Raw genomic sequence first — 71,534 nt, 5'->3', positions numbered from 1 at the left:
TTGTATCTCATCATATTCTCTCTCTCGATGCAGTCGTGTAGAGTACCAGATGCGGTTTGTGGATAGCCAAAATCACGGATGGCAAGTTCATGAATAACGAGGGTCTACTGTATTGTGCACCCAAAAATATCTGGCGCATGGTATGTCAGTCCACGCGAGTTCAAGGGCGCTGTGATACAATAAAAGCGGACTGCGACGGAATCACCAATCTTACTGATATTATATCCTTAGGTTTTTTGGGTAAAGTCACGTAGGTAAAGAACCGTCACAGCTATCGTGCTGTGACGGTTCCACCTGAAGACAGAAGCTTGTGTTGCCTCCGAAACGTCGTGATTTTTATTTTATTCTTATTTTACTTTTATTAATTTTAATTCTTTACCTACGTGACTTTACCGAAAAAACCTAAAAATATGAATCCTTGCTGATATTAGCCAATCAAATAAAGGGGGTGTGTCACGTGACTCGAACCATGGATCGATTGGCATTGAATCGACACAGCTATTAACCCGCAAATTGTAATTGAGTGGAATCGATACTTAATCTCGAAAAACGATCCACAATACCATATATGGGCCAATACACGCCCCTTACGGCCAAGGCCACGCCCACTTCCGTATATGGGCAAATCTCTGATCGGTGATTTTGTCGGGTGTACGATTTTTATCGTATTAGAGCGCTCATCTTGACTCTGAGATGCGCGTAAAACGTGTAGGTGAACGTGACAACGGGGCGAGCGAGGGATGCGTGTGTTGGTTGTGAGCTTGGCCTCTCCCCCCCCCTCACCGCCCTGTGTTTGCCGCGCCTCCTCTCCCAGACCCCAACGAGGATCAGTTCGCGAAGAGAATCACCGCCAAGAAGGAGCGCGTGGCCAAAAACGAGCTGAACCGCCTCCGCAACATCGCCCGCGGGGTAAAGAGGAGTGGTAAGTCGCCTGCTCGCGCGCCGCTGACGCCCGCGTGTGGCCGCTTGCCGTCGCAGACGCGTCCGCCTCCCGCGTCGACGCACACGCGTGTCGGGGACGGAGTTGAAACTAAACTATGAAAACTATAATACTAAACTATTTTTATTTTATCAGGAAAGGCCCACGGAGCTATGTATAGCTCTTTTTCAGCAGCGACCTGGCCACAAATGATAGCTCAATGAAAGTGGCTTATCATGTGGATATTTACTCAAAACGCATGTTTCTAAATGTGGAAGGAAAAAGCAGAGGACCCGGAGAAAAATCTATGCGGCCACGGGGAGAACATGGACACTCCAAATATACAAGCGTCATGGTCAGGGACGAACCTACGACCTCCTCTATTCCAGGGGAGGTAGTTAACGCTTCGCCACCATGGCACAGTTGATGCTAACAAAGACTCCGTTTCGATATTGGAGGTCGCAAAAGGTCACGAATATTGGAAGGAACTATGAAGAGGAGGAGGCATTTTCCCCTAGCGCCTGGGATGTTAACGGCTCATAAGGAGAGAAAAAAATGTTGATATGCCGTTGGTATTTACATGTATATGGTGCTGCATGGGTATCGCTGTTCGCATCTGAAAATAAAGTAAACACGGATAATTAATTGATACATTTGAGTGAAAAACAATAATTGCCACGTTAAACGCTTGTACGCATGGTAATGTAATTGCCGGGTGGTAGAGGGTGTTAACGACACAAATTTGGTCAGATCCATAACGTGGCCGAACTCAAAAACCATTACGAATCGGATAAGGACATCTATATCTCATTGCCCCAAAATTGAACTGTTTCAATTATGCTCTTCCAGACCAGTGTTTTCCAGTTTGTATAAGCAGGCAAAACTTTGACTGGTTTTGACTATTGGCCTCATCAGCAGGGTGCGGCCAAATTTGTTTTGTGTTGCTGGGTGTCCTGGGGGTAAAGATGCACCACGTGGTGGTACACCAGCAGTCGTTGATCTTGCAGAAAGGATGATCCAGTTCTGAGACATTTCCACCACTGGGTAGGCCGACCAAAAGTCAAGAGTACACTGCCCAGTGCTCCGTGAAGCATTGAGAGTTTACTTTGTAAAATACTTAAAGCACGTGCGACAAATAGTGAAAAGCTCAAGTTCCTGAACATAAAAAAAATGCAGAGCGTAAATGTTGCCCAAAGTATTAGTGACGTTCTCTTATTTCACTTGTTGTGGTTTCTTCCCCTGCCCTTTTACTCTGTCCTCTAGTCCCCTAGTGTCTCCCCTTTACGTGTTGATTGCTGATGATGTAAAATGTAAATAATCGTCTGGTGCTTCGTTGTGTCGCAGCACCTGCTGCGGGCGCCACGCCGCCTGAGAAGCCGAGCCGCGACGATGTGAGTTGCTCCTCTTTAACCCGCACCTCCGATTAGCCACGGTTGGCAACGTTACGGTGCGGAAGAAGTTCAGCATGCATGCATATCTACAACCCAATCTGCACTTCAGTGTTCGTCGCGGGAGGAGAAACTCGCGTCATCTCACACAAGCTCTGCGATGCACGGCCACCCTTTTTAATAAATCCGTTGTCGGTCGGCAGCTCGTTGGCATTGCACCGGCCGGGGGGGAAACGCATTCCTGCCACTAACAACCAGAACACAGTGACAGTGCGGTGTGGGTTTACACGGCGTGCGAACGTGTGACCGCATTTGCAGGAAATGTCGCAGTGAGAATGGTCAAATTTTCTAGCGCTTGGGTCGATTGTTAGACAGCACAAATGTGAGAGGATGGCAACTACTGGGGGAGGCCTTCATCCAGCAGTGGATTGATCATTGCTGATAATGATGAAGATAAAACCTTTGTCTCTTTTAAACGACGACATTGTATACAGTGCTCGACCCATGCGTCTCCCATCCTGCGGTTCCCTCGCTGTTGTGTTCAGCTGCGTTACAAACAAACGTGTACCGGCCCCTGTGCCGTCGCAGGTTGTGTTTAGACGAGCCAAGGCCAATAGAGCGAGCGCTGTGATCCATGTTGGTGGATTTCAACGGGCTACGCGATCCACCACAACGCTCTGACCAACAATTACCCTGATTTAACCCCGTAGTATACAATAGCCGTAAAGTACTAACGCCATCTATTGGTAGAAGTTAATGTATGCTTTCTTATGTGATTTTACTTGCCGTGAGCCGTTTTGAAAGTTGCTTACGCGCGCGCTTGTCATGATTTGTCTTGAGATCCACGAATAATGTTTTGCCATCCACTTGTGGGCCCACGATCATCGACGTGATCGGCCACCGCTAGTCTAGACACTGGCCACATATGAGAGGCGGCAGTGATTGAGGAGGGGGTGGGGCAGTCAGGAGTGCGGGGGACAAACCGCCACCATATTCGCCGAATGAGTAAAACGCAGGCCCCAATTTTCCAGGTGACGTGACGTGTGCCGCTCTTGTGTCTGTGCTTGTCGCTGCAGCTTGGGAAAGCCATCTACGTGGCCAAGAGGGCAACGGCCTCCGTCGGCAAGTTTCAGAACAAACTGGTAAGCCGAGTTGCGGTCGTGATTGAACATTGTGAAATGTTCGCGCTAAAACATTTGGATTTTTGTCATGGTTTAACGTGGTGACACGGACCGTTGTCTATTTCATATTGATAATAACTCGCAATCCACCTTAACGGTGCGCGATGTATCTCGTACGTGTATTTGTAATGCACCGACAAGGCCGAGCGGTGTCTGTTGTGGGCTCTTGCCCTTTCACAACAGGATCCAGAATCTGGCTGTTTAAATAAGTGATGATGGAAATCAATTTGTCCAGGAGTGGGGGGTGGGGGCGGCCGGGGGATGGGGGGGGGGCTTAGGCTGATGAGTCTAAGGCAAGGGTCGCCAACCTGCAGCTCTGGAACTGCATGCGGCTCTTTCAGGACTGCAGTGTGGCTCTTTGAATTCGAAAAAAATTGGTTCTTCTTGCTATTTTGGTTGCTGACCCCTGACCTTGGAAGTCCAGTTCATCATGGAAGTCCAGTTTACCATGGGCAGGGTCGGCATCCTGCGGCACCGGAGCCGCATGCGGCTCTTTCAGGACTGCTTAGTGACGGTTTTTTATTAAGTACCACCGTCTCGTATTCACTTGCAATGCGGCTCTTGAAATATTTTTTTGACCTAATTCGAAAAAAATGGTTCTTTGTGTTTTGGTTGCAGACCCCTGGTCTAAGGGACATGCGCGTTTTGCTTTTGTGGCCATCCCTAAACACTTTTCACCGCGCATATGATAATTAAATATACCGGTGTATTTTATGCAGCCGTCCATGCAAATTGCATCTCCTGGAACGCTGTAGAATTTATGACGCGCGCAAGATTTTAACGGAGGCACGGGAAACGACAGATAAAGCAGGGGGAAGGCAGCCAGAACCGGCGGCAACAATTTCCAAAGCTCTGTGGTCCTATAATCAGGATGTTTGTGCCATCTTCATGAATGAGTGTGTTCATACGTGTGGAAGGAAACCCACAGCGGTTCATGTCTGTGCTGTGCTGAAATAAGGGCGATGATGACCAAGGCGTTGTTTGACTGATGTTTTGTTTCGTTACTTTTCAGCCAAAAGAAAAAGAGGCCCGGAATGTAGGGAAGAAGAGAAAGGTGGGTGCTTGCCCTCTGGTTCCAGTGTCCTCAGGCATTCTCTGTTTATTTACTACTACTGCTACTCGTGGCATGTGCTGGCACATTATTAACCCGATCATTGTTGGACACGTGGAGATGTGCTCGCATACATTGGACATCCGTGAAAGAGAGCCGCGTAGCTTATCGGATTTCTCCAGGATAAATAGTGGTTCTGATTTGAAGGTGGCTCTGAGCACTGCGTGTATCGGAAGATCCCTGGATTCCATCTTCCGCGAAGCTTATGGGCAACAACCCTAAACCATATCCGCTGCACAAACCTTGCAGCAGATGCGGATACTTGAAGGACAATTGGCTATGATAATTGGTTTTTTACCCTTCTATCTGGCAACAAAACTGACACCTTTTTACAAAAAGTCATGTTTGCATAGATCGCAATACCTGCAGTCATAATACAAACAAAAGACATAACTCTGATAATATGCACTGTCCTTGAAGTTGATTGGTCCACACCCGAGACAGCTTTCCTTAGAGCCTAGTCTCACATGGGTTGGACCAGATGACGCCAAAAGGCGCACTCGTGCGTATTGCGGTCTATGGAAACATGACTTTTTGTAAAAAGGTGTCAGTTTTGTTGCCAGATAGATGGGTAAAAAACCAATTATCATATTTTTACTGGCAAATGAGGTTCCGATAGTGACAATTGGCTAATTAAAACCTCTCCCGTGTGTGACTGTGGTCACCCAGAAACAAACCATGGAACATTTAATGACTCTATTACTGATTCGCAAATATGAAGGGGTGGCATCATCACAGACCAGCGATGCACTCTGCTACTTCCGACGCAATTACCTGGCTCAACCACCTCAATGTAAAATGTTATCGTGGCTCTACATCAACATCAGCAGCCATGCAAATAAGTGCATGTATGTTCAATCCCATATGGCGCGTAGGAAACCGTTGATCCTGTGAAGGCTGCGCTTTGCGCACAAGTGTCTGCGCCATGTGGCTTTGTGTGTTCAGCTCCGCAAAAATGGAAATACCTCCAGTGTTAACGGCTCACCATTGGTTGGTCATCCCATGTCAGGTTTCATGATATCTTAAAAATATATATACCTTAAATCTCGCGTTTAAGCAGGCTGATTAAACTGTTGAGCAATTTGACAAAGTCGATAGGAAAAAGTTGTATTAGGATGCTTTGTACAAGAAGAATAACTTTGTAGATTTGGCATTTGCGGCATTGTAATAGTGCAAGGCTGTCGCGGAGGCAGGCACTGTGTTTCACACTGGACTGGTTTCACAGTAGGGGCCTATGTTGCTATTACAAAGAACGGTCACTGCAACACACGCTTTCAGATGCGCTTCTGCGGCCTTCTGGAATGCTCTTCCAATTTTCGAAAGCCACTGGGAGCTACGCACTTTTAAATCCTCTCGATTGAAAACTAATTTCTTTAGAACCGAGAGGGAAAATGTATCGAACAATAAACGATGGATTACAAATAATCTTCAAGGTTATGGAAGCGACACAGAGATGGCTTGGTCACACGTTTAGAAGAGAGGAATAAAATGCAAATGGAAGAGTTATGCAGATTAGAGACCCGTAGAGTGACGGAGAGGTCCGTAGACTTGCACAGAATATTTTGCCCTTCTCAACTGGTTCGGTCTCACTCAGCACAACTTCAGATGCGCTCCTGTGGCCGTCTGGAATGCTCTTCCAATATTAGGAAGTCACTGGAGCTATGCACAATTAAATTTAGATTGAAAACTCATTTCTTTAGAACTTGTTTTTGTGTTTAGTTTGGCCTTCCCCCGCACCTCCGATTAGTACGGTTGACTACGTATGGTGCGAAAGAAGTTCAACAAACATTCGTGTGAATACAGTTCAGTAACTCGCAGGTACGTTTGTTTTCTTTGGAAAAATTCATCACGATGTACGTATAACGTGTGTGCGTGCGTGTGGTGCAGTTCTCGCCATTGGTTGGAGACCTGTCCAAGGAAAAGGAGCAGCAACTGAGTCTGCTGAAAGCCATGAACAGCAAGAAGCCCAAGATGGACATCACCAGGGTAGGTCTTGACCATCGCCTAGAGGAAGCTGGGTGGATTATTATGACAACGCTTATTTACCCAGGAAAGCCTCTCACAGAGTCTCAAGACTCTTCTTCAGGAGGGTACTGCCCACGTTTTCACAATAGGGGGATGATGGTTGCTGTGTATATTCCAATTGGGTCATTTGTGGCTTTATTTTTGTTAATTTGGACCTTGACACCGGCACATGATGGGGGCCCTCTCTTGCGAACAACTTCACGGGGATCATTGGCGTTCACTCTGAAATAGACGGAGCACGTATTTTTATGTTTAGCACACCGGCAGCGTTAACCAAGCCGGCAGTGGGATTCGAACCTCCGCAGCGAGCGGAGAACGAGCTAGCGCTTGGGCCATTTCGCCATCATGACCCTATGGGACTTAATTTTATCTGATTTTGTCACTTGAGGCTGAGTAGTCTAGGGCTGATGGAAAACTCTGCAAGCAGGCAACACGGTTAATGCTGCATTTGTGTCAGAACATGGAGCCAGCTCTGTTGCAATCTTGGATTTGACACTTGGATCAACTCATTCCAAGATTCAATCGGGTTTCCAAGCATTTTGATTTGGACGATCTTGTCCTGGTCATCGATGAAATGGCAAAAGTCTGAAATGCGTATGACGCTCGTGGTTTTTGGTTTCACTCTGCGTTTGCTGTCGTCTGGCAAAATGTGTTTGTATAGCAAATGATTGATGTGTATGGTGAGCACTTTGCACCAGCCGAGGAGGGGAGGGCTGCTTTGTGATGTGTAGTGCCGCTAGGGCTTCTTTGATGTCGCGATCGGTCTCGCTCGCCGCGCTGCTGTGATCCTCCGCTAACTGTTGAAACGGTAACGGTGATCTGCTAAAATGAAGCCACTGCAGCTGTGAACTTTAAAATATAGATTGAAAATGAATTTCTTTTGAACTTCTCTTTGTGTTTAGTTTGGTCCTTCCCCCTTCCACCCCCCCCCTGTACTTCCCATTAGCACGACGGTTGGCTATGTACGGTGCGAAAGAAGTTCAACATAAGCACACGTTGAGGCGATGCTCATCTGATTACAGCCTTGAGCCACTGGGGGAAATTCCACTTTCCTATGTCGGGGGTGGGTTTTCCTTGGGACAACCCACTGATGACTTCCCCACAAAAAAAATGGTAGATATTTTAATGACCCCAGAAGGGATGATAGATCGAGTCAACCCCTCGATGAGGAATTAAACACTCCACCTTTCCGATAGCTAGCCACTGTCTCTTCCGCTGAGTATACCTGGCCAGGTGTAGATGACCATCGTAAGCGGCCGTGTCGCCCCTGAGATGTGGAAATTTCACGATGGGAATGGCTATTCGTGGCACATTAAATTTTTCAAACATTTAATCTCCTTAAGAACTGCTTACAAAAACAATAACGTTCACAGTAATAGTTTAAAGTCCTGAAAAGCAATGGGATATTACCCGTTACATTTCCAGATAAAATGATGGCATGCCAGTTTTATGACGTCAACGTTTTCCGAGAGCATGTGCTTTGTAAGCATTGTAGATTGTGAAGTTGTAACGAATATAAAGACTGGTGGCAGGCCTTTGAGGAATGAACAGCAGTTGAATATAAACTTTAAGCAGTATTTGTACTCCAAAGCGCAAAACCCAGACGATAAAAATGTTAAACACAATTAAAATGGTACCGCAATAATCGTCGCATCGTGAACTTAGAAAATTCTGTCGACTAAAAACTCGCCCCCACTAAAGAGGACATCGCAATACAGTGTAAGGACCCCACGAGAACCAGGAGAGTTGCTCTTTCAAATGAGGTCTTTTTAGAAGTGCTATGAAGAAGAGCCATTGCCCAAAATTTCACCTATTATGTGTATTATTAAGGCCACAGTGATATTGACGTATTTGTGTCTGTGCACCATTGCCAACGCAGTGGCAGCAGCAGTGTCAACAAACGCTTTGTTTAGAAGTTGGATTAATCGTCTTCCCCATGCGTGTGGACGCGTTCGCTCAGGCCGTGAACAAGCAAATTCGGGAGGAGCAAAAGGAGGCGGCTCTGGAGAGAATGAAGAAGAGGGGCGGGAGGAGAGGAGGTGGTGGTGGCGGCGGAGGAAGGGGTGCTGGGAAGAGGTCCGGAGGATCGGGCAGAGGAGGAGGAGGCAGAGGCGGCGGCGGCGGCGGCGGTGGCAGCTCTAAGAAGGGACAGGCTGGGAAAGGGCGGAATTCTTTCTCCGGCAAGATGGGGAGCAAGTTTGGCAGAGGTGGCAAGAGTAGTCGGGGTGGAAAGGGGAGAAAGTGAATAGGGACGAGTGTACATTTGTGAATACCTTTTCAATAAAAGAAGCCGTTCCGTTTTTTTTTTGTTGCGGAATTGTTTTGTCATTAGCAATCTGTATGCATATTCATTTAAGCGAACTACCGAGTGTGTGTGTTCATGAAACATTTCAATGCATTTAATATCTCGCCGATTCCAACTTGTGTATTGTATTTCGCTGATTCGTTGTACGGTAAAGCAATGTTCTTCATTGCAAGGCCCCATGGGGGCCCCTGGTGGCCTTTAGTGCGGCCCCCCACAATACATGGAGTGAAAACACCCCCATCATCGTGCTGTTGTCAAACCCCCCTCCAATGGTTCCAAACGTGTGGTGGCCCCCCTCTGAAAATTAGTGAAGAACACTGCGATAAAGAGTAATTTCTGAAAATAATTTTCTTTCAAGAAGTTGCTTTAATAGTTTTGAATCCAGTGGGCCAACTGTCATTAAGGCATCTGCTAAGGCGCTGCGTTGTGGATCTTGTGGAGGCGATTCGACTCGAGTGGAGCGAGCGTGAAGGTGTTGTGGCTGACGGTCGGTTACTTGACCAGCCGAGTTGAGCAAAAGAGCGAGCGGAGCGATCAAACAGAATTTGTTCTCGGTTCTTAACTAGTGCAGGGCAGAAACAGTTTCTGCATCTGGCAGATTACTTTTTTTTTAATCTTGCATTGAAATGAGTTTCTAATTATATTAATTCGATGTCTGTGCGCACATGTGCGCTTAGGGGAGCCTGTGTTCATCGGTTTTTTTCATGCGCGCACCCCAGTTTCAATAGACGTTAACATTTTCCAATGAGAGGCTCCTGAATTTGTACGTAGAAGGAAACTTGTTTAAATTGCACGGCAACTAAGCACCTTGGAACACAGCTCGTCTCTATTTCCTGCTGGAGTCGAGCCAAGGGGACACCCAACCCCAAGTGGCGGCTGTCTCGAGCGTGTCCGCAGAACCGGGCTGCAAGCGGGTGTTAGTATGAAAACTAAGAATATGTTTGACCCTTTCTGGCAACAAAATACGTGTTTAAGATGTTCAAGCCCCAAATATTAACCTTTTGCAAGAAATCAAGTGCGCATTAACCACACGCACTTGTGATGCTCTGAAAAGTGCATTGTCTGTGTCCTGTTCGCCTTTTGGCGTTCTCTGGTCTTGCACTACTGAGACTGGACCATAAAGGAGATAGTCTCAAAGACGATGCATGTGTCGTGGGTTCCACGGAGGCACACACTTGAACTTGGAGGCAACACGTTTATTACACGGTCCCAACAGGGCTACTACTTAAACGTTAACACATTCCTGCGAAGGGAGCTGGTCGGAACGTTGGGTTGCTCGGTCAATGGCCAGGGTCAACGGCGGCGTGGTGTATTCCGCAAATATGCCCGACAGGGCGGGCACAAGCCGGCGTGAGTAGGTTAAACGTTGAGTTTTATAACAGCACCACGGGGTGACCAGCCCCTCCCCACCCAGCCCCACCCAGCCCCTCCCTACCCAGCCCCTCCCCTCTCCACCCAGCCCCACCCCTCCCATTTTTTGATGCACGACGGACGGACACAATAATCCCCTGTGGGCTGGTGTAACCAGGAGGTTCCTACCAGTACAACGGGTTAACTCGACCCCAGCAGGGTAACTACACAACCGGGTCAGTAACTCACTGCCTGACCCACGATGCCGCACGTGACGACCGGAGATCAAAGAGACGTCGCCTGGCGGGCTGATTCCAGAAGACCTCGGCTTTCTGCCGCGGAGCGCGGCCTCACTCCGCCCTCGGCCACGTCCCCTTCTGGATCTCACCAGAAGGTTCTCGGCCACTCATCACGTGTCCCTCGAGCCACCCTTTGGGCCCCCTCGCTACCCTGTCCCGGTCACGTGCCCTCTCGGGTTCACCCAGAGTGTCACGTCATTACTTGCCCTCTCTCTGACCGTCACCAGAACCATGCCCCCTGGTGCACGCTTCCATGCCATACCCACTCTGGTGCCAGAGAGAGACTCAAGACGCACAGTTCCAATCTTGTGACAAGCTGGCGCTAAGCGCCATAGTGACTCCATTACGTCACTACACGTATTGATTGCACTATGTAACACAAATTTGTTCCCGGGTAGTAAGTGTTATTTCGTTAATGCTTTTGCATCAAAAATACAGCAAATGGCTATTATTCCCCACAAACTTACTAATTTCTAAGTCTTTTGTAGTAATTTTTGTATTACTTTAGTAGGGTGGGGAGGGGCTGGGTGGGGAGGGTGGGGAGGGGCTGGGTGGGGAGGGTGGGGCTGGGTGGGGAGGGTGGGGCTGGGTGGGGGGTGGGGCTAGGTGGGGAGGGGCTGGGTGGGGAGGGTGGGGCTGGGTGGGGGGTGGGGCTGGGTGGGGAGGGGAGGGGCTGGTCACCCCGTGGTGCCCTTATAAAACTCAACGTTTAACCTACTCACGCTGGCTTGTGCCCGCCCTCACAGTCGGGCATATTGTTTGCGGAATACACCACGCCGCCGTTGACCCTGGCCATTGACCGAGCAACCCAACGTTCCTACCTGCTCCCTCCGCAGGAATGTGTAATCTTGTAAAGTTGCACGTTCGGTGCAAGGGTCCCCCCGATGCACGCGCTCACTCACGCCACCAGCAGAGGGCGGGAGTGGCACGCGTGCTGCCGTCTGTGCGTGGTCGAGGTGGTGATGCTGTTTTGTTTTGTGAATCTTCAGGGCAGGATTAAGATGCTGTAGACTCCCTGGGCTACAGGTACTGTGAGGCCCCCAGTAATATTTTCAGAAGGAAAACAAAAGTTAAAGAAAACTAAACTATTATTTTTATACGGCTAACAAATAAAATGCAGCATTCACAAATGAAATAACTTTTCACTTACTCTTTGGTTCTCTCGGTAAAGTCACGTAGATAATTATCTATAAATTTTCTATCTACGTGGCTTCACCGAAAGAACCAAAGAGTATGGATTCCTGCAGTCACGAAAGCTTCAAATCAAAACGTTTCACTTAATCTCTGGAGGTCCTCCATCTGCCAGAGGCTCCTGGGCTGCAGACCCTGAAGCCCCCGTGCCTTAATCCGGCCCTGTAAATCTTCAACAATCCGAGGGTTGATTCGTCGGCGAAGGTGAAATCTTTTTGCGCTGATCTTTGGTTTACATCCGCCAAGGTTTGGACAATCCTACCATCAGTTTGTCCGCGTTTTTTTTTACCTAGGGTAAGTTCTTAAGAGCAAACACAATTCATAATCAACGTTTTTGGGTTAGATCGCTTTATTTATAAATGTGTCGTAACCCTCCACCACCCGACACGGCCAATCAGCAAAAACGTGTCACGTTGACAAAAGACAAATAGTTCACTGCTTTAGCCCACCGGTGTGTTGAAGCGTGAGACCACAACATAAAACAAATTTTGAGTACGACGTTTCGCTGGTAATTGCCAGAATGGCGAATTGCCGATGATGCTGGATGCAATTACCAGCGAAACGTCGTACTAAAAAAATTGTAAATGTTGTGGTTTCACGCTTCAACACACCGGTGGGCTAAAGCAGTGAACTATTTGTCTTTTGTCAACGTGACAATTTTTTGCTGTTTGGCCGTGTCGGGTGGTGGAGGGTTACGACACATTTAAAAATAACGCGATCTAACCCAAAAACGTTGATTATGAATAATATTGGTCGCGAAAGCCTGCCACGTGTTAAACTGAGCAAACACAACTTTACGCTAAAGTTGTGCTCATTTTGGGGGTGGGAGGGTAATGTTAGGAGAGTTACCGTGTGCCCCCTGTTACAGGCAGACCGAGCTTCATGCGTGAACAGTCACATGGCCGAGTGGGAAGCGTGTTGGTGGTCGCTTGTCGCGTTTCGAATCCGGCAGGCCACCCCTGGTTAATACTGCGGCTGTGTTCAGCGACAGAGCGCACACCGGCGTATGATTATACATTTGGGCGTGTAAATACACCGTAACACGATCGTTCTTAATCTGGGGTACGAGATGGCCAGATTTGTTTCGAAGGTAAATCATCGACAACACAAATTGAGCGCGGGCACGTAAGTAACTACTAATTAGTTTCATCAAACCCTATATATTTATTAACATAAACATTTTTTCTCGATTGAGAACCAAAGGGGGTGCCTGGCTGAAGTAAAGATGCAGAACCACTGACATAACACGGTTCGAAAAGAGTTAAGGCCCATTGTGTGCCGGCGTCATGGGCCCGAAAGTGAAAACTCTACCTGCAAAATGACGCCGTTGGTGAAACGCAAGGAACGTTGTCGCTCCCCTTACTGCCAAAACTCTGAGGGCCACCCCTGAAAACGAGTCATCAGACTCGACGCCAGGTACAACACGCATCGCAGAGAAAACAAGTATAACCCGTAAAAACAAAGTTTTTCACTATAAATCCTTTATATGCGTGGCGGCTAGAGTCCTCTCGTCCTCTGGCTTGAGATGGCTGCCACCTATGGATCAGATGATTGCATTGCACCATTAAGCAATTGGTAATTAAATATAATATTTTTGTCCTACAAAGTGTAAGATTTTGGAAAACAAATTTCACGAACATTAATTGTCACGCACAACGAGTCTGTGTTGAAAATGTCAGCTCGATTGGATCACGGGAAGTGGGTTAAAAAACGACCGAAGGATTTGCACGGTCGTAAGCAAGCAAGCGAACTTAATATAAAGGATTTAAAAAGAAACGTAGAGGACACACACACACACATACACTCACTCGCCAATCCAAAACAAGTTGTGTAGCAACAACTCGTGAAATCATGAACACATGAAAAAGCCACAACTATCAACCCGTACGTGTAACGAGTGATCACAGGCAGTGAGTTATCCACTGGTGAGTTCAAACTTGATTTGAAGCTTTCGTGACTGCAGGAATGACTCTTTGGTTCTTTAGGTAAAGTCACGTAGAAAATAAAACAAATAATAGAATACGACGTTTCGATTGCAACACAAGCAATCGTCATCATGTATACAACAAACCTAGTGAACTTAGAAATACAATGCAATACAACACAGAGAGTCGGCTAACACAACAGTCAACACCCTACCTGGTTGATTACCGGTACGTTCTTCCAAAGATTGCTAAATTAGAAGTTAAGTGTGAAATTTGACAAACAGAAACACAGAGAGAGAGAAAAAAAACTTAAATCCTCCCCGTAGAGGTGGTTCAAACTTGATTTGAAGCTTTCGTGACTGCAGGAATTACTCTTTGCTTCTTTCGGTAAAGTCGCGTAGTTGTTTTCGTTTTAACCTGTACGCTTTCACTAAAAGTTGCTCGCTTTTTTTGTTCTCCGAACAGCGAGACAGTTGAGTTGACATCAGATTCGTCCTGTGAGTCCAACCTCTATTTAATTCGCCCTGTAGGTTAGTTTTGTTATTTGTGATATTAATTTGGAGATAAGCTGAATGTTGAGTTACGTTTTGCAATATGTTTGATTCCTCACACGAGTCGTTTTGTTTTGATTGCTTTACTTCGTTGCGATACTTTTTTTTTGTCTCCATAATAAAGGGGTTTCTTTCCCTCAATATAAATGTGTCGTCAAACCCGCCACCACCCGACACAGCTAATTATCAATTTTTGTCGCGTAAACCAAACGTGCCTCATATTCGTCGATTTGATTTTGCCATTTTGGTAATCCAGGCCACCCCTTGCAAAATGTATATATCGTGGTCTATCGATTTCTCGCCTGGTTAGACAAAATAAACTTGGAACATCTTCCTTCATTCTTAACTTGCACTCACCACAGGACGGGTGGATACAATCCATGTCGACGTTTGTGGCCGTGGCTACGTGCTGTGTGCTCCGAGCTCATTGCCAGAGCCCACAAACCAAAACCAACTCCACACAGACACTACATTTGTCAATAGCGTTGCGTTGACCTTAAAAGGTAAAATATAATCGGGTGACGTTTTGACCAATTGGGGCCTTTCTAGCTAGCACACAAGGCGAGATAGTGGATAGGAGTTTGGAGACTGAACTTTACACCGCATAAATAAAATAAACAAGCGTTTTAAATTGCCATATGAATAGTTACCTATTAATATCCGTTCAATTATTAACCATCGATTACTCAATAAACGAATTTGTATTAAAGGTTGCTGGCACGTGGTATGAATGGTTGTGTTGTGATGAGGTCACAATGTAAACCAGTGGTTCTTCTTCACCTGGGGTACATCACGTGCCCCTGGGGAAGCGAGATGCCCTTTCGGGGGGGGGGGGGCGGGTGTGCGAGACATGGCCAGATTTTTTAAAAAAGGTATTGAAAACAATACCTTTTTTTGAAAACAATTGAAAACACAAATTAAGCACGGGCATGTAAGTTACAACCAGTGTTTAATCTTACACCTGTGCATTCGTTAACATTTAATATTTTGAACAAGTCTACGTGACTTTACCGAAAGAACCAAGAAGAAGTCTACGTGACTTTACCGAAAGAACCAAGAAGAACATTGAACATCTTATTAACTATTGAGACCACGGGGTGTAAGGCTGCAGTAAAGAGTAAGATGCCATCCACTCAGTGCGTACGCATGGAGGGTGCTTAACCCAAATGCGTACGCTTGCGTATAGGGGTCTACTGACAATGTACGCATATGAAACCGGGGGGGGGGTGAAGCCTCGATAATAATGTGTCTAGATTTGAAGCTTTCGTGACTGCAAGGAATCATCTTCTTAGGTTTTCATTCATTTTTTTCGGTAAAGTCACGTAGGTAAAACATCAAAATGAATTTTATTTTCATTCATTTTGATGTTTTACCTACGTGACTTTACCGAAAAAACCTAAGAAGAAAATAATGTCTACATTGGCCTTCACATGAGCCACAATTCAGTGTCTTCAGCTGTCAGACAACAAGTCCTGCCGGGAGAAGTGGGACTGTGGGAGAGGTGTCACTTGCGTGCCAGCGTGCCCCTGACTGCAGCTCTCACGCAGCTCAGCAGTGAGTCTGACATCGTCTGGCGGCCTGCCCCACCATGGAGGATGATCACACATCCTGCAATCTGGCCTCGCTGCAGACTGCCGCTGGCTCAAGATTGTAGCTGTCGCGGTGCTCTGTTCGTGCTGCTGCTGCCAGGACATCAGTACTAACCCTCGTTACAGCAGACCGATGTGTTGACGACATCCCTATAATACGTAACCTGTTCGACTGGGTCCAGTCGGAGTTTGAACCTCGCGACGTTTTAAGGGCACGCAACGTCATTCTTTAATGCAGCCGGCGGTGGACTATCTGCTTGCTTCAACACGTTAATATTATTAATCCTTGATCGTTTCTGCGTGGATTAAATATCGGCCGTTCTATAGGATTCGCCGGGGGGGGGGGGGGTCGGGCGTGCGTACAGGGAGGGGGGGGAGGGGTCAAGTTTAGACAGATCTCTGCGTACCTACTCAATGGATGGTCCCTACTAGAACCACTGACGTCAACCATCATTGGAACAATCTTCTGGGCACAAATCCATCATTTCATTCGGCGGTGGGGGTGGGAGTGGGGATGGGGGGTTGGGGGGGGGTTGGTGCGGGGGTGGTGGGGGGTATTGGTGGGGGGGTGGTCGGGGAGGTTTGGGGGTTGGTAGGGGGGATTGGTGGGGGGGGTCAGGGAGGTTGTGGAGTTGATGGGGGAATTTGGTGGGGGGTTTTGTTGGGGGGGGTGGTGGGGGGAATGGGGGGTTGGTGGGGGGTTGGTGGTTGGGGGAGGGGACTGACAGGGGGAGGAGTCTCATCGTCTCTCACGCCGATTGGCTGGGAATGACCGCGCCCCTCCTGGATGTGGGAGGAGCCCGCCGTCAACCGCGCCCGCCCCCAATGGACCCACGTGGTGGTGGTGGTGGTGCTGGGGGTTTCAAAGTTGAGCCCAAACATCGGTAGATCCGGAGGGCGATAGCCTAGGACGCAGCTCCCCCCGCACGACCTGTGTGTGTGTTGTCTGTGTGAGCCACCACCACCACCATCACCGCCGCGTCTTCTCACCTCAAGAGAACTTGCAGGGAACGCGTGAGCCTCGCTCGCTTACGAGCGTGCTCGCCACCACCCCCCACCCCCCCGTTACGCGCGGCCACAGGTGAGAGTTGCCACTTTTCATTTGTGTTGTTGTTTTACGGGGGAGTTTCATTGCCATGCGACTTGTTATGGAGGTAGAGTGCAGTTTTGCTGTGTGTGTATGAATTCTCATGTTTATTTGTTACGCTCGTTTTCAGCAGGGTCCTGCAGAGTGTATTTCTTTGAGCAGCAAGGGGCAATGAGTGATGTTTGAAGACTACCCATTTTTTTTTTGCGGACAGTTTGGTTTTATTCTCCGAAACGTGGATCATCATCATGCAAGGGGCACGATGGTCCTCTCTTGTGAGTGACGGCTCTGGATCTTGAACGGCCCCCACACCTTGACAGCAGGTGGCTAATTTGATTTTGCAAGCAGCAGCAGCAGCAGTATTAATCAGGGCGGGCCGCACGGGTCGAACCCGTGACAACTTTTGCAACGGGCGGCGTTAACGCGAACCTGACTATAAATTGGTACTCAGATTGTAAATGTTGTGGCTTGGCTCTCCAACACACCGGTTAGTGCTGTACTAGTGACGAATTGGCCACGTTCTGTTTACGTGACAACCCTTACTAGTTGGCTGTGTCGGGTGGTGGCGGGTTTAACGACACTTTTATATATTTACACGATCTAACCCCCCCCCCAAAAAATCCTCTTATGGATCGTTGTGTTTATGGGCATTTGTACTGCACGGCTTTTGTTGTGACTTTGTGTCGCTGTGGTTGACGGTGCGTGTTCGGTCCCCCTTGCAAATGCGACCCTGTCTGTCCGTCCCTCCGTGTTCGCTGAAGTTCTGTCGCTGCTGGGTTCAACGAAACGAACTAGGAACTTGAATTCGAGCTGTTATTCAGTCCACACCCTCCGATGACTTGAATCTGGGGGGGGGGGGGGGGGCCTTGGGATGCTTGGGGGTGCCGTCACCTTTTGCTTGGTTCGCTCCCCTCTCTCACCCCGCCACGGCCACATCCCCCTCCCGTGAGTCCACTCAGCCGCTCACTCGCTCGCTCACTCAAGGTGAGAGTTGTCACTCTGCGGTGTTCGCTGTAGGACTTGTTTGACTTTAGGCGTCCTCGATGGACGGTGGGGATACGAGCGGTGGTTAGCCACCAATTACGGTGACGGCGAATATTGGAACTTGTTCTGGACCCCCCCCCCACCCTCCTGCAAACCCACCTAGGTCGACTTAGCCTCAAATGAGTACCGAACCTGCTGCGATGTGTATAACATTGATTGGCTCGGGATGGCCGCCAATGTTTGGCTAGCCATCGAACAAAGACGGTCAACTGCATGCGCTTATGCGGCCGTCTGGAACGCTCTTCCTTCCGATATATTAGGAAGCCACTTGGAGCTATGCGCTTTTAAAGAAAGTTTGAAAGCTCATTTCTCTTAGAACTGCTTATTGCGTTTAGTTTGATGTCCTTCCCCGCACCTTCAATTAGCACGGTTGGATACGTACAGTGTGAAAGAAGTTCAACATATTGTACATACAAACATCAGCACTGGGGAGAGAAAGGCGACCGGGCGTGGTGTTGTCCGGCCTTTCCGCCCTTTATGGGCACTTTCCACAACCCTCTGCTCAATTCTGTACGGGGGATCTTTGTCTTTGTGTGGCAGTTCTTCCTGTGTGCCGTGCACTTTCCGCTGGGATTAATTTTTTGTTCACGGAATAATTTTCCGTCCCTCCCTCCCGTACTTCACCGCTTGCGATTATAATTATTAAATGATTTATAATAAATTTGAAATAAAGCATCTCCACTACTTTGTCAAAGAAATGGTGGGCGTCCCCAGAGCCAAGTGGTGGGAATTCCACATTCCCTTGAGTGGCCTTTCCATAGAATAACCACTGGAGGGTTTTTTGTTGTTGTTGTTGTGTTGCTGAAATTGGTACTCACTTTATCGACCCCGTCGGGAATGATGGGCAGTGTCGAACGGCAAGTGGGATTTGAATATATTTATTTGTCAATCCACGATATGCTGTATGCATATGGTCCTCAGTAATCCACATTCTCTGTCAAATCAAAAAGCAGACTATGCCTCGTGCACATACCTGTTCCTGCGCGCAGAAAAAGTATTTTACACATCCCATCAGCGTCACAGCCTTCACTGGGAGTGCATACGTTGACACCGGTTTTGACATTCAGTGCCTCATCAGCAGAGCCACGGCTGCTTGAGCCCGATGGTGCTCTGAACAAAGTAATAATTTGTGCTTTAAATTTCGATTCAAAGCTTTCGTGACTGCAGTGATTCATCTTCTTGGTTCTTTCGGTAAAGTCAAGTAGAATGGAAATAATAAAATAATATAAATATAACATAAGAAAATATTTTATTATGTTATATTTTTATTATTTTATGATTTCCATTCTACGTGACTTTACCGAAAGAACCAAGAAGATGAACTTGTGCTTTGCTCACTAAAATCTCGCGAGTGAATGCAGCACTGCTGTCCTTTTGGGCTCATTATTGTCACATTCGGGCCGCTTCAATGTGTGGGGTTGATCATTCACCGGAGTGATAATTAACCAAGCCACACTACTCCGTCGACGTGTGTCGTCGCACGCACAGCGACCTTCAGTCGATCCACTGCTGAATGAGTGCCTGTCGTGAGCCAAGGGCCAGCCCTGGTCTCTCTTCGTCGCTGCCCTGACGGCAGTGGGAACCGCTCTGAGCCATGTCCCAAACTGCACGGGTTCGTTGGGTGTGTGTGTATACCACTGCACCACTCTCTCCCCACGCCCCTATTAAGTATATATTGCAAATTTTGTATAATAATAATATAAAATGTGTCGTATATTAACCAGGGTGTTTTTTTTGTTTTTAAAGCTGACACGCGTCGTTTGAAAATGGCACGGTAATCATTGACTTTTATCATCCGTCACTTTTTTGCCGCTCAGGGTTGGAGCGGCTCACGAAGTTGACTTTCGTGAACGGAATTAAACGACCGACGTCAGCTGGAGCCCCCGTCGTCGTAGAAAGCCGGACCGCCGCGTTGATTTTCCACACGCGGACGATCCGCTTTCGGTTTGGAAGGCCCGCGGCGTGCCGATTTGACGTCGGCGGATTTGTCGAAATCGAAGGAGAAAAGGTTTCGGGAAGAACCGGTCACCGCAGACCATCGCGACTCATCTCTGCCCGCGACATTTGTAATTCCGCAAGCGAGGGAAGTCCGCGAGATGCCTGGGCGTTGGCGTGGAGCCGTACGACATGCCCACGGAGAGGACCACCGTTGAGACTTGCGCGCTTCAGATCCGGAGCGTTGGCACCCACGCTGGTGGTGGCAGCCTTGGCTGCACGTGATAACGGAACCGGCGTTCTGTAATCGGCTCGTCGTACGATCGTACGTGTGACGGTTTAACTGGGCCGTGGTTGTGCTCCCGAGAGAGGTGCACAGCTCGGAGCACCCACACTGGGACAGGTGGCAGCCCGCGGCAAAACTCGAACACAGACACAGGCGTCTCGCGTCAGCGTGGCGTCAAGAGGGTCCGTGTATCCGTCACCAGCGGCCGTGCTGATCCTACTTACACCAAGCACCTGCTGGTGCAGCAGAGGTAGCTGCTGTCAGCGAGTGGCCATGTTAACGATAAACCTTAATAATAAAATCACTCGGGGGAGAGGGGGGGCACTGAATAAAGTTGCTACAATTGGTATCAGGATACGGCTCACCAAACTCCAACACTAGCTGCAGAAATACAGGTCCTACTACGCCAGGTTAAATTGTCAGACTTAATGATTATCTTTAGCTCTCAATTGGCTTTGAACAAACGCGGTCGAATGCGGCGTGACAAACGGATTTAACTGGAGGAGTTCTGAAGCTCTCTGCTGGGTCTGCCGTGCCTTGATAAAAACAAAACGTAAATCATAACAAGAAGCGTATATATATTTATTTTGTATAATTTTATTTTTCTCATCGAGCCTGCACGAAAGGCCACCGCCGTCGGCTTCATGAACAGCGCCGCCGAGTGGAAGCCGGCGTTGCCACGCTCGCCCGACGAGCGATGAAGAGGCGGAGGTCGCCGCTCAGGATGTCCCTGGCGGCGGCGCACCTAGCCTGGTTCGCGACGGCTCTGCCGCTGCTGCTCCTGCTGCTGCCGCTGCTGCTGCCGCCGGTTCGCGTCGCCTGCCAGGACCCGGCGGGCGCCGGCGTGGGCGCCGGGAGGCCCCCGGGGCGGTACGACGCGGTGGCCCTCGGCGGCCTCGGGGTGGCGCGCGCCGAGGACGACGCCCTGGAGCTGTCCTCCGGCGTTGGCGTGCGGCGTTGCGAGCCCATCCGTGCGGCACTCTGCCAGGGCCTGGGCTACAACGCGACGCGTGTGCCCAACCCCCTGGGACACGAGAGCCAGGCGGACGCGGAGCTCCAGCTGCAGACGTTCACCCCCCTGGTGCAATACGGCTGCTCTGCGCAGCTCCAGGTGAGCAGCTGGCGGTGGCGGCAGCGCCGTGGTGGTGGTGGTGCTGCTGCTGTCGTGGTGCTGCGGTGATGGTGCAGTGATGGTGCAGTTGTGGTGCTATGTTGGTGCGATGGTTGTGGCGCGGTGGTGCTGCGGTGGTGGTGGTACCGCGTCACGATCATGGTCACGAGTCAAAGTGATTTCCTCCGGAGTCATTGGCGCTCGACTCCTGCGTACAGCCTCGAGCCACTGCTTAAAATGTTACATCCCTACGGCAGGGGCGAGTCTATCCATAGCACGACCGCTGTTGACTTACCCACAAAGTGGAACTAATTTTATTGACCAAGGAGAGATGATGGGCTGAGTCAACCAGAATACGAACTCGTGATTGCAAGTCGCTCGCTCTTCCCACCTTGCCAGCTAGCGACGGCGGTTGGTCGTGGCACCGTCTCGGCTCGAGCCAAAGCCTCGTGAAGCGTGCGGCCTACAGGCCCGGGCCTGGTCTAGGACTTCAAATCCATGATTACTAAATCTCCAATGTGCGCCTTGTCAATTCCCCTTGTGTGTTTATATATGAAGGCTTTAACACAAATACACGGCTGGTAATGTTCAACCCTTTACAGCCCGGTGGATGTTTGGTTTTGTTCAGCTCCACGGCCATCGGTCATCTTTGTGTTCATCGCAACCCCTGCCACGTTCATCGTCACTGCATCTGCATCTGTACTTGGGCTGTTCTCCGCCCTCTGTCCGAGACATGCTGCCAAATGAACGCAGCTCATTCTGCTAGTCTGCGCTCTTTGTACTTGCTTCAAGAGTAGAACTGGGATATTTGGTTCATTTAAGTAAGTAATCGATTACTCCACTAATTGGATACGTCATAATAGAATCCTGTGGTAGGCCACGTAATATTCTGGCTTAATTTATGCCGTAAGACCCTCCAACACCCGACAAAGGGCACAAAACGTCAAATTGTCACGCGGTGTACAGGCGTTTAACGCGGGCAATTGTTATTGTCTCACGTCACCGGGAAAAGTTGAAGAACGATCCTCGCGAACCTTAAATGCGAGTACCCGGTGCGGTGCACGTATAAAACATCAGCGTTGGGAGACGAAGGACGGCCGGGCGTGGCGGTGCCGGCCCACCCGACCGGCCCTCTCTCCGTGCCGCGGCGGCCTTCAATCCGTCGCTACTCGTGCGTCCCCCGAAATCGCTTTCGTCGAAAGTCTAACTCGGCGGACCTCCCGTCTGTCGCGTGCCGGCAGTTCTTCCTGTGCGCCGTCCACTTCCCGCTGTGCGCCGAGGCCGTGCCAGAGCCGATCGGGCCGTGCGCCGGCATGTGCCGCGCGGTGCGCCGCCGCTGCGAGCCCGTGCTCGTCGACTTCCAGTACGCGTGGCCGCCGGCGCTGGCCTGCGACCGCTTCCCCACGCACAACGAACCCGAGCACATGTGCATGGAGGGCCCCGCCGAGGAGGAGGACGTGGAGGGGGGGGAGCAGCGGGGCGACGCTGCCGGCAAGGACGGGACCGCGGGGGCCAAGGGGAACGGCGCCGGCAGGGTGAGGTCACGCGACGTTGGTGGTGGTGGCAGTGGTGGTGGTGGTGGCGGCGGTGTTGGGAGTGGTGGTGATGGCAATGTTGGTGGAGGAGCGGTAGTGTAATGGTTAGTGCGCTTCGCTATGAAGCCGGCGACCCGAGTTCGATTCCCGCTCACGGCCAACACCCAGTGACGATTATCTGAACCGGTACTGGGCATCCCCTAGGTCGACTCGGCATTAAATGAGTACCTGGTGTAGCAGGGTGTGTAAACATTGCCACTTGGGAGACAAAGGCGGCCGGGCGTGGTGTTAGCCACCCACCCCCTCGTGTGCCGTGCCAGCCTTCATAGGTGCCACTTGCTAACAGCACTTGCCTCAACAGCCTGTTAAGGCTACACGGAGGATCTTTGTATTTGGTGGTGGTGGGTTCACTTTGTTTGTGTGACGCCATGATTGACGTTGGGGAGAACAATTCTCTCCCACGACAAATTGTCGCGGATTAACCGTCATGATCTGAGAATCTTGATTGACAACGGGATACACAATCATTCCTCCCACTGGGACGATGGGTTTTCGGGTTCTACGCCCCCCCCCCCCCCTCGTGTTATGAGGCATGAATAGCGAGGTTTGAGGCGTGGCTGGGAATCGAACTGGGCTCGCCAGGTTCGTCGCGCAGTGCACTATCACTGCAAAGCACCGCAGCTCACAAGTGACAGAGCTCATGATTAATGTCAGGTGGCTCACTTCAGACACCGCCAACAGCAGCAGCAGCAGCAGCCAGCGACACTCTGAGCTGAGCAGCCTCAGCTGCTCAGCTCAGTTGCTGAAGAAGCTCCCGGCATGCGTAGCGAAACGCCGGACATGGTGCTGAACAGCGCGCGGCACGACCCAGCAACGCATCGGAGAGAGTGCAGCCACGAAAACCTCCTTCGTGTTTCTGCCTTTCCACATCGTGAACAAATTATTGTTTTATTCATCCCATCGGCCGCACCGGCTTCTGCGAGCGATTGCATCAGCAGCATTCGCTTAAGGACCCGTATCTAACAGAGAGGGTCCTAAATGCCAACAAAGGACCCTTTTCAAGGGCCGGAAACAGGACGCACGTCTGCACGTATGTACGTTGAACTTCTTTCGCAACGAATGTAGCCAAGCGTGCTAATCGGCTGTCTACGTACGGTGAGAGGAGCCCTTGCCCCATTAACACACGGCAGTTCAACAGCATTGGCTTTGAGCGAGCCTGACTTGCTGATGGGACAGTGAATGTCAAAACCGGTGCACACTTTGCTCATATCAAAACCAATTCTGCCAAACAAAAACATTACGCCCAGAAGGCCGTGCGGATGATGGGATGTGTCAAATCAAAAGCGCTTTTATTTGTGTTTGCTGTAGATACATGTACACGTGGATACATGTACACGTGGATACATGTACACAAGCGGGCAGTGAGAGCTGGCGGTAGTGGGAAGCCTCCCCTCGAGGTTGATAATTTACCAAAGAGGCTGCCTTGGTTCAGGTTTTACATTCCCATTTATAGGTCATGCATTGCACGCTAGTGGTTGTACGTTAATTATTCCAGGTTAGCCGTTAGATATGTGCAGTGTAAGTGAAACACACGAACACGCGCACGGCACAAGGTTTATTATAGAGTCTCCATCAATCCATCCTATCTCACCGATCAGTGGCGTATGAACTTCAGCGGACCCAAATCGACTCCGAATACGTTCCACGGCGACCTGCTGCTGTAACCGCGTGTCAAACTCGCGCGGTTTCGGGGGTTTCTCGCGCAAAGACGCTGGAACACGCCATCACGTTCGGGATCTGTCCCCGAGTCTGAGCCAGTTCTGCAACAGACTCAAAACGGTGTTGCTGTTGTTTCAGAGAGCCTCCTTCGATGTGTGATCAACAATAATAATAATTTACATTTATTTGCTAGGCGCCTTCCACTAATGTCTCCAGGAGAAGCGAAGTAGAATAAAACTGAGTTAAGAAGATGTGGTTTTAAGACGAGACTTAAAAGTATCCACATTATCGGATAAACGAATTTCTAACTGGACTCATGAGAGTGCACAATAGCAAATGCTTTATTTATACTTCACCGTAACACCGAGTGTGCCTTGCATGGACGAATATGCCAGTTTTTTTTCATATTTACCAAAAAATCCAGCAAATCTGAACCCAGATACCAAATTTCGGACGATCTGAATTCAGATTTTTTTCAGATTGACCCAGAAGTTTGACCTCTGACACTCCGCGTGGGGTCTGGTGACGTCACCGTTGTGAGCACAAAGGGACGCACCGCATCGGTGGAAAATGTGAATCGTGGTTAAAAGCCGAAAAAAGAAACAACATTGCATCCTGATTCTTTTTCCTAGACCGCACAGGTGGCACCCCAAGCATTCACCCGTGATTTAAATCCTCGTAGTGAGTTGTGCAGTCATCAATGACTGCACAAGAAATCGTGCTTTTAAAACAAAAAAACTATTCCCATAGATTGTTTGGCTCCTTGCAGCTCTGAGAATGATTGACGTGCGATGATGAAGACTTGTCTGCGCAGAATATCTCCGGGTTAACTTGGCCTTGGCTCATAGTCTCAGCTGTGGCTTGCGGCTTCACTTTGGGGCCATTCTACTCCAGCGCGTGGCAGGATAGATTCAGGAGCTAGATGCCAATTTCAAGGTCTGCTAGCTGTGACGAGAGGGCTTCAGGGATATTAAAATACTGGATATGAGGCATTATGAAATATCATGGTAAACCAGCTAATTATATATGTTACAAGTATTTAGTCAGGGTTATTTATATATGACGTACTGTCTGTCAACACGAAGCAAACATAAACATGGAAGTGGATAAATAGGCCCTAAAAATAAATCCTCTTGTATACAGTTTAATTAAACTGTGAAGGCTCTCTCATGGGCACAACCACTACAAACTATTATTTAACCTAGGCTGTTCTTTTAAAAACAAGTGCGTAAGCGTGTAAATTATTACACAGAGGCAATTCAAACGCACGGAGACGGCCTAAAGCTCACAGGTGTGTGTTTGAAAACATTTTACAATTTGCTATTCTATTCATGTGTACGGCGAGATGCCATTGTCAAGGTCTGCTGCTAGCCACGACGAGAAGGGAGAGAGTTCGCGTAGTTTTGCTGTCCCTCCTTCGTTGCAGGAGGGCAGGCCACAGCGGTTTGCTATATGGTCCGTAGTTTGTGTTACATGGCTACAATCGCATTACTGCGGCTTGTCTTTGATGTATCTCAATGGGTGTCTGTGTGTCTTCGTGTATCTCTACGGGTCTCTATGTATCTCTATGTCGAGGTCTGCCAGTCACGATGAGAGGGTTTTAGGAGAGAGTTCATGTAGCTTCGCTGTTCCTCCTTCGTTGCAGGAGTGGCCACAATCGCACAACTGCGGTTTGACTTTCATATTCTATTGTGCACATCGGCTGTTGATGTTCCGATGCGGTTGATCGTTGTTCCACCAGTGTCTTCGAGGAGGAATGTCAAAGCCAGGATGAGCGATGTTTGGGTCTCGAATTAGGTGTTTATTCGGCACATCAACTTTTTTCTGCTCTGTTTGCCGGTGTTCTTCCGGCTCTGGGTGACCTTTGTAGTGTCCAGCGACCTGGCCACTACAAAGGTCAAGAGGTCATCGCGTCCATTCAAAGCGACAATTCACATACTTCACCACACAGGTCGGCGCAAGTGCCCTTCTCTGTCACCTGCCCCCCTCCTCCACCCTGCACCACGCGTCCCACCCATAGTCTTCTCCTCCTCCCTCCTTTCTCCCCCCAACTCACTTAGCCCGTTCCTTGGATAACCCAAGTTAAATGGTCAGGGTTCCACCTCTCGTTCAGACCAGCAATGGGGTGACGATCATCGGCAGAGGTTGTCCTGAGCGAGTGTGGTGTAAATTCCCAGTTCCCATGGTGGAGGCCAGTCTTGCCACAGGGATGACCACTTTACCACGTTGGGTTCAAGTAAGACGTGTGTGGTAAACCCTCCTCCACCCGGCACGGCCAATCATTACGATTGATTTTGGCAGTTGCCACTATTTTTTGCAACTGCCTGATGATGCTGGGTGCGACTACAAGCGAAGTCGTCCACGTGGTGTGGATCGCTCTTCAACGCAGCACTTGCAGTGGGTGCTGTTGAGGCAGCGATAAATTGGCCCCGTTGTGTTCGCGTGACAACCTCATTAATTGGGCTGTGTCGTGTAGATGGGGCTTTTACGACACACGTATTACTCACGCCATTTGACGCGAACATCTATTTTGAAGGGTGACCCCACTGCTGCCTTTACTAAAATGAGGTGCTTGTTTTATTGAGTCCAAAGGAACGATGGGCTGAAACCACCGGGATTTGAGCTTGCACCCTTGTGAGTGTGAGTCAGGCGCTGTTGTGTTTAGTACCGGCTGTAGCCCATGCTGGCAGCTCAAGGGGAGTGTATGACAGGGTGAACACTCACACCTCTGGAATTTGGTCCCCAGCTGCAACGGCCCGGCCCAGACGCAGAAAAATCTCCGTATCAGAAATCGCACAGGTCGCAGTCTGTTCTCACGCACGATGGCAGCGGCAGTGTGTTCAGGAGCTAAGTGCCAATGTCGACGTCTGCTGGCCATGACTTGATACAACAATTTTGCTGTGACGGTTTCACCTGAAGACGGAAGCTTGTGTTGCCTCTGAAGTGATTTAATTTATTTGTTTTTTTAACCTACGTGACTTTACCGAAAAAACAAAAGAGTATGATGAGAGGGCTTCAGGAGAAATATGAGTTGAAGGGGAGGTGATCATTTAATAAAGCCCACCCGTGTTGTCGTGTTACCTTAAACACAACGAATACTGTACCATCATCTAGGCGCCATCGGTGGCGAGATGTTAACCCCCTCGCTTGGTATGCAGGAGGTCGTGCATTCGATCCCGACCCTGATGCCTGCTGTGTCTCTCTGCCCGTGGTCACGTAGATTTTTCTCCGGTTTTTCCATCTACATTTAGAATCAACACCCGTTTAGACTAATTGGCTGCTTTAAATTTCCACACCACTTCATTGAGCTATCATTTGTGATAGCAAGGTGGCTTCTGAAAAGAGTTAGATAGCTCAGTGGGCCTTACCTGGTAAAATAAAATAAAAAATAGTCGAGTTGAGTAAATGGAGGTCGTTTAAAAACAAAAGGCCCTTTTGAAGGGCCGAAAACAGGGCCGTGTCTAACAGAGCGGGGGTCCTCATCTACGGAGGTTTGGCAGGTGACCATTGTCTGGTCCAAACGAGCCCGCCTCTGCTGAATGAGACGCTGAGTGTCAAAACCCATTCCAGACTCCTTGCTCGTGTTCTAGCAAAGCTGCTGAACTGTATGCCGTCCCGGAAGGCTTCGCCGGCTGATGGAATGTGTAAACACGTTGATTTCTACGCTGAGGGATAGGTATGTGAAGGGGCCGTTATCTTCCTCTGAGTTACGTTGTTACTTTTTTTTTTACAGAGACATGCTATATACACCAGGCTCAGGCTATTTGAATAGAAATACAGTAAGATTGAGGTGGTTAAAATATATATATATTTGGTATCTAAAGATCACTGCAAAATGTTAATTATTATTTATCCGTGTATCTATGGTACACACAAATGGCACAATTCCCCCCCCCCCCCCTAGTGAAAAGAGATAAAAAGATCACAGATAACAAGATGACAAATAACAGGTTGACAGATAACAGAATTACGGATAAGAAGATGACAGATAAGATGACGGATAACAGGATTACGAATCAATGCTGGTGCGGTGCCAAATAACTATAGGGAAGGGGACGCTCTCCTTAAGCTCTGATCGTAGTCAACCTCTGGTGACCCCTGGCCCTCCCTCTGGTGACCCCTGCCTCTCCCTCTGGTGACCTCTGCCTCTCCCTCTGGTGACCTCTGGCCCTCCCTCTGGTGACCCCTGGCTCTTCCTCTGGTGACCTCTGCCTCCCTCTGGTGACCCCTGCCTCTCCCTTTGGTGACCTCTGCCTCTTCCTCTGGTGACCCCTGCCTCTCCCTCTGGTGACCCCTGCCTCTCCCTCTGGTGACCCCTGGCCCTCCCTCTGGTGACCTCTGCCTCTCCTTCCTCCTTCTGGTGACCCCTGGCTCTCCCTCTGGTGACCCCTGCCTCTCCCTCTGGTGACCTCTGCCTCTCCCTCTGGTGACCCCTGGCTCTCCCTCTGGTGACCCCTGCCTCTCCCTCTGGTGACCCCTGCCTCTCTGGTGACCCCTGCCTCTCCCTCTGGTGACCCCTGCCTCTCCCTCTGGTGACCCCTGCCTCTCTGGTGACCCCTGCCTCTCTGGTGACCCCTGCCTCTCCCTCTGGTGACCCCTGCCTCTCCCTCTGGTGACCCCTGCCTCTCCCTCTGGTGACTCCCCCCACCCGCACCTGGCTCCTCCCCCTGCAGTCGCCCGGCGGCCTGGACTCGGACTCGAGCTGCCACTCGGCTGGGGGCCTGCTGCACCCCGACCGCTTCGTGTTCGTGCAGCGCCTGGGCGCGTGCGTCCCCCGCTGCGCTCCGGCCACGCCGGGTCCCCGCGCCGCCTTCCTGGAGGCGTGGATGGGCGCGTGGGCCGCGGCAGCGCTGCTCGCGTCCGTCGCGGTCGCCGCCACCTTCCTCATGGAGCCGGCACGCTTCCCCTACCCGGAGCGGCCCGTGGGCTTCTTCGCTGCGAGCCACGCGGTGCACGCGGCGGCCTACGTGGCGAGGCTCGCGCTCGGCCACGAGCGGGTGGCGTGCGACGCGGCGGTGAGCCACAGCTCCCCCCCCCCCCCCACCTCCCGCCGTACCGTGCACCGGCTCGTCGGCGGTTTAACCAAGGGGGGTCAGAAACCGAAATAACGAAGAAGAGAGACATTTTGTTTCGAATTTGGTAAAAAGAAACCAACTCAATATTTCAAGAGCCGCCGCAGTGCGCGTGAATACGAGACGGTGTTCCTTAATAAATAACGTCACGGAGCAGCCCTTCAAGAGACGCATGCGGCTCTGGAGCAGCAGGTTGCCGACCCCTGGTTTGACCACTACCTCTGTCCGTCCCTCTGTCTGTTAAGGTTAGGGGAGCTCAGCAAAATTAGTTGCAAAGCCTAAGTTTAAGTGACGTTTTATCTTTACTCGGTCATTGGTGACCGAGTTCAGACCATGATCTCACTGCACTTGCGGGCTTGCTGTTTTATGTGAATATTTTATCATCATCCTCACTAGCAGCGGCAGCCATTGGCAATCCACTGATGGATGAAGGCCTCGTCTGGGGAGGCTTCCCAAAGCTGCCACCACCAATAAACCTCCACACAAGCTGATGTCATCGCTTTAGTTCTGCAGTTTGTTAAATGGTCTTGGGCCTAACCTAGGTTGACATGGCCTTCAAATAAGTACCTGGTGCAGTGTAAAAAAAGTCAGCGCTGGGGAGACAAAGGCAGCCAGGCGTGGTGCTGGCCACCAACCCCCTCTTGTGCCGTGCCGGCCTTCATAGGTGCTCGCTAACAGCACTTTCCCCAACAGTCTGTTGCGGGCTATACAGCAAGGTTATGTTAAACTTCTACTCAGCCCTCCGGAACTGCTGAGCCCCCGAGCAACGTGGTGACCACCTCGGTGACGACTTTGTCCCTCTTGCTGTGTCCCGGCTCGCAGGGGAGCGACCTCTTCATCACGCAGGACGGCCTCAGTAACTCGGCGTGTGCGGGCCTCTTCCTCGCCATCTTCTACTCCTCCATGACTGGAGCAGCTTGGTGGACGATAACAGGTGACGGCCACGGCAATCTGGAGCCACTGCATTCACCGAGGCCTATACACCGAGGACTGTAAACCGAGGCCTATACACCGAAGCCTGTAAACCGAGGCCTGTAAACTGAGGCCTGTAAACTGAGGCCTGTAAACTGAAGCCTGTAAACTGAGGCCTGTAAACTGAGGCCTGAAAACTGAGGCCTGTAAACTGAGGCCTGTAAACTGAGGCCTATAAACCGAGGCCTCCCACGGCCGAGCATCCCAGCCTGCGTGAGGCTTAACTCATTCGTGGCGGTGACGCTGCCTTTGCGGTTGGTGCGGTCACCGCTTGTCTGCAGAGGTTCATGGTTCGGATCCCGGCAGACTGCCCTGGTTAATACTGCGATGTGTTTTAACTTTAAAAATACTAAGCGCTGTCTAATCATTCCTGTGACGTCATTTTGAAAATAGTAAGTAAATGTGTGCCCAGAGTTGTGGTCCAAATGAAAGATTACCTGGGAATTACTGAATTGAGACTACACACAGCGACAACATCGCCCCCCTACAGCGAGACAACTACACTTAACCCTTTGCGAGTTGCAGGGTGACGTTCGACGTTCCGATGACGTACGTTATTATTAACTCATCTTCAAGGGTGGAATGTGAGGCTGCGTGGCCCAGCAGTTGAGTGAGCGGCTCGCCCGTTGGAAGGTCGCGCCCGCTGAAGAAGCGCCCAGTACGGTGGAGGCGAAACGTTGGACATCGTGCCGAACACACAACCCGAAAGCCCATCGAGTGGGTGCAATCTGGTGAACTCGATGTCGCCGATGCGGTACCTAGCAACGTGGGTAGTATCGTTGACCTTACGTCTCAACGGGCGTAGTGATGCTCCACGGTGAGACGCGCCGAGCGGCGCGGTGACGCGCGGCAACGTCAACCGCCTAACAACCCAAACGGCTCCCGCTGCAGGCCTCTCCTGGTTCCTGTCGGCGGGCCTCAAGTGGGGCCCCGAGGCCGTGGCTCAGCGAGCCGCGCTTTTCCACGCGGCGGCCTGGGCCCTGCCGGCGCTGCAGGCCGCAGGGGTGCTGGCAGCGCGCGCCGTGCGGGCCGATGCCCTCACCGGCACCTGCCGGGTCCGCACGGACAGCCTCGGGGTCCTCGCCGGCCTGGTGTTGGCACCGCTGGCCCTGTACCTCATTGCGGGCGCCGTCTTCATGGGTACGGTAAACGCTTTGTGTGTATAACTTTGGGGGGTGGGGTCCCGGTGGCTACGTCCACATGGCCCAGCATGGTGAAGTATCGTAAAAAAAAAACACGTGACGGATTGCGGCGGATAGAATGCCTTCGTGCAGCAGTGGGTTTGCAAAGGCCGGTAACATTATGAGTAATATATTAGATGAAATATAAATAAGACGAGGCTTTTATGAATCGATTTCTTTGCTGACTAGATAAACAAAGGTAAAGGTGCAGCCTTACAACTGTTTGCTCATGCCACTGCCTACTCTTCCACGCCGAGCGGATGTCTTGGGAGCGGTGGTAATACCCACGCCTGTACATTCACAATCAGAATCTTTATTGACACAGCAGGAGGATGAATCCGATGAGCTGTGAAGTTCTTGTTCACAGATGCCCAGAAGGAGCACGGGCTCAGAAATTTACAACAACACGATAGGAGTGCAAAGTATGGTAAAGCTAAGCGAGTCACCACATATGAATAAAAAGTATGTAGGTACAAATTACACAAGTACATCAATTCTGCACCTCTGATCAGCACTGTTGGCTATGTATGTTGCGGTTCAACATACATGCATACAATTAGTGTCGATTTTTCATAATGGCGATGTCAAGGTCAATGAGTCAGTACCTCTGTAGCTCCTTTCCACTGGCACATCCAAACCACGCTCGTGCGGCGTGGGTGGCTCTCCGTTGGCCATCTGGCAAGCCGAGCCAGAGAACAACCGAACCGTGAAACTCCGGCCTCACAAGAGGCCAGAAGCCTCGCACGTCCTGAGCAGGCGCGCCCGGTTGGCTCTTTACCGCCTCCATAGCAGCTCGCTTGCGCGGTGTGAAAATCTGCGTTCGGTACCGGATTCAAGCTTTGGGGGGTTGGGTGTCTCTCGCGGGTGATTCATAATGGCCTTGGCAGAGATGTTAAACCAGAGCAGCTGAGAGTCCTGGGTTTGAATTGGGTGCCGTGGTGGCGAAATGGTAACTACCTCGCCTGGTATACGGGGGGTCGTGGGTTCGATCCCGACCCTGACTCCCGTTGCATATTTGGAGGTTGTTTGTCTCTCTCCCCGTGGTCACGTGGATTTTTCTCCGGGTCCTCCGTTTTTTTCCCCTCCACAATTGGAATCAACATCACGCGTTTAGAGTATTTGGCTGCTATACATTTGCACGTGATTAACCCACTTTGTTGAGCCACCAATTGTGGCCAGGTTACTTCTGAAAAAGCGCTACATAGCTCGGTGGGCCTTACCACCCGTGGCTTAGCCACCAGGCTTTCGGTTGTTGTGAGCGTTATGGTCTCAGCTTGGTCACCAACGACCACACAAAACAAACCGGAGAATTTATTCGATTCAGTTTCGGCCAAGCTCGGTGTGCACGCACAGTTGACACGAGTGAAACCGGTCCTCTTGTTGTTTCCAACGGTACTCCGAGATTCATTGCACGTAAGCGCCATAAAAAACACAAGCCCCTCTTGCTGTTAATTGCTGGGTGAGTCTAGGCCACTGAGCAGGCATGGAGTAAAATCACTTTGCTCGCTTCCGATACGCACGCAACGATTGGTACGGCATAAGAATGAATTATTGACAATCGAGTCAATGATTTCAAAGTGCGAGTTACGTTTCCTCCAGGTGAATAGAGCGTGCTAGAGAGACTACCTCTTGGGCAGTAGAAACGAGACGGGGGAGTTCAAGGTGAGGCCTACAAGACTGGATAGGGAACACACCGGGCACATGAGATGGAGAACACAAACTGGGCCGACGAAATCGAATCGAACTTTTGCATCGAATCGCGACGATTCGCGGGATGGCAGGGAGAGGCAGTGGGAGGAGTCGCACCGTGATCCACACCAAGACGCCCAGAGACTCCCTAACTAAGCCAGAGGTGGGGGGGAACCTTCGTCCTTGGCTCAAGAAGCAGTACCGCATACGCCTCCTTCCCAAAAGAATGTCTCTCAGCGCACAGAATACAGTAAAACCTTGGATTGCGAGTAACTTGGTCTGCGAGTGTTTTGCAAGATGAGAATTTTTTTGTATTAATATTAATTTGATAAACGAGCGAGGTCTTGCAATACGAGTAGTGCGTGCATACGCTTTGTCTGCCCAGCGTCACGTGATCACAACTGATATACGAGTGCTTTGGATTACAAACACGTTTCCGGAACGAATTATGCTCGCAATCCAAGGTTTGACTGTACATACGAAAGTGATTTTGACACATCCCATCAGCCCCACACGGTCTTGTGGGAGTGCATGATTTGACGTGAAAAAAAAAAAGGTTTTGAATTGATCTGGCTCAGGACTGTTCTTAGAACGTCGTCATTGAGAATAGTCGGTGATGTGAAGTGTACTGTATTTAACCGGGTGACAACTCCCGTCGAAAAATAAATCTCTTTTCGCAACGATGGCCACTGGGCAGCATCGTGAGATGCAGCAGTAGATGATGTCAGGGTCCGAGAGGTCCACAGGATTTGTCCTGAGGTGTCATCATCATCTTCTGGAGTCACCGTCTGTATATCCAAGTTGCGGCTGGTTTCCTACAGTACGAGTTTCTAGCAGCGAAACGTCGTACTCAGAAATTGTAAATGTTGTGGATTCACTCTTCAACACACCGGTGGGCTAAAGCAGTGAACTATTTGTCTTTTGTCAACGTGACACATTTTGTTACTGATTGGCCGTGCCGGGTGGTGGAGGGTTACGACACATTTATAAATAACGCGATCTAAACCCAAAAACGTTGATTATGGATAGTGACGTGATTGCATCTCGTCGGTTCGCCACCAACTGCCTAACGACGCCAACCGCCGTCCCACGCAGGCGCCAGCATCGTGTCGCTGACGCGCATCCGCGCCGAGCTGCGGCGCGACGGGCGCAAGCAGGAGAAGCACGAGCGCCTCACGGGCAAGCTGAGCGCCTTCGCCGTGCTCTCGGGCGCGCTGCAGGCCGCCTGGCTCGCCTGCCTCGCCCGCGACCTGCTGCTGCCCCCGGGCGACCTCCACTTCGGTGGCGCGGAGGGGGAGGAGGAGGACGAGGAGGAGCGGGAGGAGGTGGTGGCGGCCGTGGCGCTGGCGTGCCTGCGAATCGCCGCCTCGCTCTTGCCGGCCGTCGTCTCCGTGCTGTGGGTGTCGTCGGGCAAGACGGCGCGCGCGTGGGGACGCTGCCTGGCGGCCGCCGCCGCCATCCCGCAGGGCCGCGGCGGGAGGGGCCCGGCGGCGAGGGACGGGTGGGTGAAGCCCGGCGCGGGGGAGACCGCCGTGTGATGCCCGCCCGCCCGCTCGTCCGCCGGCATGATCCCGCCAGAGCGAGAGGATGTGCCGCGACGAAGCGCGGGTGACGCGGCGACCCGCTCCGTCGCCCGTCAAGCTTTGCACCGATTCCGGACGGGACGGGTGACTGTTTTCCGGACTCGAGGAATGGGCCGCCCCGGACCCCGCGGCCTGTAACTGCTGCCAGCGCATGTACAGAAGTTGACCGTAACTTAAAAAAAAAACTATTTATATTTTACCAGGTAAGGCCCACTGAGGCTCTTTTTCAGAAGCGACCTGGCACGAATGACCGCTCAACGAAGTGGCTCATCACGTCGAAATTTAATCTCGGCCAAATACTCGAAACGCGTGACGTCGATTCTACACGCGGAGGGAAACGCCGGAGGACCCGGGAGAAAAATCCACGGCGACCACGGGGAGAGAGACACGCAAACTACCAAAATGCGATATTGGATATAAAAACTCCAATATCAATAATTCAGGCGAAGTTTCAGCGACAGTTCCCCGATCTTCGCGGGAGTGGAAGGTGTGATTTGTGCTGAGCGCTTCGTGCTCGGCGCTTGGTTCTCAGTGCTCCGTGCTCAGTGCGTGTCGTGCTCATCGCGTATCATTCGCAGCGCTCGCGGCTCCGCAGACGGAGGAGTTTCTGCGTCCATGGAGCATTCCGCAAAAACCGCTCAACTCGGTGAACGTATCAACGCCGTCAATTAAATCTTCAATAGCGCTTGCAATGGTGAGACCTTTGGGCCGGTGCTGAGCAATGGCGATTTAAAATAGGAACGATAATAACAGATTCTTACCCGCTGTAACCACAGGCGGAAAAGCTGCCCACCGATGATGCCACCGCAGCAACGCGCACCTGCCGTGAGCGTGGATGCACTGTTAAGGTTTGCCCGCTCTGCCATCGATTGCCCAACCGAGCTGGTGATTCGAGACTTTTTTTGCCCCCAAGGCTTTTTCGGGGCGTCCTTGAACTCGCGACCGCTGCGTCGAGAGCCGTCACGCGTGGCGCCGTTACGACGACCGTGGCTCCAGCTCTGTGAAGTGCCCCATTAGGCCCAGCGGGTCCACCCTTCACCCATGGCTGAGCTGCGTAAAATAAAAGCCGCCGCGTGGGGTTTTTCGCGCTCGCACTGCGCGAAACTCTGCGACCACGCGCTGTCAAGTTGTTGCCGCGCTTCGTTCGCCATGATGTCCCGACGTTTCGTTCCGCGTCCTGCTTGGCGGGAGCCTCTTCAGGAAGCGAACGGGGCAGCTCGCGTTATCCCTCGTGTCTAGCAGCGGCTGGCAATGGCCGTACCAGCACGTGGAGCGGAACGTCGGACGTCGTGCCCAACGACGCTCGGTACGGTCCAGAATACCCCCCGGGAGATGGTGATGAAAGCGTTGGCAATGCCACACTGGGACTTCTCATCGTCGCGTCTGTGCGCAATTCGAAGTAAAACCGGCGAAAATAAATGTTCCAGCAAATAAACGTAACTGGAGTTGAAAGGTTTATTTTTTTTTTTCACGCATAGGTTAACTTCGTTTTACATTTTTGCGTCGACTCAAACATGAATCAATTCGACCGTTTAACCCCGTGAGAGGGTTCCTGAGCGGTGCGCGCGCTCGTTATTGGGGCGCGCTGCGTGCGGAGCGGTGACGCGGCAGTCCTGGTGAAACCTGGGTGCGATATCCGGCCGAGCGCCATCATCAGCGGTACGTCAATATCCGAAACTGTCCCGGCCTTCCCCTAGATCAACTTGGCCTCAAGTGAGTGCCTGGCACACAGTGCGAGGCAAAGGGACTCGGTGTGGCGCTGGCCTCATTGATATCCCGCCACGGTGGCGCCTGGAATGCAGGAGGTCGTGGGTTCGATCCAGGCCCCGACGCCCGTGTCTTTGCAGTTTGCGTGCCTCTCTCCCCTTGGTCGTGTGGATTTCTTGTCTTCCGGTTTTTTTCTCTCCACGTTTAGAATGAACTTGCGTTTTCAAGTATCGGGCTGCTATGAATTTCCACGTGATAAGCCACTTCGTTTAGTGATCACTTATGGGCAGGTCGCCTCTGAAAAAGAGCTACAAAGCTCAGTGGCCCATACCTGGTAAAATTTAAAAGTTTCGTTTAGTTGACCTTAATAGGTGCTCCCCAATACCGTTTGCACCTTGTCTGTTTCCCCTGTGGCTGATAGGGCTAGAAGCCTTCAGAACTGATTGAGTAGCTCCCATCATGCTTTTCGTGTTTAGTTTTCCTTCCACCACTCCTCTGATTAGCACAGTTGGCGACGTACGGTGCAAAAGAAATCCATCACACTGTAATACATACAGCTCTGTATGCTGTGTGTGTGGTGTATCCGAGTTCTAAACAACGCGGCCAGACGTTGTGTCTCCCACGCGAAGACGACACGAGTTACGTGCAGGCCTGGTCCGTCCGGCCGGCCGGACCTGACTGGCCACGGCACGACGGGGGGCAATCGTTTCACTTCTGCAGTTTATCCCCCGGGGAGGGGCGGGCGGGGAGTAGGAGGTCGGAGGGGTTATGGGGCTGGAGCTCGTTAGGGAGAAGCCCGGCCCTCTCTGTCGCTCCCAAAGCGTTACCCTTGCGAAGAGGAAACCGCCTTGGGGAAATTGGAACGCGCGCTTTGACGAATCTCCGCCTCGCACCCCCCACGCACCCCTCCCCGTCCCCAACACGGCCCAACTGCCACCCCGGGGCCTTCGTTCCCCCTGTCCGGCGAAAGAGGTGGCTTGCCATGCCAGCGTACTGATAAAGAGAATGCAAATGTTATCATGTACAGCCCTTTGTCAATCAGCTGTTGGAGTGAAGGCCTACCCTGAGGCTTCAGAAACCAAAACAACAAGGAGAGCCAATTTTTTTTACTTGGTAAAAAGAAAAAAAGTCCTTCAAAATTTCAATAATCCGGCCACAATGCACTGTGTGGTGACTACGAGATGGTGGTAACGTCACAAAGCGGTCCTTCAAGAGCCGCATGCGGCTTCGGAGCCCCCGTGGCCTACCCGCTCCGTGCCCATCGTTGGGTTGGTTACGTGAGCATACTTCGCCAGTGCTGGTTGGGCATCAGGGGACCCAGGACGAGATGCTAACTACGTTGCCCAATATGCAGGAGGCTGTGGGTTCGGTCCCGACCCTGACGCCTGCATATATGGAGTTTGTATGGTCTCCCCGTGGTTGCATGGATTTTTTTTCCTGGTCCTCGGGTTTTTCCCTCCACATTTAGAAGCATGCGTTTGCAGTATTTGGCTGCAATACATTTCCACATGATAAGCCACTTCATTGAGCCATTATTTTTGTCCAGGTCGCGTCTGAAAAAAAAGAGCTTTAGAGTTCGGTGGGCCTTACCTGGTAAAATAAAAAAATAGTTTAGTTTCTTTCGTACCGTACAAAGCCAACCGCACTAATCGGTGGTACACATATCATCGCTCGCCACTGAAGTTGGCCAACGCTCATCACTCGGCCAACGCTCATCACTCGATCAACGCTTCGTCCCCCAACGGAGGTATTTAACGACGCGTACTGCCAAACATGGCTGGACGTGATTCTGTGAAACGATTAGCGAATAATTCGAACTGTACAAGAAGACATTTGTGCAAGCGTTTTGACCTTGTGTTCCTGCGGCTGGAATGCGTGACTCGCGGTGCAAAGGTCGCGAGTTAAAATCCCGGTCCAAAGTCGAGAAAGGTCAACGGTGGTTGTTCTTTTTTTGTAACGACTCATGCCAACAACTGGCGCCCTAGGGCGAACCACGCAATCGGTGCCCCCACTCCAAAACCCCAAGGGCAGATCTAGGCTGAGGTTTTTTGCTAAAGTGAGAAACATTTATCCCCTGTTTTACGTTTAAAGTTTTGTAAGCGTATTTTTGTTTCAAACAGAGGAGTAATTATTCGGTTCGTCCGTCCATCTGTCCAACGAATAAATTATCAGAAATGGTGAGAAATGAATTACAATTCATATTCCCTCTACGCGCACAGGAATTGAAATAATTAATTCGTTGTTATTTTTTTTCAACATTTTTATTTTTATCTCTCGAATTTGATGGCCCCCACTTAATTTGGCACCCTAGGCAACTACCTCGTTTGCCTATATGGACAGGCCACCCCCTGCATGAAATGTGGAATTTCCAACACTTGTGCGGAACTTTAAACGGACGATAGCGCCGTCCCATGTTCCTTTGAGCCGTTAGCACCGTTTAAATGCGTACGAGTCTCAACGTAACGCTGTCGATAATTCGGGACCCTTTGTGGAATGCATTTTATTGGAAGGTTTTGCTGCGCTGGTGATCGGCAGACTCACCGCTGGTGTGTTACATGCCCTGGTTTAACTAGAGGATTTTTTACAAAAGCAAAACGATCATGAGCGTCATCGTGCCGAATATAGGCACTTTTTTTTTTACCTTCCTCGAGCCGTACGGCCTTCGGCGCAAGTGATTATTTCGTGTTATTTCTCACGTACAGTTGCGTCGAACCACGACCACTATCTAAGAGATAAAGGTTCTTGCCGACAATCATCTAGCCGCTCGCCAGCATTGGTTCAAACGAGCCGGGCTCTCTGATGAGACGCATAATCTCGAAACCGGTCCGGAGTTTTGCTTGCGTGAATTCCACTGTCGCTGAAATTGTGGACTCCCAGAAGGTTGTGTGGCTGATCGCGTTTGTAAAAAGAAAAAAAGAGAATAGCAAAACTTTTATATTTTAATGGAAGCAAGATATCGTAATGATTTTTAACGCCGCTGCGTGTAAATAAATCGGTGTATCCATTTTTGGCTTAAGCACTTTAAAAATACTATATACTAAACTCTTTTTCAGGAGTGACCTGGCCACAAATGATAGCTCAAGGAAGTGGCTTATCATCATGTGGAAATTTATATCAGCCAAATACTCAAAAGGCATGTTTTTCATTGTGCAGGGAAAACCCAGAGAGACCCGGAGAAAAATCCACGCGACCACAGGGAGAACACGCAAACTCCAATTATACAACAGGCATCACAGGGTCGGGATCGAACCCACGACCTCCTGTATACCAGGCGAGGGAGTTAACATCTCGCCACCGCGAGTTGTTCGTTAACTCCCAGCCTAGGCTAACATCAGTGTCACGTGTGATACGTTTTCGGGGGAAACATTTATTTATTTTACAAATCAATTCAACACAGTTTTACCATCATCCCAAGCAGGTCTTCTGGATTAGGCCTTGGACCCCCAAACGCAATTGGGTTTATTTTTATTTTCCGTCGGCCTTGCTCGTTTATGCCTCTCCGGTTTACTGCGTGTGGGGTGCGGTCGCATATTGAACCCCCTCTTGCCCCCGCCACCCCACCACCACACGCCCTCGCAGCAAACACGTGCTCGAAAAAAAACACACAACGTGCAAAGCGCCATGCCAACGGAACGGCCAACAATGTCTGGCACAGAGCCGTTCAGACCAAACGCTCACAGGGAGGGGAGGGGAGGGAGTTGGGCCGGCGGGACCTCGCTGACACCGATGGGGCGGCTGCGGGAGAGGAAAGCCTCACCGAGTCTCAAGACTCTTTTTTTTAAGAAGGGCCCTGCCAGGTTTTTGGTGGTGCCACGATAGCGAGATGTTAACTGCCTCGCCTGTTATGCAGGAGGTCGTGGGTTCGATCCCAACCCTCATGCCCGCTGCGTATTTGGAGTTTGCGTGTTTTCCTCGTGGTAGCGTGGATTTTTCTCCGGGTCCTCTGGTTTTTCCCTCCATGTTGAGAATCAACGTGGTATAAATTTTCACACGATAAGCCACTTAATTGAGCTATCATTTGTGGCCAGGTTGCTTCTGAAAAAGAGCTATATCGCTCAGTGGGCCTTACCTGGTAAAATAACAATTACTTAGTTGGCAGTCGGGCACGATGTTGCTGCTGTGTGTGATCCCAATTCGATAACTTGGCAGATAACGGGGGATGTTTTGGCCAATACCAGTTACACTACCATTGGTTGAATAAAGAGCCTTGCCATTACTACACACATACTGCTGTTCGGTGTAGCTTTTTGCGCCGAACGGGTTTTCATATTTTATACGGAGTGCTCTTGACAATAACATTTGGTAATCCGGCGGAATTTGCTTCGTGAGCCTGACTGGTGATGAGATCCAGAAGGTTGAAACCGGTCCAGAGTTTACTTGCTCAAAACGCGAATGCTGCTTTAATGATGTTGGTCTGGAAATCCGAGAGGCTTATGAACGAGACCAGGGGTCGGCACCCAAAGTAACAAAAAGAGACACTTTTTTAGAATTCGTAAAAAAAGCTCAAGATTTCAAGAGCAGCAATGCACCGTGTTGAATACGAGACGGTGGGTCCTTGACAGAGGTCGCAAACGGGTTTTGATTCCTTACCCGTACCCGTACCCGGCCGCACCAGGGTCGCAAATGGGTACCCTTACCCATACCCGGCCGGGTACGGGTAGCCGTTCCCTACCCGTACCCTACCCGAAATGAGTGACAAACGGTGACTCACCAGGGACTCACGGCCTACCCGTACCCGTACCCGGCCGCACCAGGGTCGCAAACGGCTACCCGTACCCGGCCGGGTACAGGTAGCCAGGTATCGGGTAGGGTACGGGTATCGGGTACCCGGTTGCGACCTCTGGTCCTTGATAAATAACTTCACGGAGTAGTCCTTGAAGAGCCGCACGCGGTCACGGAGCTGCAGGGTGCCCACCCCCTGGACTAGACAATGTTTGATTTACGCGTGGATACACAGTGTGGAGTTGTTTTTGCACAGTCGTTTTCACGACCCTTGCTGCGAGAGCGATGTCAATCCATTGCGAGTTGTTCGTTAGCTCCCACGGCTCACGTCCGTAGCAAGTGATGTGCTTTCTGAGACAATATCGGGGCCACTTTTCTTTATTTATTTTCATGAACAAATCAAATTGACGTTGCAAAGTGAGACATTTTGGAGATGTGAAATAATTGAATCTGCTCGTTGATCTCTGAGGAATATTTTGAATGCTAAATTCAAGTGTTTGAAAACTGTAATATTACTGCAACATTACTCGAGTGCATAGGTGCAGCGGTGGAGATGGACATGAGTTGATTTTGGAAGGACTGGTCTAAGCCATAGGAAAGTGGAATTTACACTACCGGCTGAGTGCCCACCCATGGAACTGATGCATAATGATGATGTAATTTACCCAGGAAAGCCTAAAAGAGTCTAAAGCCTCCTTTTCAGGAGAGTCCTACATTGGGGTATTTGACCAATTCAATGTAAAAAAAAATGTTCTTTAGCGCTGGGAAAGAAACAGAAAAACCGAGGGAAAAAACCACCTCGCTTATGGATGCATAACACTCAAAAGTCCGCAAAGATGGGTTTATGAACTCAGCTTGCCGTTCTGCGACCTCCTGGCTACCCTACAGCCTAAACGAGTTTGGTAGATTGACAAATCTCTACGTGATCCGCAAACTCCTGTGCTGGATTAAAGCATACATCGCCGTTCTGGGCTCGCAACAAAGGACAACCTGGTCCCCGCCAGAGGAATGTGGAAAATCCACCACTGGCTGTTGACCAACATCTGGAAAATCTCATTAAAAGACAAGCGTTTGAGTAGAATAATCTGTACATTGTAAACTGTACATATGTAACGGAAATCAGAGCGATGAGTTATTGACATTGACGAAAAGATATACATTTTAAGTTAAATACATTTGCTGTATATAATATTTACACTCATAAATACAATACAAAGAGCGTACAAATGTGTTATTCTGTGCCCTCGCATTGTGTTATGTTGACGGTATCAACCTCGTTTATCTAATGATAATGAACAGCTCTTAGTCCGCAGCTGGTTGAAGGCCATTATCACGTGGTGTCAATCAATGGGGGTTGTTTGACCATACTTCACTGCACTGGCCACTGCGTGTTCATGAAGGAGGTAGGGGAGGGCGAGGAACAATTCAGGTATCGCTCGCCCACTGATGCCAGCTGTCGGGAATTCAACTTAGGTCACCAGTTTAACACATTCGTAGGACTTTCGCGACCAATATTATCCATGATTGAGGGTTTTTTGGGGGGGGTTAGATCGCGTAAATATAAACGCGTCGTTAAACCCGCCAACACGCGGCACAGCCAAGCAGCAAGGTTTGTCGCGTCAACAATAAACGTGGAAACGAAACGAAACAGGAGGAGGATGTCTCCACAACTCTGGCTGTCGCCTGATGAAGCTGGTTGTTGTCATTACCGGCGAAACATCTCACTCGAATTGTAAATGTTGTGGGTTCACTCTCCAACACACCGGTGTTGCTGAACTATTAACGAATTGGCATTATGTGTTTACGTGACAAACCTTGCTAATTGGCTGTGTCGTGTGGTGGCGGGTTTAACGACACATTAATATTTACGCGATCTAACCCAAAAAAAACCTCATGGATTAGGTCGCCAGGTTAATCACGCAGTGCGCCAACTATGGTACCACCCCTTGCATCAAATTAACAACTACAAAAAACTCAACACATTTGTCAATAGCATAGTAACCTCAAAAGGAAAAATGTATATAATGGGCTATACTTTAATTATTGCCCAAAATGTCGATTTTTTTTCCCTTTAAGGCCTCCGTGTTATTTTATCAATAAAATTTCAGTTTAAACAAGCCAACGCTGTTTTCCATTTTGTTGTCCTTCCCACGCACCTCCGATCGGCACGGATTGGCTACGTATGGTGAGAAATAAGTTCAAGGAACATTCAACAAGACGCTCTTCATCCATTTATTTTAATCGGTTTTCGAAGAGAGTTTTTGGGGATTGTATGCGAAAGAAAGCAGGCAGTCAAACCGAGAGGGAAAATGTCGGGAACAATGAACAATAGATTTCAAACATTCTCAAGGTAATTGAAGCGACACAGAGATGGCTTGGTCACACATTTAGAAGAGAGAAATAAATTGCAAATTTGAAGAGTTATGCAGATTAGAGACCCACAGACTGACGCAGAGGTCCGTAGACTCGCATGGAATGGCTTGCCCTTCTGAACTGGTTTGGTCTCACTTGACGCGCTTCTGTGGCCGTCTGGAACGCTCTTCCTTCCAATGTTAGGAAGCCACTGGAGCTATGAACAATTATATCTAGATTAAAAACTAACTTCTTTAGAACTGCTTTTTGTGTTTAGTTTGTTGTCCTCCCCGTGCCTCCGATTAGCGCGGTTGGCTACGTACGGTGTGAAAGAAGTTCAACATGCACACATACAGAGCCGTTGATCATCATATATTCTCTCCGAACCATTTCAGTCTGTTTTCAGATCAATGCATAGCATGGAAATAGCTCTTGCTCTGTTTGCGAATGTATGCATGTTGAACTTATTTCGCACCGTACGTAGCCAACCGTGCTAATCGTCAGAGGCTGGTGACTCTGGATGTCCTCCTATTCTAGCTTCATTAAACCTCAGTGCTGCTTTCTATACTAAAGACCATTGAAGCATTGTGTTACACGGGCTATAAAATTGTTACTGTTGTTGCTGGAACTCGCCTTCTCTCTCTCTCTTGGTTTAAATCAAATCCAGCTGGCAGAAAACCATTTGTGCAAATTGGACGATGCTCAGCTGCGACAAATGCAGTTTGAGTTGGTGTTCCTCCGGGCTCCGCCATGGAGCCTATTCTGTTCAGCAAACTTATCGTTGCCACGAGGTCACGTTATTTTAGGCCGTGGAATTATTTTCCAGCTTTACGCGAACTGTGCCCCGAATATATGTCCCTGCTAAACCAAACGTAGAATTGGCTGTGTTCTCTCTGTTGCACTGTTCAGATCAGTTGATAGGAAACCCAGACAATAGTTGGTGGGTTACGTGAGCGGGCCGCACGCTGGAAATAGCGCTTGTGCACCATTCATGACCCCACACAGTGTTGGGTTTATAGGCAGCGTTGAGTTATTGGGCAGTGTTATGTCTATGGGCAGTGTTGAGTCGATGGGCAGTGTTGTGTCTATGGACAGTGTTGAGTCTATGGGCAGTGTTGTGTCTATGGGCAGTGTTGAGTCTATGGTGCAGTGTTGAGTCTTTGGTGCAGTGTTGAGTCTGTGGTGCAGTGTTGAGTCTGTGGTGCAGTGTTGAGACTGGGCAGTGTTGAGTCTATGGTGCAGTGTTGAGTCTACGGCAGCAATGGGAAATGCAGACGGGTCAGCGGGCCATATTAGTGGCCCTACTTCACCACAGCGGGCCACATGCTTGACATTGCGCGTGTCCACCAATCATGAGCCCACTCTTGCCCCCTAGACACACCGAGGCCAGGCCACCACGAGGAGCTGCACGGCTTGATGGTTGCCCACCACTGATTCAGATGATGTCAAGAAACGGACGACATTTTTTAAAAGTTAAATTCTGACAAAGCTGAGGTTAAAGCTCATTGGCTCGCCACGTCAGCTCCGTGAATGTGATAACGTTCGCCTACTTATTGACGGCCACTGTAATCAAACCCCGTCCCGTTATTGTCAACTTGTGGGTAATTCTTGACCCCTGCACTGGCGTTTGAGGCCCATATCCCGTAACTTCTGTAAAGGTGTCCCTTTTCAACCTCCGCTGCGTTGCTCGTCTCTGCTCGTGTGCCTTTCTCTCACTCAGGGGTTGGCAACCGGCACGGCTCTACTGCTTCGTGAAGTTACTCACATTGCATTGCAGCTCTCGAAATATTACGGAGTTTTTGTGTTGTTTTTTTTTTTACCGAATTTTCGAAAAAAATGTCTCATCCTGTCACTTCGGTTACCGACCCCTGCTCGAGCTAATGTTGAGAAGCCGACGCAACGCCTGCATCTCCCCCCCGACTCGACTGTGGCAATGCGTCGCTTGCCGGCGTATCTCACGATCGCTCTCGATGGGCCACGGTGTGTGCAGAAACTCAGCCGCCCGGGTCTTTGACGAGACGTTTGAGCATATTACACCTACACGTTGGCATCTTTGCACTGGCTCCTGGCGGAATTCAGAGTGGAATTTATTTATTTTGGCTTAGTATACTTTATTAAGTTTGTTGAGCCTGCTCGGCCAGGATTGGGCAAAAACCTCGCCGCACTTGTCACCCAGGCAACTGAAGGGCAGGATAGACTGAGTGTTTATAACCTCACATTACAACTATATCAAAACATATTCAAGAATCACAATTATAATTAAAATACATTTTTTAAAGACTTAACATCTCATAAATTGGTCCTTATACCGATACCCGGGACACTCTTGTTCCAGTACTCAATCAGGCTATTATTATTTAATTTGAAACACAGTGGACCACCAACTGAATGCTGCGATGCAAATGATCGTCATGTGAAAGCAGTTCTTGGACACCATCGATCTGGGTGAAAGTACGGAAGGTACATTTCCCCTTCAGGTGATACAAATGTTGATTAAATGAACTCTTAAATTTCGATTTAAAGCTTTCGTGACTGCAGGGATTCATCTTCTTGGTTCTTTCGGTAAAGTCACGTAGAAGGGAAATAATAAAATAAAATAAAACATTATAAAATAAAAAGTGTTTTATTTTTATTATAAATGAACTCTTGTGTATGAACAGGATAGAGTTAATTTGTGGCGAGATGTTAACTCCCTCGCCTGGTATACAGGAGGTCGTGGGTTTGACCCAGACCCTGACGCCTGCTGCTGTATATTTGGAGCTTGCGTGTTCTCCCCGTGGTCGCATGGATTTTTCTCCGGGTCCTCCAGTTTTTTTCCTTCCACATTTAGGATCAACGTGCGTTTTGGAGTATCTGTCTGCTATACATTTCCACACGATAAACCACTTCGCTGAGCTATCATTTGTGGCCAGGTCGCTTCTGCGAAAGAGCTATACAGCTCAGTGGGCCAAAGTTTATTTTATCTTTAGTTTTCTTCTAGCGTATGGCAAGTCTGCGTAAATCACGCGTCCAAGTTCAAGTCTTGCGAGCCTTTTGGCGTCATCTGGTCCAACACCATGTGAGACTAGGCTCTAAGAAAAGCTGTCTCGGGTGTGGACCAATCCATTTCAAGGACATAGCATACATTATCAGAGTTGTCTTTTTTGTTTGCATTGCGACCGCAGGTATTGTGGTCAATGCAAACATGACTCCTTGTAAAAAAAAAAAGGTGTCAGTTTTGTTGCCAGAGAAAAGGGTAAAAAGAAAACAATTTTCTGTGAGTCTTGTGACAGCTTCGGGAGTCAGCGCGACAAATACTGCTCGATCCGCCGCAGAGCGGGCGTAGGAGGCAGTTGTTCACGATGCGGTGGTTACATTGTCCGGTTCGTGTGGGCCGCAGTCACGCCGTGTGGGTTGTCTTTGAATTCTCCGCTTGTGGAGGGGGAGGTGTGGGCGCAGCAGCGAACGGTTTGCCGTTCTGAAACGGTTGACGGAGGAGCACCGTACGGTTTTCGTGGTTAGCGGTGGTGCTCAGCAAAAAAAAAACACGGTGGCTTTGAATGGCCTGGCATCTATCTAGCTCGGTGACCTCCTCTCACGCGGCACTCCTCATCCTCGGGGTGGCAGGGGCGGTGTCATGCTCCCTGGTGCTCTGAGGCCACCGCTCTCCACGCCGCGGTCTCAACGAGGGGGGACGCTCTCGCCGATCGTTGTACCGGGACTGTGTTGAGCAACTCTGCCACTCTGGGTGTGTGTCTGTGTGTGTGCATGGATGGACAGTGACTTTGTCAGCATCTCTGCACCTACGATTTAGCACGGTTGGCTACGTACGGCAAGAAAGAAATTCGACATACACGTTGAAATCCAATTTCAAAAAAACAATGTTTTTTTAAATTAATTAGCATGTCATGTAGTTTTATTGTATTTTAGCTGTACTGTGTGTTATTTTATTGTTGCCTTTTATTGTAGTTCTTCATTTGATCTATGTTGCGAGTGTAGTTATTGATATTGTCAACTTTTATTCTATTTCGTTTGGAATGTATTTATACTTGCGAGTCAATTTTTTTGTTGTACATGACGCTTTGAGATTTCGTTATGAAAGGTACTTGATAAAACCAATACTATTGTAGTAACGCTTACGACTCGTTCACACCGGAGTTGGAGGCACACTTGTTTATTTAACACCAACGTTGTGACATACACATTTGAGGGGGTATCGGCCCCCTCACCCGTCTATCTGAGGACACACCTCTCTAGCTAACCCTAGCCTGCCTCTGAGTCCTCCACTAATGGGCTGGGGGAGGCTATCTTGGCCCGACACTGGTCAGTCGGGCCCGGTACCCAGAGTCCAGACCAGCACTGGCTCTGGCCCTGGTACCACGCCACTGGCTCGAGCCTGCGCGGTCCTGATAAGGACGGCGTACCAGGGGGAGTCCAGGGCTCTCTCTAAGACGTCTTCCGTCTTCTCTCCTTTAGCTAAACATCACTCCCGAGCCTCCCGATACATTCCCCTTTTATACACCCCCCTCCCTGAGGGGTGGGGCCCCGGGGGATCGTAACGTCCGAAGCGCGGACGTCGTAGAGGGCACCTGCCCGTGCACTGACGTAGCCCCGCCCACTGTGCTTGTTTACCATAGGCTGCCATGCATAACGGGCTCTCTGTAACAGCCCTACATCATTCCCCCCCACATAGCATGCAGCCGTCCCGGCTGCCAACATACAAAAATTTGACAATAAAGGTGCCTTCACCCCCTCACGTGTGCCTCACTATTTTTGAACCATAACAGGAACCAGAACAAGACACAACAACAAGATGAGAAACAACCCGTCGCACCCCCCCGAATAAATACGAATTCCGTAAAAAAAACAGCTTATATACAACCAGCAGGGAACCCACCCCGCACACACAACAAACGGTGAACCCAACATATGTACATCCGAGGAGCGGGAAACACACCATCCACACAACACCCAATAAACACAACAGCTATGTACACATTTTCCGGCCTCACAACAGTTTGCGCATTTTAGCGCGCGTCCTTGCAGCGGGCCCCTCACACGGGGTAACCCCGCGTGGCGGACCATCAGGTGGCGACTGTCCGTCTTGAGGTGAGCATTCCTCTGACTCCGCGTGACCCTCGGCATCCGCAGGAGGGGTGATCGGGCGTGAGCCCGTCACTCCTAATGCTCCTGAAGGTGGCACAGCCGGCAAGGCATTAGGTGAGAGCGACGGAGACGGACCCAGCAAGTCGGCCGACCCCCCACATGTTTGGCCACGCGCGTGTGAAGTGGGGTTGTGTACCGCAGCGAAGGGTTTTAATCTGGAGGGGTGCACGAACCATCGCCGCTTCCCCCACTTGATGCGCACGCACTGCGGACGTAACACCTCCACCACTTCCACAGGGCCCCGCCACGGCCGCACCAGTTTAGAGGAGGTTGCCAGTGGCACCTGGGGGCAGTGCAACCATGCCTTGTCCCCCGGCTTCCACTGCAGCATGTGCGCTCGACTCAATCTGAGGCGCTCATTTGCCTTCTGACGGAGGTCAGAGTTTTGCATTGCAGCATCCCGTGCCTCGGTCAATTTGTCCAGATTAAATTTAACGTGGTCAGCCAGATTAGTTTTTCCCTGCGGCACAGGGATCCGCAACTGGGCACGAACAGGCGGGTCTGGTTCTCGGCCGTACATGAGGTAAAAGGGAGAAAACCCCGTAGCCGCATGGGGTGCCATCCGGTACGCCGCCAAGACCCCCTGAATTTGTAGGTCCCAATCCGTTTGCGAGTCCGAAACTTGTTGTGATAACATGGACGAGATGGTGCGATGCAAACGTTCGACCATCCCGTCAGTTTGTGGGTGATATGGGGAGGTCCGAATTTTCTTTGTGCCCAGGAGATCGCAGACTTGTCTGAGTAGTTTACCGGAAAAATTTCTGCCCTGGTCGGTCAGCAGCCTCTCCGGAGCACCTTTGTCCAGGACATAACCCTGAACAAAGGCCTCCACGATGGCTGCTGCCGACTGGTTGGCCAGAGGCCAGGCCATAGGCCAGCGTGTAAAATACTCGACACCCGTCAACAAATATCTATTCCCTCTGGGGGTGGCGGGGAATGGTCCCAAAATGTCCAGAGCGACCAGCTCGTTTATCCTGGACACTTTGATCGATTGCAAGGGCGGGTTAGACTCCCGTGCCGGCGGTTTGCGTTGTGCACATTGAGGGCACGATCCCAACAAATCCCCAACATCCCTCGTCATGCCAGGCCAGTAAAAATCAAGTTGCAGCAAGGCGAGAGTCTTTTGGGTCCCCAGGTGTAGGAGGCGCTCATGAGCGGCCCATACCACCCTACCCCGCAACCCAGTAGGGACAACCAGCCGATGTCGACGTGACTTCCCGTCCCAATGCATTAGCAGACCTTGGCACATTTCCCATGCGTCGGAAGCACCTCTTTTTCCCCCCGCCGCACCGCCAACGCGACGTCGCCACCCGAGGAGGGAGACATCCTCCATCTGGAGGCGCCCCCATTCAATGACGGGCAACCCCAACAGGGAATCTTTGCCCTGTTGTTCGATCGAATTAGGAACCATTGCGTCGTTGGCGGCCGCCAAGACAGGTACCGATGTGTCCCCTGGAGGCCTGCAACGTCCAGACCCCAGGAGGCATGCACACTCGGAGGTGGTTGGCAAGCGTGACAGAGCGTCCGCGTTGGTGTGGCGAACGCCCTTACGGTATGTGGTTTGGAAATCGTAATCCTGGAGAACCTCCAACCATCGGGACAATTGTCCCGATGGCTGTTGAACCCTCAGGGCGTACTGCAGTGCCGCATGATCTGTGCGGACGGTGAAATGCCGACCGTACAGATATGGGCGATACTGTTGGACGAAATGGACAATTGCCAACAGTTCCCTACGGGTGACACAATACCGTTGCTCCGCTGGAGACAACACCCGACTGCCGTACGCAACCACACGTTCCACGCCGTCAACCACCTGGGAGAGCACGCCCCCAATACCCGTGTTGCTCGCATCGGTGTCGAGCAAGAACGGTTTTGAAAAATCAGGGTAAATCAGGGGAGGAGCGTTTACCAAAGCGTCCCGAAGGAAGCAAAAAGCAGCTTCCTCCTCCTGACCCCAGCAGAACCGAACCCCTTTAGATGTCAAAGCATGTAGGGGTTTGGCGATAGTCGCAAAATTAGCGACGAAGCGTCTATAATACGACGCAAACCCAATAAAACTCCTAACCTCTCCCACTGAGGTGGGAGTCGGCCAGGAGCTTACACACTGCGTTTTGGCGGGATCGGTAGAAATACCTGAGCGCCCCACGATGTGCCCCAAATAACGCACCGACTCGCGTAACAAATGGCATTTTTGGGGCTTAAATTTCAAATTAGCAGCCCGCATCTTTAGGAAAACCGCCCGCAACCTCTGGAGATGTTCATCAAAAGTTTTGCCAAAGACAATGACGTCATCCAAATAAATCAGGCACGACTCCCATTGCAAACCAGCCAAAACCAATTCCATCAACCGCTGGAAAGTTGCCGGCGCTGAGTGTAAGCCCATCGGCAACCGGTTGAATTGAAACAGACCGTGCGGAGTACGGAAAGCAGTTTTAGGCTTTGAATCATCGTCCTGAGGAAGCTGCCAGAATCCCGAAAGTAAGTCCAATGTGGAGAAGAATCGCGCTCCCGCCAAGGCGTCAAGCGATTCGTCCATCCGTGGGAGCGGGTATGCTTCGGCAACCGTAATTTTATTAAGGCGCCGAAAGTCAACGCAAAACCGCAACGAACCGTCCTGCTTCTTAACCAGGACGATCGGCGCTCCCCAAGGGCTGTTGGAGGGAGAAATGATGTCGGCGGCTAGCATGTCATCAACAGCCGATTTGACATGGTCCTTTTCGGCGGGACTCAACCGAAAAGGATTTTGGCGTATTGGAGCGCTGTCACCCGTATCAATATGGTGACGCAGCAGATGAGTGCAGCCCAAATCGTATTTATCCCGACTGAAAACGTCGGAAAATTCCCTCAGTAGTGTCTTAAGACGTTGGCGCTCTAAATTTGACAGGTCCGTCGATCCCGCGCAAAGCGCCTCGAGCCACCCTTCATCGCTGTCTGAATGTGGTCGCGGTGCAGGGGCAGCGCCGACATGACTCGCGACGGGTTCCTCACAGGGCACCGGCGTTGCGTGAGCAAGCACGGTCCCCTGTGGGACCACAACCGTCTGCGAGCCCACATTGAGGACCGCGATGAAGGGTTCTCCATCCCCTCTCACTATGGTCTGGGCCGGGAGTAAATTAGGTCCACTGACCCCGGCCCTAGACGGTCCCAGCAGAACCCCTTGAGCCCCAATGCCCTTAGCGAAGGGCCGCCGAAGTCTCAAAGGAATTAACATTTGCGCCCCCGGAGGAACGCGCACCGTTCTATCTACGAACGCCGGCACCGTCGCGAACGCCGTCCGGCTCGTAGCGGGGGATGGCAAAAACGCCATGCGTCGGCCCGATGGGAGCTCAATGCATCCCTGGTCGATTAATATCCTAATCGGCATTTTGGCCAGGAAATCCGTCCCCAGCAGGCACGGAACCGCCAGCGAGGAGGAAACAAAAATCGGCCCAGATAATTTAATATCCCCGACACAAATTTGGGCTCGAATTTGTCCGATGATGCCAAGTGAACCCCCGTTAGCAGCAAAGAATGGCACATTAACAGGCATCAAAGGACGGCTCTGGGCAGGGAGAATGTTATAAATCAACTCCGAAATAATGGTCGCCGATGCTCCTGTATCGACCAGGATGCGCACCTCCACCCCATCGATGTGACCCACAACGGCCGACGACCCCGACGACGCGGCTACAACCCGATGGGCCAACACGGACCACTGGCTGGGTTCAATGTGAGTACCCAGAGCGGTGCATGTTGGTGCCATGGTACGCGATATTGGCCCCCCCTTCGCTGCGGTGTTTGAGTGTGCGACGGGCGTGTGCGTGGGCCAAACATGAGGGGTGCCGCGACTCGCCGGATTACGATGGTGGAGCTTGTGACGAGGGCCGGCGTCCCGTTGAGGTGTCGTCCCGCGCTGCCGAGGAGAGCGGCACCCCGAGGCGACGTGGCCCCGGATGCCGCAGTTGTAGCAGCGTGGAAGCGCTGGTGGCGACGATGGACGTTGTAGATGGCTTGAACCGGCCCGGTCCTCCCGCGCTCCCGCTCCATGCTGCCGTCGATGGTTGATGGCGCAAACCTCTTCCGCCGGGAGGGTGGCCGCAGCGACGGCGCGCCCGCTCGCCGCCTTGCTGGCCTTCCGTCGTTGAGAGGACAGGTTTGCGTGGAGGAGACGGGCCGCTTGGAGGGAGCACATCTCTGCATCGTCCTGTGCGACAATGACGATGTCTAAGTCGTCCGCCAGCAAAAGTATCTTTTCTGTCACCATGGCGTCGACCCCCTCGTCGTCCATTCGTGGAAAGGCTTCCTTTGCCAGCGCCAGGAGGCTTGTACGGTACGCCAGGGGCGACTCCTTCGTCCCCCGCTGGCGATCGTAAAAGAGTTGACGACAGTCCGATGGTGGCCCATACACAGCGGACAGCACTTGCATCGCCTTCCGCAGCGTGGAACGCCTCTCCTTCGTTGCCGATGTTAGTGTGGCGAGGGCGTCGCTGTCGAGGAGTGCTGGCAGTGCTCGGAGAGCCTCGGCGTCTGTCCACTGTGCCATCTCCTGGTGAGCGAGGAAGCGCCGCTGGAAGCCGCCCCAGTCGCCCTCCTCGCCCACAAATTCTTTGAGCGGCGGCAGTCGCTGATGTAAGGCAGCGGCTGCAGAGGACGATCGCGCTCCCTCGTCTCCCTCACTCGACTCAGCGTCGGCCCGAAGCAGCGATGGCATCGCCGGTCGCACCCGTGGTGACGCGGCAGACACTGTACTCCCGCCGTTGGACGCGATGCTTAGAGCGGCCACGCCCTCAACAGCAGCTGCGGCGATGGCGGGAGTTTCAAAATGTTGCTCCGTTGAAATGGCGGGAAGGCGCTGTGGTCGTTGGCTGCTGTCGCCTCGTGGCGGTCCCGCAGCCCCCAGCTGCGTGATGTTGTCGAGCATGGCGGCTGCGGCGTACAGCAGCTCGGCCAGCTTCGCGTGCGCCTGCCTCAGCCCCTCCGTCGACGGCTCCCCTTCCTCCAGCTGCTGTGGCGTGGATGCACCCAGCCCCGGCTGCTCGATGGCATCTTCAGCCATCTCGGGCCCTCCAACTGCAGCGGTGTCCTCCGCCCCTGGTACTCCGACTCGAGTCGTCCGGCGTGTATCCATGTTCGTACTTTGTTTCACTTCTGACGCCAGATGTAGTAACGCTTACGACTCGTTCACACCGGAGTTGGAGGCACACTTGTTTATTTAACACCAACGTTGTGACATACACATTTGAGGGGGTATCGGCCCCCTCACCCGTCTATCTGAGGACACACCTCTCTAGCTAACCCTAGCCTGCCTCTGAGTCCTCCACTAATGGGCTAGGGGAGGCTATCTTGGCCCGACACTGGTCAGTCGGGCCCGGTACCCAGAGTCCAGACCAGCACTGGCTCTGGCCCTGGTACCACGCCACTGGCTCGAGCCTGCGCGGTCCTGATAAGGACGGCGTACCAGGGGGAGTCCAGGGCTCTCTCTAAGACGTCTTCCGTCTTCTCTCCTTTAGCTAAACATCACTCCCGAGCCTCCCGATACATTCCCCTTTTATACACCCCCCTCCCTGAGGGGTGGGGCCCCGGGGGATCGTAACGTCCGAAGCGCGGACGTCGTAGAGGGCACCTGCCCGTGCACTGACGTAGCCCCGCCCACTGTGCTTGTTTACCATAGGCTGCCATGCATAACGGGCTCTCTGTAACAGCCCTACACTATAATAATGATTATAGACCCTAGCATAGATTGGTAGACTTGCATCGAGACCCGTAGGCTGACACAGAGATCCATAGACTTTCATTGAAAACCCATAGACTTACACAGAGACCCATAGACTCACATTGAAAACCCATAGACTCACACGGAGACCCATAGATCCACATAGACTCATAGACTCACATTGAAAACCCATAGACTCACACAGAGAACCATAGATCCACAGAGACCCATAGACTCACATTGAAACCCCATAGACTCCAACAGAGACCCATAGACTCACAATGAAAACCATTGACTCATACAGAGACGCATAGGCTCACAACATAGGCCCACACATATGTATGTTGAACTTCTTTCGCACCATACATAGCCAACCGTGCTAATCGGAGGTGCATGAGAACGACATCAACAAACTAAACAAAATAAATCAGTTCTAAAGAAATTAGTTTTCAATCGAGAAATCCCGTTTTCAAATTACTTTCACATCTGCCAATCGACTCTCATAGAGGCCCATAGACACACATACGAATCCATCGACTCGCACAGAGACCCCACGACTAACAAGGGGGCTGTGAAAATGCCACAGGGGGAGTCCAGGAAGAGTAGAGGGAGCCAGAGGGCTCTGATGGGTGGATGCGTTGGAATGAACACGGTGGATGTATGTGTGTATGTATGTGTGTTGAACTTCTTTCGCACCGTACGGAGGTGCGATTTAACCGAGAGCAGAAGAGGGGCACAACGCGCGGAGACAGAACGTCCAAATTATCCGGCCACGTGCAGCAGCGGGGCTCGTGGATGCTTTGGGAAGAGGGCGTTGTTTTGATGGTTGGAAAATGCCCCCTTTGCTCAAGGTGCCACTTTTACGATGGGGGGGTTTGTGCATTAACAGAAGATGGTCTCTCTCTCTCTGATGAAATCAGGCGATCTCTCCTTGACCCCCACGAGTTAAACATTAACGGCAGGCAGAATTTGTGTTGTATTTCTTTACAAGTACGTGACGAGAGAGTGTGCGGACGTGTGTGCGTGTACGCAGTGGAGGCGCACACACATATAGGGTAGTGGATCGGTTGGCACGCTGCGCTACGATCCTGGCCACCCGAGTTCGATTCCCGCTCACGGCTGAAACCACCAGTGACGATTATCTGAACCGGTCCTGTGTGCTTGCGACCCAACGTGTGAGTCGATGAACGAGGGCGTGTGGGTGTGTCAATGTGTGTGTGTGTGTGTCACTGTGTGTGTGTCAATGTGTGTGCGTCAATGCGTCTGTGTGTCAATGTGTGTGTGGGCGAGGTTTAAGACTGTGACTCATGCAGCTGCAATGGCTGCTTTGGGTACGCGGTCCAGACCTCCCCAGAAACCCTGGCTGACGGAGGAGGTGTTCAGGTTAATTGAGAAAAAGCGACAGGCCCACTCTCATCGCCTACAGCATCCCACGTCAGAGAATGAGGAGGTTTACCGCAGCCTTCGCTCGGAGGTTCGAAGAGCCGTAAGGAGCTGTAAGGATGGGTGGTGGTCGCGGGTTGCTGAGGAGATGGAGTCTGCCTCAGTGGCCCGCGATCACAAATCACTATTTAACTCCATCAAAAAAGTAACCTGCAGCGCCACACCTATTACCATCATTAGAGGAAAAAACGGTGATCCAATCTCCGACCCCCAGGAACAGGTTTGCAGATTTGCTGAGCATTTCTGTGAGGTCCTGGGGGAGGGAAAATCTCTCAGCCAGGAAAACATCATGGCACAAAGTGGGGATAACCCTGCTGAGGCTGCGGTGCCTCAAATATTGGAAGAGGTCACCCCCTGTGAGTGGCTGGCTGAGGTACCAGCTGTTGAGGAAGTACTGAGGGCGATCCGGAGTCTGAGACAAGGGAAGGCACCGGGCAGAGATGATCTCCCAAGCGAAATGCTGAGGGAGGGTGGCGTTTGTGCACAGACTGCCCTATATGACATCATAACAACAGTCTGGACCACTGGACGGATTCCGCAGGACTGGAAGGATGCCCTGGTGGTCCCCCTCTTTAAGAAGGGGGACCGTACCGACTGTAACAACTACAGGGGCATCTCACTCCTCAGTGTGCCAGGTAAGGTCCTGGCAAGGATTATTCAACATCGCCTTGCTAGGCACGCTGAGGAGAGGCTTGCGGAGCCCCAATGCGGTTTCAGGAAAGGGCGGTCCTGCACAGATGCCATATTTTCTGTCCGTCTGCTACAGCAGAGGTGTAGGGAATTCCAAAAAGACCTACATCTCTGCTTTATTGACCTGGTCAAGGCCTATGATACCATCAGTAGGACTGGGCTCTGGGTTGTTCTTCGTACTTTCGGAGTCCCTGACCCTCTGCTCACGATCATTAAGGACCTTCATGATGGTGAGCGGGCCCGGGTAAAACTACGTGGCCGGGAGTTGGAGCCTTTCCCTGTACACCTTGGGGTGCAAAAGGGATGTCCTCTGGCTCCCACATTATTTAACATCGATTTCGACTGCGTAGTTCGTGAAGCCTTCAATAGCTGTACCGGGGGAATTACCATTTGGTACAGATATAATGGGAGGCTGATCGACGCCCGGGTGCGATCAAGGGATGGCTCCCTATTGGTCAACCACGTTATGTATGCCGATGATTTGGTAATAGCTGCTCATTCAGAAGAGGAGTTGGAGACGCTGCTGCTGAGACTGGAGCGTGCCACTAAGAGGTGGGGCCTTACCATCAGCCCCACCAAAACTAAGCACCTGCCTGGGTATTTTGTACCATCGGGCACTCCACCCCCACAACTCCCAATCGGTGATGGGGCAGTTGTGGAGAGAGTGGAGAGTTTCCCATACCTGGGCAGTGTGCTTATGACCGGCTCCAGTTTATCAGCAGAGGTCTCACTCCGAATCAGTCGAGCGGCAATATCTTTTCATCGGTTGCGTAACGCTGTGTGGAAGCTACCTGGTCTGTCGCTCCGCACGAAGCTTCAGGTCTTCTCGGCCACGGTCATTCCCTCCCTTCTCTACGCTTGCGAAACGTGGACCCCCCTAGTGGAGCATCTTCGCCGGTTGGAAACATTTAGGCTGGCCTGCCTACGATCCATCCTGGGTTTAACCAGGCTGGATTGTGTGAGGAGCTCACAAGTCCTTGAAAGATCTGGGCAAAGTCCCATCAGTGAGCTCCTCCGGCAGGCAAGGCTGCGTTGGCTGGGTCATGTAGCCCGCATGCCCAGCCACCGCATGCCTAAACAGCTTTTGTTCGGCCGGATCGAGGGGGCTAAACGGGCGCGGCACGGGCTAGAGAAGAGATGGAGTGATGTGGTACAGGAGGACGTGGAGCTGAGTGGACTTGCCGATGACTGGTACCAGCGGTGTCAAGATCGGCCTCAGTGGAGGAGGCTCGTGAAGGACGCTACTGGGCAGTTGGAGGCAGTCGCCCTCCAACAACAACGGAGGGCGGAGGAGCGACGCTCACAACAACGAGCGGAGCGCCGGGTGGCTAAAGCACAGCAAGTTGGCACAGTAGGGGGCACAGGTGGTGCATCAGCCAGTCATCTCAGTCATCTCGGTCAGTCGACCCGTGGCACCTGCTGGGTCTGCCCCGTGACCTCCTGCCAGCGGGCGTTCGACACTTCACGTGGCCTCAGGGTGCACATGGCCTGGCACAAGCGTCGTGGTGACGTCACCGCCACTTAGTGGCGAATGGCGGTTGTTGTTGTTGTTGTGTGTGTCAATGTGTCACTGTGTGTGTCACTGTGTGTGTGTGTCACTGTGTGTGTGTCACTGTGTGTGTGTCACTGTGTTTGTGCGTGTCACTGTGTGTGTGGCACTTTGTGTGTGTGTCACTGTGTGTGTGTCACTGTGTGTCTACGTGGAGAGCGGTGGTGTAGCGGTTAGCGCGCTGCGCTACGAACCTGGCCACCCAGGTTCGATTCCCGCTCACGGCCAACACCGGTGACGATTATCTGAACCGGTCCTGGGCCTCCCCTAGGTCGACTCAGACTCAAATGAGTAGCTGGTGCGGTGTGTAAACAACATCGCCACTGGGGGGACAAAGGCGACCGGGCGTGGTGCTGGCCACCCACCCCCTCGTGTGTCGTCGTGTCGGCCTTCACAGGTGCTGCTTGCTAACAGTTCTTGCCCCAACAGTCTGTGAAGTCTATACGGAGGATCTTTGTCTTTTTTTGTGTGAGCGCATTGGAGGCGCACACGCCCACACGCCGCACGGATACACCCAGACACGCGCGCGCATTCGTGCACATTTCAGCCTCCTGACACTGTTGGGGCAAGGCCAGTGTCGGATTAAGCTCGTGCGGGGCCTGGGGCATATGTTATTAAGGGGCCCTAAATAGAAGAAGAAAAACCACGTAAATATTAAAACAAATTTTTTTTACTTTCAGAATAAAGTAATGGTATTTTTTCATTTGCTACACAGCCAGATAATACGACAAATCGCTAACCTTAAACACCCAGTCGTTCATAAAAGTCGAAGGCGGTATAGTACTATAGTAATAGCGCAAGTGCAGAATCACCGAACCGGAATTGATAGCTGCAAGCATTTAGCGCGGGGGCTCTTGAAAGTGCGGGGCCCGTAGCATATGCAGCTACGTTTTGCTCCTGGGAGAACCCGCCACTGGGGCAAGGTCTGTTAGCGAGCGCCTATTGAGCTGCATGGGTCACGTGACGGGCTTGGGCGAGGCCAACGCCAATGCACGACTTTCTCTCCCCGCCGGTCATGTCTGCCACGGCTGCTGATGTCGACGCAGAGCAGCGACTTACAATGTCACACGCACGTGGTCAAGCCCAGATGACGGCGTCAGGAGTGACGGAGTGTTGTCGCTGCCCACCCCCTCGTGTGTCTCGATTCGTATTTGTGGATCGGGGCATTGCGTCGTTACACGTTGTACTACGGTCTGTTTTGGTTGACCACAGTCGCACGCTGCTGGAGAGTTAAAAAAAATCCATTTGTGCATCAGGTATCCGCATCTGCCACGGTTTGTGCAGTAAATGCGGTTTAGGGTGGACCATGAGCTTCGTGGAAGATTAAACCCGGGCATCTTCTGCCACACTGATCCTGGGTGACTATCGGCCAAGATGACTGCGATAATGGTTGGAGTGGGTTTAACCACGAACCATCCTACCGGTGTGCTTGCACATGCGCCCAGGGGACTGAAGCCAGGTTGCGAATGTTAGGTGGCGAGAGGCAGGGTTGTTGGCAAGACACCGAGGATATAGTACCGCCTTCCCCGTGCTCGCATTACCTGTAAGAGTTGTGTGACAGAAGAGATTGTGTGTGTGCTCAGCACGAAACGTGTGTGTGTACGTTTGCTGTTAGCGAGCCCCGAATCACGACCAACACGGCCACGAGAGGGAGCGGTGGCCAGCACCACGCACGACCGTTTTTGTCTCCCCGTTGCTGATGTTTTACACACCGCACCAGGTGGTTGTAGTCATTTAAGGCGGAATTGGCCTAGGGGAGACCCCAGGACCGGGTTAGATAATCGTCATTGATGTTGGGCTGTGAGCGGGAATCCAACTCGGGATCGCCAGATACAAGGCGCGGTGCGCTAACCACTGCGCCACCGCTCCCTATACCCACATAGACAAAGACAAAGATCCCCCGTATAGCCTTAACATACTGTAGGGGCAAGTGCTGTTAGCGAGCACCTATAAAGGCCGGCACGGCACACGAGGGTGTGGGCGGCCAGCACCACGCCCGACCGCCTTTGTCTCCCTAGTGGCGATGTTTACACATCGCACCAGGTACTCGTTTGAGGCTGAGTCGACCTAGGGGAGGCCCAGGACCGGTTCAGATAATCGTCACTGGTGTTAGCCATGAGCGGGAATCGTACCCTGGTGGCCAGGTTCGTAGCGCAGCGCGCTAACCGCTACACAACCGCTTTCCACGTAGACACACAGTGATACACCCACAGTGACACACCCACAGTGACACACCCAACAGTGGCACACACACACACAGTGACACACACACAGTGACACACCCACAGTGACACACACAGTGATACACACACAGTGACACACACACAGTGACACACCCACAGTGACACACACACACAGCGACACGCGCACACACACAGTGACACGCGCACACACACAGTGACACACACATACAGTGACACACCCACAGTGACACACACACACATTGACACGCACACACACACAGTGACACACACACACGCCCTCGTTCATCGACTCACACGTTGGGTGGCAAGCACACAACAACGGCCTTGCAACTTATTAAACAGTATATCGCGATAGCAGAGATAGCGGCAATCACTCGGAGCACTCCGGGGATGGATGTCGACTGTTTGCTTAGAGGCAGCGATGCGCTCGCGCACACGAATCGGGTCAATAGACGTCTTCGCGCGGTCGATTTCCAGGTGTGGAGTCACTGAGCTGGCATGTCCCAACCTCCCTGCCGGCCCTTTCATCTTCTCGAGGCCACTCCCCAACGACAGAGACCTTCGTCTCGGCACGACAAAGGTCAGTTGCGTGACAAAAGGTCACAACGTACGACGAGTTTAGCCATTCGGGTCGTAGGAGCAGGGGGTTCTGTTAGCGAGTGCCTATTAGTTTCAAGTTTCATTGATTAGGTGTAGCCCCGTGAGCCATGCGGCTCTTGAGTCGGGTGCAACCGCAACAAACAAAATATGAACAGAGAACATCCCAAAGCCAGCAAATATTCCCCCCCAAAAAAACTCATGAAAACACTGTGCAAAAATCACAATGTGGTGCAAGCCAACAACAACAACAACCATAAGACAATTTAGATTAAGCATATGTTTTCGAATCACCAAAATATTACGGGCAGCATGGCAGACGAGGGGCAGTGGGTGTGGCCAGCAACCAAACCCGGCCGCCTTTGTCTCCCCCCCCGCCCTGTGCTGAATGTATACGCACCGCACCGCGAGCTCATTTGAGGCCGAGTTGACCTAGAGCAGACCCTGCACAGGCTCTGCCCACACTTGATGCTCGGCCGGGTAGCGAACTCATCGTTACAAGCGTCGTCGCTGGTTCAGCGCGCTCATCACTGCACCACCGCTCCACACACGTGACACATACAACAAGAGGTGATTGTGTGAAGAGTTTAGCAAAGCTACGATACACGAATCGTCTTCATTTGTCATCCCAATGCTGGGTGAAGGTTTCCCTACGTCGTGGCAGTTATGGGGGTTATTTGACCATACTTCACCACGCTGGTCACTGCAGGCGGGTGCAATGGGGGAAGGGTGACGCGGGGGTGATCAGAACTGGTGCCACGCCGTGGAATCGAACTCAGGTGCCAGCAGATTCATGAGCTCAGTACGTGGATCACTGCGCCACCAATCCCCCTTTCTCCACTTTGCCTCTCTTCTGGCCTCGCTGTGTGTGTTGTGAAGAAGGGCCATTGCCCGAAACGTCGCATGTAATGTTTCGATTTTTTTTAAGCCCTACACACGGTGTTATTGACGAACGAGTTGCGTGTTTCATCTTCTTGGTTCTTTCGGTAAAGTCACGTAAAATTGACCTGTTCTCCACCTGAGGACGGCTGCTTGCGTTGTGGCCGAAACGTCGTGAGAATTATTTTATTATGTTTTATTTTTATTATTTTATTATTTCCATTCTACGTGACTTTACCGAAAGAACCAAGAAGATGAATCCCTGCAGTCACGAAAGCTTTAAATCGAAAAGAGTTGCGTGTTTTTTTTTATTTCCCCCTTCTGTTATGATTGGTGCGGTGCGTGCAATACCGTGCTTGTTTAAAACAAACACAGCTCTCTACAAACCTCTTTACTGTTCGCTTTATAGAACAACCGGCCATAAACAAACAAACTAACAAAAAAATGGGTTTCTTAAAATACGCAAATAACGCCGGGACGTTTCACGCAGCGTCAACTGTGGCACAGCACAAAACGCGTCCAGCGAGCGGCCGCGCGCACGGGTTAAAGGGGTCGTCCATAAATGACGTCACGCGATTTTGAACGATTTTTGCCCCCCCCCCCCCTTAGTCACACGGCGTCACGAAAAGTCAGACCCCCCCTCAAATATGACGTCACAAAGCTCTGCTCCCCACCCCCAAAAAAATCAAACATGCTTCAAATCGCTTTAAACTATTGTCATTGTAGTGCGTATTTAATGTGGCGCTGCACTCTGATGTTGTAGGAGAAAACATGTATTAAAAAGTCTATTTAATTAAGTAGAACGTGTTGTCTATATTCACTTAAAGTTGTGCATTTTGATGTGACGTCACATTTCTCAAACACCCCTCCCCCCTCGTTTTTACCCCTTTCTGGCAATAAAACATGTATTAAGATGTTCAAACACCAAATATTTAAAAAAAATGTTTGCAATGAATTAAATCTGCATTAACATGCAAACAAACACGCTCTGATAATATGTGGCATTGTCTTTGAAACTAATTGGCCTACACCAGAGACGGCAGCCTTCTATAGGGCCCAGTCTCACCAGCGTCAGACCAGAGAACGCCAAAGGCGAACAGAACAAAGACGATGCCACACGTATCAGATCATTCACAGCTGCGTTGCTTAATGCATACTTACAAAAGGTTTATATTTGGTGTTTGAACATCTGAACACATCTTCTTGGTTCTTTCGGTAAAGTCACGTAGAATGGAAATAATAAAATAATAAAAATAAAACATAATGAAATAATTCTCACGACGTTTCGGCCACAACGCAAGCAGCCGTCCTCAGGTGTCTTCTCGACAGACCTGTTCTCCACCTGAGGACGGCTGCTTGCGTTGTGGCCGAAACGTCGTGAGAATTATTTTATTATGTTTTATTTTTATTATTTTATTACTTTCCTTCTACGTGACTTTACCGAAAGAACCAAGAAGATGAATCCCTGCAGTCACGAAAGCTTTACATCGAAATCTGAACACATGTTTTATGGCCAGAAAGGGTAAAACGTATGCTTATTTTTCATACTTTGATATAGCTAGTAACTGCGAGCGAATCATTTTTTTTTAAACGGGATGCTCTGCACGCGCGACGTAATTTGTTCCTGATTAATGCGTTTATGAACAAACGTCTATTATATTGTTCTAGGCTACCATATTGATTTAAAATATATCGTACTTATTTTATATTGGTGATCATCCACCAATGACTCTTCATGCACGATATAATTTCACACATTTAGTAATCACCTCACGTTCCCCCTGGGACATTGCCACGCTACCCCCGGTTGAGAACCACTGCTCTTGAGAGCCCCCACGCACGTGGTTTTTGGCCTACTCTTTCTTTCACGCTGGACGGGACGTCCACCACACGTGACCCTCCGATCGACTCAGCTGCTGCGCGTTGATTGGCCATTGACGGTGCTGGGCGGACAGAAGGCGGTCGTGGTGGATTTGAGAAAATTTGCACCGGGAACCCCTTCACTACGGTACCTCTCCTCCAGTGGGCATTGATTCAGAGCATTCATGAGGGCATTAGGTCCTCCCTCCCCTCCCTCCCCTCCCTCCCTCCCCTCCCCTACCTCCCCTCCCTCCCCAACCTCCCTCCATCCCCTCCTTCCCTCCCTCCTTCCCTCCCTCCCCTCCCCTCCCTCCCTCCCCTCCCTACCTTTCTCCCCAACCTCCCTCCCCTACATCCCTCCCTCCCCTCCCTCCCTCCCCTCCCTCCTTATCATTTGGTTCATAAAATATTTTTGGAAAAGAAAACAAATTAACTTTGCACGGTCGTTTTTAAGCTGCCGCGCCGGGAGATCCAAATCAAACCGGCCGGGTCAGCGGCGCTGAACCATTGCACCACGGCAGCTGCTCGTCATTGCACGCCGAGTAATTTGTACACGAAGCAGAGGCAAAGGAGTTCAGTGTAAATTACGGAAAGGAAATCACGTTGTGCTCTTGGCCTGAGGACTTTTCGGGCGAGTGTTTTTTTTTCTTCCCCCGCCCCCGACCCCCCAAATGTCTTTGTGCGTGGTGGCAAAATGTTTCGTGAGAATAAGCTGGTATCAGAATCGGACCATCTCTTTATCCTGGAGAAATCCGATGAGCTATGAGGTTATTTTTTTTACAGATGTCCCCTGCACGCTCCTTGTACACCATTACACGCCTGTCCCTATGGTGTCTGTAGGATGCGGGCCCACGGTGGGGGGGGGGGGCGGTTAACGGTCAGCAAGCACTCCGGGACCTCCAATCCAGAGGTCACGAGGACCCCCAATTCAGAGGTCGCCGGGACCTCCAATCCAAAGGTCGCAAGGTTTCGATTCCGCCTCCTGGTTGAAGAAATACCGTGACGACCGAGCGAAGTGAGCGGGCTCGTGTGGGACGCGTCGCTAGAAGGAGCAGCGGTGCGGTCGAGACTCGCATCGGAGCGACAGCCAAGGGAGGGAACGCGCCCAAGAGGACGTCCTCCGCGGAGACGGAGCGATGAGATATGCCCACAGGTGGCAGCTTAGATGGATTGTTGCGTTGCTAGCCTGGGAGAAATGTTGACGTCTTGGGGAGGCTTTTATCCAGGAGTCGATAGATCGTGGCTGGTGACAGTGATGATGATGATGAAGGTGTCGCGTGCGGACAATCGCCGCTGTAACATGTCAGCGAGCTGGTCGATTTAACACGCGCCGGCTTTCGCGACCAATTTCATGATTCACAATTAGATGTTTGTGTCAGATCACGTTCAGTAAAATGTGTGTCGGGAAACCCTCCTCCACCTGACACGGCCAACTAGTGAAGTTGCCGCGCGATGAACAAACGTGCCGATTAATGGTAGCTTCACCACCACCCCTGGTGTGTTGTTGGAGGGAAAATATCACAACATTTAACAATTGGGATACAAGTACAGTACTTCATTATTTGGCTGTGTCGGGTGGAGGAGGGTTTACAACACATTACTTGCTTCAGCGAGAGGTATCGGCCGTTGCTTGTGGTTCAGTCTGCCTGCACACACAAGTCAGCTGCGCCACGGTGGCTAGGAGATGTTGACTACCTCGCCTGGTGTGCAGGAGGTCGTTGGTTCGATTCCGACCCTTGACGCCTGCTGCTGTCTATTTGGAGTTTGCGTGTCTCTCTCTCTCTCATCATCATCACGGTGGCTAGGAGATGTTAACTACCTCGCCTGGTGTGCAGGAGGTCGTGGGTTCGATTCCGACCCTGACGCCTGCTGCTGTATATTTGGAGTTTGCGTGTCTTTCTCTCTCTCTCATCATCATCACGGTGGCTAGGAGATGTTAACTACCTCGCCTGGTGTGCAGGAGTTCGTGGGTTCGATCCCGACCCTATAGCCTACTGCTGTATATTTGGAGTTTGCGTGTCTCTCTCTCTCTCATCATCATCACGGTGGCTAGTAGATGTTAACTACCTCGCCTGGTGTGCAGGAGGTCGTGGGTTCGATCCCGACCCTATAGCCTGCTGCTGTATATTTGGAGTTTGCGTGTCTCTCTCTCTCACATCATCATCACGGTGGCTAGGAGATGTTGACTACCTCGCCTGGTGTGCAGGAGGTCGTGGGTTCGATTCCGACCCTGACGCCAGCTGCTGTATATTTGGAGTTTGCGTGTCTCTCTATCTCATCATCATCACGGTGGCTAGGAGATGTTGACTACCTCGCCTGGTGTGCAGGAGGTCGTGGGTTCGATTCCGACCCTGACGCCAGCTGCTGTATATTTGGAGTTTGCGTGTCTCTCTCTCTCTCATCATCATTACGGTGGTTAGGAGATGTTGACTACCTCGCCTGGTGTGCAGGAGGTCGTGGGTTCGATTCCGACCCTGGCGCCTGCTGCTGTATATTTGGAGTTTGCGTGTCTCTCTATCTCATCATCATCACGGTGGCTAGGAGATGTTGACTACCTCGCCTGGTGTGCAGGAGGTCGTGGGTTCGATTCCGACCCTTGACGCCTGCTGCTGTCTATTTGGAGTTTGCGTGTCTCTCTCTCTCTCTCATCATCATCACGGTGCCTAGCAGATGTTAACTACCTCGCCTGGTGTGCAGGAGGTCGTGGGTTCGATCCCGACCCTATAGCCTGCTGCTGTATATTTTGAGTTTGCGTGTCTCTCTCTCTCTCTCATTATCATCACGGTGGCTAGTAGATGTTAACTACCTCGCCTGGTGTGCAGGAGGTCGTGGGTTCGATCCCGACCCTATAGCCTGCTGCTGTATATTTGGAGTTTGCGTGTCTCTTTCTCTCACATCATCATCACGGTGGCTAGGAGATGTTGACTACCTCGCCTGGTGTGCAGGAGGTCGTGGTTCGATTCCGACCCTGACGCCTGCTGCTGTATATTTGGAGTTTGCGTGTCTCTCTCTCTCTCATCATCATTACGGTGGTTAGGAGATGTTGACTACCTCGCCTGGTGTGCAGGAGGTCGTGGGTTCGATTCCGACCCTGACGCCTGCTGCTGTATATTTGGAGTTTGCGTGTCTCTCTCTCTCATCATCATCACGGTGGCTAGGAGATGTTGACTACCTCGCCTGGTGGGCAGGAGGTCGTGGGTTCGATTCCGACCGTGACGCCTGCTGCTGTATATTTGGAGTTTGTGTGTGTCTCTCTCTCTCTCCCCTTGGTCGCGTGGATTTTTCCCCGGGTCTTCCTGTTTTCCCTCCACATTTAGAAACGTGCGTTTAGAGTATTTGACTGCTGTAAATGTCCACTTCGTTGAGCTATCATTTGTGGCCAGCTCGCTTCTGAAAAAAGAGCCATTTAGCTCAGTGGACCTTACCTGGTAAAATAAGGAAAATCGTTTAGTTTTTTTAGGTGGGTGATGGGGATTCGTATGGCAGGCAATGTTCCCGTGTTCTTATCGCCACTTGTTCCTGTGGACAAAACCAGGGAAATGCGAAAACAAATGTTGACCCAACCCCCGGTAAAACGTCCCCTTATCTGGTGTAATGGACAAACAACCGTAAATGACGTATCATGATTCTGAAGTTATGTTTAGCCATTATGTTTCTACATAAAACACAATTATAGTCACGCGTATGGCTGCAATATGCTCAGGAGCTAAATGCCAAATGTCGAGGCCTGTTGGCCACGACGCAGGGGTGCTTCAGGAGAGAGAATTCGTGTCGTTTTGCTGTTCCTCCTCTGTTGAAGGAACGCACACCACAATGGGTTGACTTTACGGTCCATAGATTGGGTTGCTTTGCCACAATCGCACCGTGGCTTGTCTATAAGGTATCTCTCTCTCTCTCCGGGTCCCTATGTATCTCTATGGGTCTCTTTGCGTCTCTGTGAATCTCTACGTATATCTACGTGTCTCTGGGTGTACTATGTGGTCCATAGTTTGGGTTGCATTGCCACAATCGCACCGTGGCTTGTCTTTAAGGTATCTCTCTCTCTCACTCTCCGGGTCCCTATGTATCTTTATGGGTCTCTTTGCGTCTCTGTGAATCTCTACGCATATCTACGTATCTCTGGGTGTACTATGTGGTCCATAGTTTTGGGTTGCAAATCCAGAGTCGCGCTTTTCTTTAATTTTATGTATCTGTGACGGAGATGTGCACGTTGGCCTGATCTTGATGTTCTTGTGCGGTTGATGGTTACACCACCAGTGGCTTCGAGGAGCAGGAATGTGAAAGGCAGGAGGTGCGGCGATGTTTGGGTCTCGAATGAGGTGTTCATTCTGGATCGACAAAAAGATATATTTACGTAACGCGTCATATACCAGCTATTTCGATACATTCTCAAAAGTCGGTACGTAACCATGTGACCTTGTAGAATGTGACCACGCTGTTTTTTTTCCCAAATCGATGCACGTGTTCCAGATACTGCGCAACGTACGTACATTGTGTGTGTGTGTTGAACTTCTTTCGCACCGTACGTGTGTGTGTGTGTGTGTTGAACTTCTTTTGCACCGTGCGTAGCCAACCGCGCTTAACGAAGGTGCGGTAGGAAGGACAACAAGGAGCTGGCGCTTGAATTTGATTGCGAATGCTTTTCTTTAATGTTCAGACACCTTTGAAGCACATGTGAGTATAATTGTTAGACTGTACTGATACGTCGTTAAAATGTTCCGAAATACGACTCAAATTTGACAACGAACATAATAAATTAATATTTTTCAATCGATACCATTTGGTTCTTTCGGTAAAGTCACGTAGGTATAAAAATATATATTTAAAAAAATATTTTACATTTTTTTCATTTTATATACCTACGTGACTTTACCGAAAGAACCAAAGAGTATGGATTCTTGCAGTCACAAAAGCTTCAAATCAAGATTTTTCAATCGTTTAATCAGTGCACAAATACAATTTGAACGTGTAACACATGCTCCGCTGCCGTGCGGTGTTTTCTCGCTCTCGTCGAGAGAGAACGAGTCAGAAGCGTGGGGAGCACCCACAGACAAGCGGTAAGGCAACAATTGCCCAGGCTCTGCAGTCCTCTATATAACACATTCCTGCGGAGGGAGCTGGTAGGAACGTTGGGTTGCTCGGTCAATGGCCAGGGTCAACGGCGGCGTGGTGTATTCCGCAAATATGGCCGACAGTGAGGGCGGGCACAAGCCGGCGTGGGTAGGTTAAACGTTGAGTTTTATAAGGGCACCACGGGGTGACCAGCCCCTCCCCACCCAGCCCCACCCCTCCCACCCCCAACCAGCCCCACCCTCCCCACCCAGCCCCTCCCCACCCTCCCCTCCCCACCCAGCCCCTCCCTCCTCACCCAGCCCCTCCCTGCACGACAGATGGACGGACACAATAATCCCCTGTGGGTTGGTGTAACCAGGAGGTTCCTACCAGTATGAACGTGTTATCGGCAATTTAACGAGTATGAAAAAACAAGAATAGGTTTTACCCTTTCAAACAATGAAACAGGAGGTGTTAAGATGTTCAAACACCAAATAGAAACCTTTTGCAAGGAATCAAGTCTGCATTAACCACACAGAGTACGTGCGTTTGAACATCTTAACACCTGTTTTATTGCAGGAAAGGGTAAAACCTGTTTTTCATATCTTGATTTGAAGCTTTCGTGACTGCAGGAATCCATACTCTTTGGTTCTTTCGATAAAGTCACGTAGGTAGAAAAATAATAGATCACGACGTTTCGAACGCAACACAAGCAATCGTCATTAGGTGGGACAACCACGGCAAGGAAAAACTGCTGAAGTAGGCGAGAGATCTGCCGTGGCACGAGGTTATATAGGCCTCGGCAGTGGGGGGGGGAGAAGGGGGCGGGGCGAGAGAAAAGGGGGCGGGGCGAGAGATAAGGGGGCGGGGCGAGAGAGAAGGGGGGGGAAGGAGGCGGGGCAGAAAGTGAACCACCGCGGCAGCACTGGAGAGATTCATACTTTGCTACTGCCAAAAAAGGTCCCAATTTAATGAGTGTTTAAATGTGGGAGGAAATCATCTCCATCTCATTTTACTTACTCCACTTCATCCGCTATGGGACATGCGGCTACAACGATCTCTCTCCATCTTTTCCTGTCCTTGGCTGCATGCTGTGCCTCCTCTGCCCACGATAGCTTCATGTGGCCAAGATACATTTCGTTTTCTTCGTCTATAAATAACACCTGTGACTATAAACCGCCCGGCTGACGTTCACATTTCATCAGATCTCAGAAGGCTGAGCCAGGGTTCAGACTGGACAGCGTCACAGATGGGCGACCACCACGCGTAACCAGGCGATGATATAGGCTGCCCGCTGCGGGGTCACGTGGCGGGCAGCAGAGAGCAGTGCGGCAAGATCCATTGCATTACACCGGTTGACGTCGGGGATGCGTTCGTGAGAGGTGCGACGAAGAACATCGAAACGACGTGAATCGAAGCGATTTGCGGGGTAGTAGTGGGTGATGGAGGCGATGGCCGAGAGGGGACGGATGACGAGAAAGGGCGGGCGGTGCTGCTGTCAGCGACGTGAGTGTGGGGTCGAGGCGACGCAAATCCGGCAGTGGTATTAAGAATAAAGTGGCGACGTATTTGCGAAACGATGTGAAAGAGAGAGAGAGGCACATCGGGGTTTTCCTGTACTTCTAAGCTCCCACGTCGATGATCCGCGCCTTCACCAACCCACACTGCTCGGCAATGGTTAGAGTACGATATTAAACAATGCCCGCCAGCTGCACAGCGTGGGGAGGCCCTCATCCAGCAGTGGATTGACAGAACGCCTGCGGGTTGGTGCATAAACCAAACTCCGGTCATCCTCGCCGCAGCTGCGGCTTTTGTCTGTAGCCATCAAACAAAGACGGTGGTCACCGCATCGCGTGGCGCTTACAGATGCGCTTCTGCGGCCGTCTGGAACGCTCTTCCTTCCGATATTAGGAAGCCACTGGAGCTATGCACTTTTAATTCATCGAGTTTGAAAACGAATCTCTTTAGAACTCCATTTTTTTTTGCTTATAACCTTTCCACCGCGCACCTCCGATTAGCACGGTTTGAGTATGTTCGGTGTGAAATAAGTTCAACACGAATATATATACACGTGTACATAACAAAAAACAATAATTGGTTATTGATCGGCTCTGTCGGGTAGTCGACTGGTAAAGTAAAACATTGACATCGTACCTACACGATCTCATCCAAAGGAAAAACAATTACGAATCACGATGGTCCTGAAAATCCTACGTGTGAATTGAATGAACAAATTGGACTCCGCTTTTGTGACGTTTCGAGCAAATACGCAGGCTGTGTGTGCGTTTAACGCGCGCGATTTACCCTCCCTCCCCCATCCCTACGTGATCCGCCAACCCTAACCACCTTGTCGCCCGTTTACTGGTGTGCACGGCCATGTGACTACGTGCACCGATTGGCTGACGAAAATAAACAGCAGCTTTTCCATTATTTTTTTTCTCTCCTTTCACCTTTGCGAGCTTGTAAAAAAAGAAGAGCCTTAACTAGGGGTGCAAAGTCCACATTGTTAATCTCTTAAAACGCGTTAGGTGACAACTGCAAGAACAACAGCAGAACACACTGTTATTCATACGTTTCTTACGATATAATTTCTC

The 71,534-nt window shown here is 50.9% G+C and overlaps 2 protein-coding genes across 3 annotated transcripts in view; both read left to right on the top strand.

Annotated features, from left to right (window-relative positions):
* RRS1 (regulator of ribosome synthesis 1) overlaps positions 1 to 8,924 on the top strand; it is a 16,585-nt gene extending 7,661 nt beyond the window's left edge. The window contains exons 6-11 of the mRNA XM_078616414.1: positions 815 to 922; positions 2,264 to 2,310; positions 3,384 to 3,449; positions 4,501 to 4,542; positions 6,487 to 6,585; positions 8,585 to 8,924. Of these exons, the coding sequence (XP_078472540.1) occupies positions 815 to 922; positions 2,264 to 2,310; positions 3,384 to 3,449; positions 4,501 to 4,542; positions 6,487 to 6,585; positions 8,585 to 8,869 (647 nt within the window). The 3' untranslated portion in view covers positions 8,870 to 8,924. The remainder of the gene's footprint in view (positions 1 to 814; positions 923 to 2,263; positions 2,311 to 3,383; positions 3,450 to 4,500; positions 4,543 to 6,486; positions 6,586 to 8,584) is intronic.
* Positions 8,925 to 16,656: 7,732 nt separating this feature from the next.
* Positions 16,657 to 43,594, top strand: LOC144734289 (frizzled-4-like). Of its 2 annotated transcripts, none has more exons than XM_078616439.1 (7): positions 16,657 to 16,915; positions 19,783 to 21,297; positions 22,539 to 22,832; positions 29,225 to 29,566; positions 30,446 to 30,557; positions 31,487 to 31,735; positions 34,561 to 43,594. In XM_078616439.1, exons 2-7 carry the CDS (start codon positions 20,884 to 20,886, stop codon positions 35,001 to 35,003), a joined length of 1,854 nt encoding a protein of 617 aa, XP_078472565.1. In that variant the 5' UTR covers positions 16,657 to 16,915; positions 19,783 to 20,883; the 3' UTR covers positions 35,004 to 43,594. The 2 variants fall into 2 exon arrangements, with proteins under 2 accessions (XP_078472565.1, XP_078472566.1); XM_078616440.1 differs by lacking the exon at positions 16,657 to 16,915 and adding an exon at positions 19,254 to 19,577.
* Positions 43,595 to 71,534: the final 27,940 nt, after the last annotated feature.

The sequence above is a fragment of the Lampetra planeri genome, chromosome 50, assembly GCF_965212315.1.
Source record: "Lampetra planeri chromosome 50, kcLamPlan1.2.h2, whole genome shotgun sequence".
Taxonomy (NCBI): Eukaryota; Metazoa; Chordata; class Hyperoartia; order Petromyzontiformes; family Petromyzontidae; genus Lampetra; species Lampetra planeri.
This window is presented reverse-complemented; position numbering and strand designations above follow the sequence as displayed.

Excerpts from the sequence above, each read along its gene's own strand:
- LOC144734289 (XM_078616439.1), top strand. The coding sequence starts at position 20,884 with ATGAAGAGGCGGAGGTCGCCGCTCAGGATGTCCCTGGCGGCGGCGCAC. Across the intron at positions 22,833-29,224 it reads AGGGGAACGGCGCCGGCAGG|TCGCCCGGCGGCCTGGACTC; the intron begins GTGAGGTCACGC and ends CTCCCCCTGCAG. Across the intron at positions 30,558-31,486 it reads AGCTTGGTGGACGATAACAG|GCCTCTCCTGGTTCCTGTCG; the intron begins GTGACGGCCACG and ends CTCCCGCTGCAG.